This window comes from Actinia tenebrosa, unplaced genomic scaffold (genome assembly GCF_029948245.1).
Source record: "Actinia tenebrosa isolate PJP-AT-01 unplaced genomic scaffold, QUT_ActTen_1.0 PGA_scaffold9__36_contigs__length_13948895, whole genome shotgun sequence".
NCBI classification, from domain to species: domain Eukaryota; kingdom Metazoa; phylum Cnidaria; class Anthozoa; order Actiniaria; family Actiniidae; genus Actinia; species Actinia tenebrosa.
The window spans coordinates 11289781-11361869 of record NW_028292586.1 but is presented as its reverse complement, the minus strand read 5'-3'; the positions used below and the strand labels follow the sequence as shown (position 1 = coordinate 11361869).

Sequence of the window (72089 nt, the reverse complement as noted above, 5' to 3'; positions counted from 1 at the left end):
TGCAACATGCTTCTATGACTTCAGCGGTTATAAGATCAAGAGCTATTTTCAATTTGTGTGGAGGTTCATTTTTTCTAAAGCTATGATGACATAGCGATTTAAAATAAAAGTACCCATTGTCGCTTGCAGCCTTTATCTCTTTCAGATACTCGTCCGCCAAAAACGTTTTCGCTTTTGTAAGCCCAGTTGGAAGAGAATGCCCTTTACTTTGAGGATCGATAATTTTGCCAGATTTTGTAATATGTGCATCCATTTCTGCACGGTTAAAAGGTGGCATCCGCTTTAAACTAGATGACCAACCATCATCTGGAAACTTGGCTTTCTTAGGGCTGTGTTGAGATGGAGTTTGAATCGAATTCAACTTGTTCTGTCTTTGTTTACGTTTCGTATACACTTTGTTTTCGTCCGGATCTACAATATTTTTGTCTTTTCCTGCTTTGATGTACTCTTCCACCCTTAAAAACAAACGGAGGGTTTTTATATTAAGTCTTATATCAATGAAAAGTGTCATTTCATGTAAAAGTCGACAGCGGCCGCCTATCGAACACAACTATAGGTGAGATATCTCACTTTCAATCGAATTGAGTCAAACGAGTCAAATTAACTCCAGATATTTCTTAAATTTTCAATTTGAATTCAATATTTATTTAGATCTGTTATGTCATTCACGATTTGTCTATTTTCTTTCTTTCGCTGCCAATAATACAAGCTTGTTTCAATTAAACGTAGGTTGAGTTGTTGTTGTCTTACCGTTTGACTAGCTGGGCTTTCGTCTTCAGACCTTTAGCGGGATCTCCTCTACATTTTAGCCAGAATTTGAGTTCCTCTACTTTCAGATTAGCTGGAGCTCTTCCACCAAGTGACGATCCGGGGATATCTGTTTCTAAAAGCTTTGGATTGTTTGAATCAGAGCTCATTTTATATCAAAACGCGAGCTTCCTTCCAGGGAAAAGCCGCCGCAGTCCCAAACAAGGGCTGACCGACCTCGCTTTCGTGCAAACTCGTTTCCAGGCTCCTCGTTTACATTTTCGTTTTGCAAAGCGTGTATAAATAGCGAAGTCGATGGTGAGTTATATCATACAGAATAAAGGAAAGGAAAACTTGGTACAGAAATATATAAGGTAAGGTATTTTTCGTAAATAGATGCTTCAATAAAAGTTAATAGCATAAGAGGAAATGTTTTTCAATAATGAGCAATAATGGAAAAAAGCGCCAAAAACTAGACTTTCGTATGAGATTTGATCCCAATTTTCGTTTTGGGTTAACACTCAAAACCTTTTTTAAATCAGTTAGAAACTGATGTACTAAGATAAAATTCCTGAAGCGGTATTTTCAATTGTACAAAGATGTTTCGTTGCATTTGTGTTAGAATGTTGCTTTGTCAGGCTTTTTTATAGAAAATATATGAGAAATAAGCAAATGAAGGCCTAAACCTCATTTTCAAATATTTTTTGTTTGCTTTGGGTTAACACTTTGATTTCACTTTCATCGGTCATCTCCACTTCCAAACAAGTTAAACTTTCTGAATAACAAGATTTTAGCCTTGTACAACAACCTTTCTTCAAGAAAAGAATTCTCTCATAATATAAAACGACGAAGGCAATTCAATTTTAACGACCAGAAAATGGCTGGACCAAAGATGGTGACCTCTATAAGACAATGGTCGTCTTATGATTATGAAAAAAATCTTTTAAAAAAATATCAGAAAAAGCATATTTCTATACCAATTTTATTTAAAAAGGTAAACCATTCTAGGTTATTGGGTTCGGGACTTTTTAATGATGAAATTATAGAATTCAACCATAAAAAACTGATATTAGAAAAGTTCAGCTGCTTTTAAAGTTAACAAAGAAAAATAATTATCCCATCAGGGACTCCTTTTTTCTGAGTTTCCTTTCAGCTTGAGGCAAATCATATATAATCTCCCAGCTAAAATAATTATCACTTTTTTTCAAGTGAATTAAGGAAAATGCGACACTGCTGTTGAGAAAGAATCATCATTAATGCACAAACCAAATGATCAAGAACTTTGAACATGCATGGATATTTCTCCTATATCGATGCCACTCCACTAGCTTCCGATATAAAAGCGCACCAAAATTTATAATAAATAGAGGATATTGCATGGGCGTGCGGAGATACGAATTTTATCTTCGAGTGTTGAAAAGATCTCTCACGAGTGAGCGCAGCGAGAAGATAAATTTCGTATCCCTAAGCGCCCATGTAATATTCTGTTTATTATATAATTATCCATAAAATCAACTTAATTTAAGCTTTTTATTATTATAAATTTTTTTTTATTCATAAGCTAATAGCTTAAATGCATGATGGTAACGATATTTTCGCATGTGTGAAAATATCAGTTTTTCGAAAAGGAGAAATATAGGTATTTTATGGATAATTTTATGATAAAATATGATAAGGAATTCTATTGGAACTGTGTCCATACAATAACACAGTAAGAATAAAAGGGCTCTGAGGTCGAGTAAGTTTATTTTTACAGCAGTGGAAAAATGTCTTATATATAAAATGTCTGAGAATGTCAGTACCATGTTTAAGGCAATGCGTTGAGTTTTCGATATGGCAAAAGTGAATTGCTTCGGAAGTTCTAGTTCATCCATCATGTTGTTTGTCATGTTGTTCACCTTATTCTAACTAATTTTCGCGATTTTGAAAAAAATCGCTAAATTTAATTTCTTTTCAAAATATTCAAGATAACCCATAGACACTCTATCCAGATACGCCTGCAGCAAGATAATGTAACTACGTCTTCTACGGTTAATAACAATCGAAAGATCAAACATTCTGTAAACACTCTGTATTTTATCTCTGGGGCATTTTCCTTATGCTACATCCCGTATGGTATTTTCAATGATTGCTTTGTTTTTCTTGAAGACGTATTCCCGGGTAGGAGTGTTTTTCACTGTTAGTGAATCCCTAGTGATGCTAAATGGGCTTTTTAACCCAATCATTTATTTCTGGAGAATCGAAAGCTTGCGTACAGAAGCTGTCAAGTTTTTGAAAACGTTCCCCTGCTGAACATACTACAATCTAAGCCTGCACGTTACCCAGTACGAAGGGTGGATAGCGCTTTTCGACGAATACATCTTATCCATTGGGTAAATATATTGGATAACCGGCTCGACTTATCATCTTAAAAAGGAATTATCCGTCGGATAGAGCTATATCCACCCTTCGTACAACCGGGTCCTGGAAGCCAAAATACGTTTATATATTAGGTTAAAGTGCGCCATGTTTAATGAAGCAAAGGGTTTTAAAATTTTAATAAAAATGTCAGTCCTAGCTTGAGCTCAACCCAGTTTAATGCGTTATTTCACCATTATTTACCACCCACCCAGCGGGGCTGTCGATGTAACGGCAGGGGAGTATCAACACCTGTTAACAGTTCTGCACTATTCCCATCCATTTAGCAATCAATTTATTTGTGATGTTTTAATGAGTTTCCATCTTTAGCTGAAAATAGTTATAAAAATAACTTTGCCAGTTGTTGGTGAGGCCAGTTCAATAGCTGAATTAAGCTCTTAAGTGATATTTCTTTAAATTTCCGAACCATTGTGGAACCATTTCAACAACAAAACGAAACAAAAACAAAAGAAATGAAAAGAAAGACATAAAATATCACTAACAGCACTATAAATTATGTTTAAAAAAGCAGCTGGCGACAACTAATAAACGAATTATTGATTGAACGAGACTCAGCAGGAAGAAAGACCGAAGTCGTTAGTGTTACGAATAAAAGAACACTGAGCCTGGTCTTGATCATTTACGTTGTATTTTTTTGGGGCTTGAATATAAAAGTTTGCTTGTTGGGTTTGATCGAGCGACTAGTGATCATGAGACAATATTCACCGTTAGTTAGTGAGAGGACTGAATAAAATCACCAAAGCGAAAGCTATAATAAGACTTTGATATTAACAACAATATATCTGGATATTAACCACAATGCATTCCGATATAAAGGTATCAGGATACCCCAAAATTCCTTAAAAGTATTGATTTTTATATTTTTACATTTTGCGATAAAATATATGATATTCTTCGATTTCCCCAAAAAACTTTTCGATAGTGATTTTTAAGAGCGAGTAATAAAAAAATACGGTTTGTGTCAACAAAGGCGCTTCCGCTCAGTCAGAAACATTTTTGCGTTTTTCTCGGAAGTGATTTTGCGTTCAGTTACCCGTACATTTTGAGTCCGATGTCAAAGGGAATTTGACCGATTTAACTGACATTTTGTGGAAGTCATCTCGAATAGTTGTTCTTCAAAATAGTGTCTCCGATTTTTGAAGTTTTGCTTACTTCCAAAGTTATTCTTATTATTTTTAGGATTTTGGCTTGCATACCGGTGATATAGCAGCGTCATAACTTTAAAAGCGTATAAAAAAGCAACGGGGCAATTAATCAAAAATCAGAGACACCCTTTTGACAAGTGATGTCTTGTGATCTTGGAAAAGTAAAAAGCATTGGTTTTCGATCATTACCGGCTGTCATCGAACTCCGCGAAGATGCCACTGTAAAAATTTGAATAATTCGCTCTAACTTAAGAGGATAATTATATTTTACGAAAAAGAAAAAAGGAATAGTTTCTAAATTATTTCAGCTTTCAGAAAATGTATACTTTGTTGAGGTTTCGTGTTGAAGATTTTGTGCTATTAAGAGTTGAATGCGCAATGGTCGCAAGGGGTACCCTGATACATTAACCACGATGCATTTGGATATTAACCACAATGCATTTAGATATTAACCACAATGCATTTGGATATTAACCACAATGCATTTAGATATTAACCACAATGCATTTAGATATTAACCACAATGCATTTGGATATTAACCCCAATGCATTTAGATATTAACCACAATGCATTTGGATATTAACCCCAATGCATTGAGATATTAACCACAATGCATTCGGATATTAAACACAATGCATTTGGATATTAACCACAATGCATTCGGATATTAACCCCAATGCATTTAGATATTAACCACAATGCATTTGGATATTAACCCCAATGCATTGAGATATTAACCACAATGCATTCGGATATTAAACACAATGCATTTGGATATTAACCACAATGCATTCGGATATTAACCACAATGCATTCAGATATTAACCACAATGCATTCGGATATCAACCACAATGCATTTGGATATTAACCACAATGCATTCGGATATTAACCACACAATGCATTCGGATATTAATCACAATGCATTCGGATATGCATCATAGCAAAGCGATATGACTTAAACAAAATTAATGAATAACCTTAGTTTTTATCCCAAATGACCTTTTTCCCCAAAAAGATTGGACGTCGCTTGGTTATAATTAATCGGTTGATTTATTTATCAGTCTAGATCTTGGTAAGGTGAAATGTAAACTACATCCGGTTACTAAAAATAGCCCAATCAAGAATTTACATGGCACGCACGTACGTTATTAAGAAGCTTCCCTCTCTTATTTATGCTCTCGTTATTCTAAGGTATCGTTAGGGTGACTGCCTACGTTAGAAATAAGCCCACGATATATGCGCGCTAAAAAACCGTTGAATGATCATCATGATTTTATTGAAGAACCATACAAGCTTTGAACTTATGGAGGATAAAACCCTCAAATTTTGCACAGGACTCTATACTTTATATGGGCTCATTTGAAAAAGAACTTACTAAGAGTCTAGTTGATGATTCTCTAGTCGTCATTCGTGCAATCATAGAGTCTGCAAAGAAAAATTATCTTATGAATCTTAAATTCTTTTTTGATCACTTCCAGCGGCGTAATTGCAATTTTTTTCCAAAACTTTCGCTTAGGCATTTGTATTTCTGAAGTGTGTATTTTGTATATACACCATATCATCGTCATATCATCGAAGCTAATCGAGGCTATTATATTTGAATTTAGCATAAACCTACTAGCATACTACCACGAATTCTGCAATCTGATTGGCTAACGTACTCACTATCTATATCCTGTGATAGATAGCGAGTAGCGAAAAATAAAAAAGTGCATGGTCAAGTTTTTGTCGAAATCTCTGCTTGTTCTCAAAAAAATCTTTAAAAATCGATCGTAGAAAAGACAAGACTGTATCAAGGAAAGGAATTGAGGTTTTGAATGGTACAGATAAGTAAAAACTTAAGAATTATGGCAATTTTAACACGAAAAAGCGGCCGTCAGATTTCACTGCAGAGGTACAAACTTTGCGACGGACAAACAAATGACTACTGAGCTAATGATGGCATTTTAAAAGAATTCCCTCAAAGAACAGAAAAAAATCCAAAAGACAACTTATTCACATGTATTCAAGTGGAATTTTAAACAGCAAGAACAGACGAAACAATAAAGTGCAAGTGCAGAGTGCAAGTTAACTGACAAGAATCTTATAGTAAGCAAATAGTAAACATGGCACGGCTTTGAATGATATGACAACAGAATATATCTGTAAACATATCGGTTTAGTTTATCTAGATAGATGTGGCAGTGCGCCCTGTGGGATGGGCTCGGATATCAAATAAGAACATGCGTAATAAGTAAATTACGAGCCTTAGATGAAACGACTGAAGAAGAGTGCCATACAAGCCTTTCACAACTTCAAGTCGCGTAAAAAACGAGCAAGCTCAACTAGAAACTGAGGACAGCTGTTTCGGCCTGTATTGGGCGTCGTCAGCACAGTGTATCTAGTGAGCTGGCAATCCCACGAAAAAGTAGTACTAGATAGATGTGGCAGTGCGCCGTGTGGGATGGGCTCGGATATCAAATAAGAACATGCGTAATAAGTAAGTTTCATCTAAGGTTCAGTTTATCACTCATTAATTAGAAAAATGATCCCAAGAACTAATAAGGTAATAAAACAGAGAGAAAGAAAGCTTTGACAGTAATAATAGAGACAAAAATCTATAAAAATAGAGCAAGTTCTTTACGTTAATACTTCGAGACGAGTTAGCAAATATGAATGAAAACAGTGCCACCGGTTGACCGTCGTTTTGTACAGTAAAGTTTCAGTGTCATTTTTTGTTTTCAATACTATAATATTAGCTAGTAGGTTTATGCTAAAACAATTAAACTACTCGTTCTCGTAGCTCGACCTCGTAGTATAATTGTTAAATATGTACTAAAAAATATTCTGAGCGTTTGCTGGCTATTCTACTAGTGAATTAGGGCAAAACTGCTGTGTTTTTTTTATTACAAACTCATTTACTCAGGCTTAGCCTCGATTTTGTGAAGAATATTCACGTGTTCCAGTCAAGGTCCGTCAAGTTTCAAAGTGTTCTTATTGTTGAAGTTGTGCATTCTTTACTTTACCGTTGGTATTCGTGAATATTCAGACACTGATTTGGGGCTAAGCCACAAAAAGACAAAATAAAAAAATAAAAATAAATAAAGAGACAGGACGTGATTGGTTGGTACATGTATCACAGTAATGAGAATACAGAACATGATTGGTTCATTAGCCTGTATCATCATGTATCAACGGTTGTTTTATTAATCCGTTTCAGTTAATGAAATACAAGCGAGGGTTGAAGGTGACAGATATTATACTTGACACATATTGAAAACCTTTTAATAACTAGCAGAGATCAACAGGCATTGAATAACTACTAAGTAAATAATAATAATAATAATAAATAGGTGCTTATAGGGCGCATTTCTAACCTCAATGCGCCTAGCAACGCATATTTCTAATCTCAATGCACCTAACAACGTATATATATATATATATATAACCTGTTTTTTAAGAAGGTCACTATGCTGGGATGCCCATCCCCCCCAGAACCTACTCTTCACTCTTGGTCCAGGACTTGCCCGAAAGAGCCTAGGGTGTCAGGAATTCGGTTTGATTTTAGAATTCCAAACCTACTTTGAGGCATTCGAGTGCAGTTAAGGCTGAAGGGGTTTCCTCTAGAGCTGCCCTTTTTTAAATTCATGTTTGATTTCTTCATTTTTTACCCAGAATAGATGATTTTCTATCAGTAAATTTGCATGAATAAGCCAATTGGGCCATGCATGGCTGTCCAAAACAATAATTGGTGCCTTTCTGTGGGTTGCAGCTTTTTAAGTATTCTTGTTTGGTTGTTGGTCTCCAAGCATTTGCATGCTATGCCATTTGATTTACGAAATATTGTACTTTTTCAAAGGCATAGAATCAGATCAGCCAAGCCTAGTTCTGACGTCAACGCTTCCCCACTGCCTCTGCAAAGCGTTCCACTATCAGCGCCAAGCTTGGCTTAAGGCTTTGTTTTGTTTTTGTTTTGTTTTTCCTAAGCCCAACACTCAGTCAGTGCATGCGCACCTGAAAAACTGACAAGATTATTAAGGTAAGAGACCCATTAGTGCTATATAGATGGCTGACATTTTGGTTCCCAAGGGTGGAGGGGGGAGGGGAGGGGAGGGGGGGGGGGGGGGAGGGAAGGAGGGGCGGAGCTAGGGGTGTGCACAAGGCGCCAAAACAGGAATTGACCTTTCACTTGCAAAGCATTCCAGTGTGAAATTCTGAGCACCTAAGCAAGCTCATGGTAGGGGGGTGTGGGGACCTCGTAGGTACCAAATAATTTGTTAATTTTTTTCTGAGTTATATAAGAATAATTAGTATAACAGCTTTGGCCCCGGTAATCCCAGAGGGATATTTAGAATCTCTTCAAGACTGTCATCTAGGGAGAGATATTTTTAAAGTCATCCACAAGTAATGCCGTGCAAAGTATAGGGTTCATATCACATATTTAGATATCGCTGTCCTCGAAACCAATACGAATACTATGCCAAGATTGAGCAGCATTCTAAATAATTAACAATTAGCAGTACTTTTATGGCATGGACGTAGCCTACACGCATTAAAAAATAAATTTTCGGTGCATATCAAGCATGACAAATAAAACACAATATAACTTCACAGAATTTTCCATGACAACTCGAATGTTGCAAATATATTAAACTATCCAGATAGTACACCAAACATCAAATACATTGAATGTAATAAAGTTTATATAGTTTAAGAAAAACAAATATTTTGAGTAAAGTACATGATATGTAGAAATTAGAACAAATACAGCGATATTTTACTGGCGAAAGGACAATTTTTTTTGTTACAACTGAATCTACTCGAAAATCACACTACGCCGCTTGTAGTGCGAAAACCACGAGGCGAAATGCTGCATAAACATACCAACACGCCGCTGGAAAGCAAACCAAAACTGCTACTCCAGGCGAAACTGAGCTAACTCCAAAACCAAGTAGGGTTACGCCGCTCGTGATTCAAAAACCACGAGGCGAAATGCTACATAAACATACTCCAACACGCCGCTGGAAAGCAAACCAAAACTGCTATTCCAGGCGAAACTGAGCTCACTCCAAAACCAAGCAGTGTTACGCCGCTCCAAGTTCAAAAACCACGAGGCGAAATCACACTATATGAACATAACATATTGCTCCAATACGCCGCTGGAAAGTGAAACGAAACAGTGCTATTCCAGGCGAAAGCTAAACATTTTATGAGTGAGCTCACTCCAAAACCAGCACTACAACGCTCAAGGTCTTAAAAACCATGAGGTGAACAAGCCAACACACTAATCCACGTGGGGCGAAGGTCGATTTAAAACGGTTTAATACGGATAGCGAAAATTATAAAATTATAAATAATTACCACCGGAACAGCGAGCTCTTCTCGTTGATGAGGGTTAATTTCTTGGTCTTTGTACATTGGGGCATCTGTGGGTTCTTGTAACGTTCACAAAAAAGAGTGCGACGCTGTATCACCAGTGTCGAGTAGCCTTCAATCTCGAAGCGTGTTGGATCTCATCTCTTATATACGCTTGGCGAGACCGCTGACAATAGCTTTTTTTCCAAATGAATTTTACTCATATTACTGCAGTTTTCGATATTCTGCGAACGAGAAAGTTACTAGCTGCACGCCGAAATTTGGTTTTTCGCTGCCATCAATCAAAAATGATCAGTCGGTACCTTATCGAAATGTCCATAAATGTGTTATGAGAGAGAAAATGAATGTTTTCACAGACTAAGCAAGAAATCAGTTTTCTAATTACCATTACTTATCTTTTGAAAACAAGACAAAGAATAATCAATTAGTTATATAAAAATATCGATATAATATTTCAGCACGGCCACCATCACGCACAAGTTTAGATAATGGTATGCATTGTATTCACAAGTAAACCTCTTAGCTCCTCTCATTAGCATTTGTACCTGTGGTTACGCCCTATACAAAACTTTTTCCCCTTTGCTTGGCTATTTTAGGATTATTCTTTAGAGTCTTATGATAGAAATATTCCTTGTAATCTTTTCTACAAATTTACGATATATTCATGTATTAGCTTTAGTTTCAGCTACGTTTAATTCCTAGATTTTCACTCATAATGCTCGTCATTAGCACTTAGGAATTTACTTATTCTGTTAGCCAATCATGATTCGACGATCATATCACATTGATTAGAGATTGACACCTGTCGTAGAAACTTAGTCTTGCTTAGTCTTAGTCTTGCTTAGTTTGTCTGTAAAAATAATCATTTTCTCTCTCATAACATTGACTCTAGTAGTATATTCAGTTCTCGGCTTTGATCGATATCAAAGACTGCAAGAATGTTGCCTCCGCGAGTCAATAACTCGAACTTTCTTTCAAGAAATTCCTTTACAAACCCGGAGAATCGAAGATAGGATAAAAGACATTTGTAAAGAAAATCGTAGGAAAGCTTGCCCTATTTTGGGGAGTAAATGATGTGAAAATATTCTGAATGAGCAGCCTCCCGAAGTGGAGGTAATAATCAACCTTCGATGTGCTGCCCGCGTCTCTTGAAGTGCATTTTTATTAATATTAATTATTCAAAGCACAAAAACTACCATCTCTTTGAGTTCCTGTGATTTTATTTGTAGTTCATTTGCTCATGATTACAACATGCTTACCTCGAAGTTATCACTCTGAAGACATTTCAGTTTTAATCTTTGAATTAATCACTATTCACTTGACCAATTTATCTTTAATTTTTTTTAACTACTGAGCTTTTAGTTAACTTCAGTTTATCTATAACCTGTTATGAACCTGTTCTTGGGAAACAACAAATATCCCAGCCACGTCTGCAAGATTTTTTGTAGCCATGTCCGCCAGGGCAGGAACCTCTCCAAAACCAATAATCGCCTTCAGGAGCTTTTGGGTTTAAAGGATAACCCTGAAATTCACCACCACATTGGCATGAACTGGCCCTGATCTTGACTGAAATTAAAACATTAATCCAGATGATCAAGAAAATGCATCCTTAATGAGGAATGAAAGGAGCGAGGTATTTTGTTTCAAAGAATTACAATCATTTAAGTTCACCTGCAAAAGCCATCGCCAACTATTCCGGTCATGCGCCCGCGTGCAAATGCAGCGGTGTCGCTTGAAAGTGTTAAGCGAGTTAGTCAGATTTTACAAAGAAATGTATAGGGAGTCAAGATAGTTTTCCATTTATAAATTTCTGTGTAAACAGTTTTCCACTTGCCCGGGTAGAAGAACATTATATAACATTAAAGCATTTTGATTTTTACCAAACATACTTTAATTTGTTTGGAAAAACCCCTTTCGACTCGATAGTTAGATTTTAACAGCCTTCTTGCCATATGTGCTTTGTTAAATTGCAAAAAAAGAAGAAGAAAAAAAATACACACAAAAGGTCAAATATTATGAACAGCATTTCTCAAAATCAGAACTAGTTACCTCATTTGCCGCGGTCGTTCTTAAGAGGCAATGTCCACAAGAATCGAACAAATTCAAGAATTCGTGGCAAGGGTCAAAAAATCAAAATCGCTCTTCTCTTATAGTTAGACAGGCCATTATTAGATATGAATCCCTGGGTAGTTGGTTTTCGAAAATATTATTTTATTTCCGAGAAAACGGCCACAGAAGAGGTTTGTCTGAAACCCAAGCAAAAGACACTCAAGAGGACTGAAAATGGACAAACTTTGAACAGGACACGTTTAAAAAATAAACCATCTATGACAATGTTGGAAGTTTCTTCTTAATGTATCACTCTTTTACGTTCATTGGACTGGATTTCAAGCTTATTGAGAAAGGGACGCATTTTTGGCAAGGGAAAATATGAGGCATGTGTTTACATATGCTAATTAGTTACCTCAAAAGAAAAAAAGATTTAGCTATGGGCAAGTCCTCTGATTGAAATAATATTTATGCTGCAAGTTGAGAAAGAATAGACCTTTTCAAAACTTTAAAGATTGAATTGGGGAAATTTATTTTGACTGCATAAGAAACCGTTGAATTTGGTTGAAATATATGCGATTTTCGTAATAATTGCCATAACATTTACCCTAAAAACTAAGAAATTATTGTTCGTGCCGTTGTTTGAAAGTTCAGTGTGGTTTGTAAAATTTCAAGCTTTATTAGAAAAGTTTTGGATTGTCGGTATATGAGCAAAAATCGCGATCTTTGATGATTGCGTGACCGACGTCCCACTTTATGTTTAAAAGTTTGATTACTGTACAATTCACGCTAAAAATACGATAGAAACGTTCTTTAAATAGATTCATAATATTGTTTTAGCCAAATAAGTTTTTGGTCGATAAAAAAGCGGTTTCAATAGTTAGTTTATATATGCATAAATCACGCCGCCTAATGATTACTTGACCCGAGGTCAATGATTTTTAGAGCGACTAATAGTGCAAATGTTGATGAGTTTGGTTCTGTACACAATGTTTAAAAACAAACATGAAAGAGATTTTCATACAGATTTTCATACGGCGTTACTCGTTGGCAAAATTTAAGTTGGTAGAGAGAAGAGGAAGTGCATCCGCAAAGTAATGTCGAATTTGAAAATGAGAATAGCTGAGGAAGATAACGGGGAGATGTTTCCGGGTAACAAAACAAGTAAGCAGATTGCAGGTGTCAAGATTCTTAATTGAAATGAATACTACAAGGAATTTTATTGCTATTTGAACTCGGCATCTAAGATATTTTTATCTTGGCGAAAAAAGCCAAGACCTTTGAAAAGACTGGTCAAATGAAATCGAAATAAACGGGTCAGTGGGACCGGCCCAAGGGGTGCCTTTGTCACAAAATTCAGCTCCAATTTGCCTTTGCTTCATGGACTGACTTAAGAGAACATTTCTAGTTGTAAATATAGTACACAAACATTTTGATAGATGGAGAAACTACATAAATATCCTACTCGAGTTAAACGAAGGAATCATTGACTAAATGAATTAAACATGGCAGTGAATCAATGTCACATTTTACCAGGAAATATTTCTGGTTAACTTCTAAACATAAAATAAAACAAAGTCATTTTACAGCTGGTATACCCAGGTATCCCAGCAAAAAAGAAAAAAATCATTTTACAGCTGGTATACCCAGGTATCCCAGCAAAAAAAAAAAAAAAAAAAAAAAGTCATTTTACAGCTGGTATACCCAGGTATCCCAGCAAAAATAAAAAAGGCATTTTACAACTGGTATACCCAGATATCCCCCCAAAAAAAAAAAAAAAAAAAAAAGTCATTTTACAGCTGGTATACCCAGACATCCCAGCAAAAAAAAAAAGTCATTTTACAGCTGGTATGCCCAGGTATCCCAGCAAAAAAAAAAAAGTCATTTTACAGCTGGTATACCCAGATATCCCACCAAAAAAAAAAAAAGTCATTTTACAGCTGGTATACCCAGATATCCCAGCAAAAAAAAAAAAGGCATTTTACAACTGGTATACCCAGATATCCCAGCAAAAAAAAAAAAGTCATTTTACAGCTGGTATACCCAGATATCCCAGCAAAAAAAAAAAAAAAAAAAAGTCATTTTACAGCTGGTATACCCAGGTATCCCAGCAAAAAAAAAAAAAAAAAAGTCATTTTACAGCTGGTATACCCAGGTATCCCAGCAAAAAAGAAAAAAAGTCATTTTACAGCTGGTATACCCAGATATCCCAGCAAAAAAAAAAAAAAAGTCATTTTACCGCTGTAATCCCCAGGTATCCCAGCAAAAAAAAAAAAAAAATTTTACAGCTGGTATACCCAGATATCCCAGCAAAAAAAAAAAAAAAAAAAAGTCATTTTACAGCTGGTATACCCAGATATCCCAGCAAAAAAAAAAAAAAGTCATTTTACAGCTGGTATACCCAGATATCCCAGCAAAAAAAAAAAAAAGCCATTTTACAGCTGGTATACCCAGATATCCCAGCAAAAAAAAAAAAAGTCATTTTACAGCTGGTATACCCAGGTATCCCAGCAAAAATAAAAAAGGCATTTTACAACTGGTATACCCAGGTATCCCAGCAAAAAAAAAAAAAAAAAAAAAAGCCATTTTACAGCTGGTATACCACAGGTATCCCAGCAATAAAGCTTGAAATTTTACAAACCACACTGAACTTTCAAACAACGGCACCAACAATAATTTCTTAGTTTTCAGGGTAAATTTCATGGCAATTTTTACGAAAATCCTTAGTCCTGCGTTGGTTCGAGAAGCGTGATTTTCGCATATATTTCAACCAAATTCAACGGTTTTCTATGCAGTCAGAATAAGTTTCCCCAAATCATCAATGTTTAAAGTGTTGAAAAGTTCTATTCGTCCTCAACTTGCAGCATAAATATGGTTTCATTAAGAGAACTTACCTAATTAGCATATGTAAACACATGCCTCATATTTTCCCTCACCAAAAATGCGTCCCTTTCTCAATAAGCTTGAAATCCAGTCCAATGAACGTAAAAGAGTGATACATTAAGAGGAACGTTTAAAAATTGTCATAGATGGTTTATTTTTTACGCGAGCTCGGTTTAAAGTTTGTCCATCTCAGTCCTCTTAAGCGTCTCTTGCTTGGGCTTTGGTCGAACCTCTTCTGTGGCCGTTTTCTCAGAAATAAGAATAATATTTTCGAAAACCAACTACCCAGGGATTCATATCTAATAATGGCCTATCTAACTTTAAAAGAAGAGCGAATTTGAATTTATCACCCTTGCCACCATTTGTTCGATTCTTGTGGACATTGACTCTTAAAATACACACATTCTAAATTACTGATGTAGAATCTGTTGTCGATTGAACGAATTTATGCCTTTCGTTTTTTACTTTCAAAAAGCTCCGATTTGAGACGAGTAATTTGTGACATCCTTTCTTCAAGAATAGGCACTTTGTGAAGTAAAAATCTTGGAAATGATTAGCAAATGTTTGGTACCAAAATGAAGCTCGAATCCTCAGCTCTAGTTTGCCATCGTTTGCAATAGGATACCTATTAAAGCACAGGAATACCGTAGCAAAAAGTTTTGTTTCTCTAAGTCTGGGCATGGTAAAGCTTGGGCTTCCTGTGGTTTTTATTTCATACATGATATCCGCTGACCTGGCGAGCGGCGCATGGCCGAAATAGTTGGCGATGTTTGGGTATTTGTAGAAATGTGTACTACAACCTCCCTGCAATAAAGTATATATATATATATATATATATATATATATATATTTATATATGTATGTATATATATACACTCGATTGCAGAAACGTTGTAGTATACATTTATACAAATATCTAATTTATTCAGTATATTTAATGATATGCAAAACGGAAAACTCGCTTTATTTATTGTTTGTTTCATTCAATCACTCTCTCAATATTTTTTTCTTGTCTGTTAGATCGTACGGATTATAAATCTGTTGGTTTTAAGCGTTGGAAATGGTTATTTTGTATTATGCATCTCATTAGATATACTGAATAAATTAGATATTTGTATAAATATATACTACAACCTTTCTGCAATCAAGTGTGTATATATATATATATATATATATATATATGTTATATATATACTTCACATATGTTCGCTCCATCTATTAGCAAATTTAATTGTTTTTTTAGATGTGTTTCGCATTGGAAAAGTTGTAAAGTTATTTAAGAAATAATAGACACCCTGACAGTTGTGCAGTCTATAAATGTTCCAATATTTGCTGCCTCGGCATCCCATAACTTCTTACTTAAAATGATAGAATTCAAGATGGCCGCCGTATCAGTAAAAAGGTATATTGACGCTATAGAGCATATGCATGAAATTGCATGAAATGATAAGAAGCTCGATGCTCGGATTTTACTGTAGAAACACAAGCTGTAATAAGACATGGTACTTTGATAACTTTTTTTGACCGCCTTCATATCTTTGCCTCATGGCCAGAAATTCCGAATCATCGTGGAAGGAGCTTAATACGTCATCAAGTTACGAACGTCAATCACTATATTTTAATCCCTGTATTCTTATTGGCTCAATCACTTTGCTCGATTTGCATTTTTCGAAATGGCAAAGAGAAAAACAAGGGAAAAATGATTCTATAACGTGCTAAACAGTCTATCAGCAGAAAATTTATTGCTATTATTGAAGTATTATTTCTACGAATCAACAGTTTTATGACAATTTCATATCGTTTCTTGCAAAATGAAAAGCATATGAGGAGTTAAAGATGTGGAACATCTACACAACTACAAAGCCTGTGAGTACCTATATTTTTTTCTACATTTATTCATGAGCTTGAATTGTCTTTAAGGTCTAGAGAACCTTCTGCGCAGGACCATTCCGAATTTCTGGCAATGTTTACACTAGTACTGATGCTACAAATCCAACGCTACCTTCCACGCCATTCGACAGGAAAACCGAGGCCATGCACAATACCAATATCAACAGAATTTTCTTGGCCATTCTTTAAGCTTCTTTACTGCAAAGCAAAGTCCTGAAAAAAAATTTTTTTTTTTTTTTTGCAGAACTTAATTAGTAAAACTAAAAAAGGTGATACGAACTAATGTCACTAATGTCGAACTAATGGTTTATCGCTCGCTTGTCAACGTGGTGGTCTGGATTCGAGCCCTGGCTCAGACTGGATCATGTGTGAGTTGAGTTTGTTTGATGTGTTATTTTCTCACTTGCCAAGAGGGTTGCTCTCCGATTTTCCTTCCGCCGTAAAGAATGAACATTTGAGTTTGAGATCAAGAGTTGTATGTTGCAAGTTGCAAGTCAGTATAGAATGTAGTGGTAGTGCGTGTTGAGCGGACCCACGGAAGAGCCCCGTACGGGGAGTGATGCATGGTTGAAAAATACAAGTTTTTTTTGAATTTTTACGCATGGTTGAACATTAACTAGTTTCTAATCATTTACTTTATCTTTGCCAAATCCGTCGAATTGAAAACAATCGTTTGAAAGCTGAAAAAGTGTAACTCTGGTATCTGCTACACCGAATTGAAATATGGCGAGCAATTAGAATAACTTGTTCTGGAATGACTATAGCCTCTCATGTGTGAAAACGCTTTTGTGTACAGGAAAAAAAAGCATGAGTAGTGACTAGCCACTAGCACTACTAGCAGCATAACCCAGTTCATACTTTGGGAATCGTTTTCAGTGCGAAAGCGATTTTATCCCGAATTTCTCGACTACTTTTGCTTAAACCTTATTTTGTTGTTAATTTAAAGAAAAAAGGATGAGAAATTCTTGATAAAATTGTATGAGCAGTGAAAACTATTCTTAAACTATGAACTGGTTTATTAATCTATCAGAGAAAATGTTTATTGCAATAAAACGCACGACGAAAACTTTCATTTGCTCGCTAACAATCGAATTAAAATTAGATTCAACGCGCAGAGTATTGGAAACAGATGCATTTTTGATAGGTGTTTCTGGACCTAAAAACATGAGAAGAATGAAGAAAGGTGCTACAAAAGTAGCTGGAAACATACCTTGATAGATGAGTTGTGCTTTTGTGCTTCCAGAAGAATTATGGTCTGATGTGCAATTATATTCGCTATTTATAGAGCCTGTGATTGACACATGCTAATAAAATAATAATGATAATTATCAAACAGACACAAACGGGGAACGCGGAAAAAAACCGACAATTTGTTTGCGCCCCCGAAACGCAGAAATAAAGAAATATGGCCTTACATTTTGCAGTTAATTTTTACATAAAATAATAACAATGCAAAAACCGGCATTATATTTAACGTTATTTACAAAAAATAATTGAAATTACCGTAAAAATTCTAAAAAGCTGCCATTCGTCATAGAAAGAAGAACGATTCTCATTTTATATTTCAAATTCACGTGGACATTGTGAGTAAAGTTTGCTTGCAGGGCGCTAATTACCTAATTGGCGTCCTGTTTGCTCTGCTTACCGTAAATGATCTAATGAACGCCCCTCTCTAACAAACGCCCCTCCCCCCCCCCCCCCCCCCCAAGTGTCTTCGAATTGACCTTCGTATTCTATTCTGAGAAAACAGCAAAAGCGAAAATACAAATCTTTTATCGTTAACAGAATTGCTGACTATTCTAAATAAAGTAAGAATACTTTCAATGGGCAAAGATGTTTTTATTTGGCGATTTTTTTCAAACATCAAAAACTCCTAGTATCTAGTATTTTGAAATTAGTTCCCGGGTGTCGGGTGTCTAGACACTTCGGAAGAATTATCTTCATAGTGCCTGAAGTTCGAAGCCTTCTTCTTGTTTTTCCCTTTTAAAAAAGTTTCCAAGTTCATCCTGTGAAAATGAGGTCCACTCGTTTGATTTTAAAGTAAACAGAAACGCTTTATGTACAATCGTCAACATATATAGATTTTTCAGAAGACTTGTAGGTTGAGCCGGATGCATCGAAAAAAGATCTTTACATTACAATACGAGAGTCAAACTTCAAGCTCTGGAGGACTCTTAATATTCTTCATAGAGACAGGTCAAAGTAACGGCGGTATTCAGCAACAAAAATAATATTATAAACTCGATCCAGCGAAGTTTCGTCAGAACAGTTGTAATAAGTGACTTCTTAAGAAATAATGAATTGGATGTAGACCGTAGAAAAATTGGCAAAGGACGAAAAAAGAACATTTTCAATGGAGTCTTGAAGGTACTTCGGCCAGTTTTGACATCCAAACAAGCCGTTCTGGATAAAAAGTAGATTGATCGCCGCGGGACATTACAAACAGCCGAAGCAAGCTATGTTCTCAATGTCAAAATCTGCGAAGGTATAAACACAATGGAAGTGTCGCTCAAGACAATTAACGCGAATTCGCTCCAACAAATAATCAGTATTTTAAAGACTTGAATGAAGACAAATTTTAAAATAGCATTTCTAAACGAATTTCTATAAAATATTCGCTTAGTTCACACTTTATTCTGAAAAACAAAATGAAAGTCTATGTTAGATGCAGAGGCTAAAACAACCACATGACCAGTGATATTGATTTCTTACTTAAAATTGGAATACACAGAATGTCTTTCCACCTTTATGCTGATGACACTCAATTATATATTCCTTTCTCCTGTAATGATGATTTGTCCCTTAATGATTCCATGAATCTCATTGAAAACTGTCTATCTGATATTGATGCTTGGATGACTACAAATAAATTGAAACTAAATAAAGGCAAAACTGAATTCCTGTTATTCTCTTCAAAGCACAGCCCACAGTTAACTCTTCCTTCTCTTCAATTTGGTTCTGATGTGATAATGCCCTCAATGCATGCTCGGAACATTGGTGTCATATTTGATACGCATCTTACTTTGGTTCGTCATGTGAATAATATTTGCAAGTCTTCTTTTTATCATCTCAGAAACATTGCTAAAATAAGAAAATACATCTCTTTGAAAACAACTGAAACTCTCGTCCACGCGTTCATATCCTCCAAACTCGACAACTGTAACTCTCTGCTCTTTGGCTTACCAAACAAACTCTTAGATAAACTACAATCTGTACACTAGTTTTTAGCTAGTTATATCTTTTTATTACAATCTGTACAGAATGCTGCTGCCAGAATAATCACTCTTTCCCATAAACATGACCACATTACACCTATCCTCGTTAATCTGCATTGGCTACCAATTGAATCTAGAATCAAATATAAAATCCTATTACTTACTTTTAAAGCTCTTCATGGCCAATCTCCTATCTATATCCGGGAACTCATTTCAGTGTATAAACCGAACCGTAATCTTCGTTCTGCATCACAAGTTCTTCTATCAGCACATTCTTATAATCTTAAATCTTATGGTCATCGCTCCTTCTCTGTGGCTGCTCCTGAACTCTGGAACTCACTTCCAATATCTCTCCGAAATGCATCAAGTCTAGCCTCATTCAAAACTGAACTTAAAACTTATCTCTTCAAATTAGCATATTCTTTGTAAATAATTTTATTTTGTCGTTGTCTTTGTCGTTTGTTTACTAGCGCTTAGAACAGATTTGTATTTGCGCTTTATAAATAAATATTATTATTATTATTATAGTTTCGATGGCGAGCGATCTGTGGTTATCAGTATGAAGCAAACGCTTCGTGACAACTATCTTCAGTCGGTAAACGTGAAAAATAATCAAATATAATGCAACATTTCGTAAAAACCTTGGTCAATCTGGGTCAAACTAAGTTCACTTAAAGCTACGATGACATACAAAGTAGGAAACACATAACATATGAGATTGACCCTCAAATTATTAAGTTATACATAGAGAAACATACACCAAACTATCAAAAATAAAAATCTCCCGAATGACAATAACATTGAAGAAAATGTAAAATTACACTCTTTATTACATCCATTTTGAAATCACAAGCAAATCCTGCTATCTGATTGGTTCCCTGCAGCAGTGATTTCAGCATAAATTGCACGATTTTGAGCTCTATATTGCACGATTTTGCACATCAACTGATATGAACCAATCACAAGAGAGACATGTCATTTTCTAGCCAATTATATCAAGGAATCCATCTGAGTGTTGAGCTCACCGCTTCTTGCGAAAAAAAAATAAGCCACGGCTCAAAAAAATATTTTCTGAAGAACGGTTTTACCGTCAAAGGTCTTAAAAAAAGACTTAAAAAGCCGTAAAAAGGACTTAAAAAGACCAACTGATCACTTAAAATCGTCAAAAGCATCTTTGTAAAGTAACTGCTTAAGTAAGTTGAAGATATTACCGCGAAAAGCAGTGGGAGAAAATGCAATCGGCATCTTTTGAATGTGACTTCTTGGCGATTGATCGTGGAAAGTGGTTTCCTTTTCAATCGTTAAAGCATAACAACACATCAAAAATACAGTCACTAAAAGAAGTTTTTCTTAAGAAGACGATTTTTGCTGAGCTACGTGACTTCTTAAGGACAACCGAAGGAATAAACAACCTTTGATTTTTGCTGTTTTGTCGGCACAAGTGTGATCTAAACATGTTGAACAGAAATCGTAAAAATACAAGCAGTGAGCATTGGCTGTATGGACAACAGCCAGTTCATTACAACCCTTTTGGGCAGGATTGCCTTGCTATTTAATGTAAGTAAATGTTTCTTAATTCGTAAGCCTTTTGGTCCGATATAAATTCATTTTAGTTGTGGATTGAAAGTGTTGGTTTTCAAAATGAGAATCATTGCTCGATCAGTATAAACAAGTTCTCTTGACTGCATGTTTGAATCGACTGCTTTTAGATTGTAAGTCATGTCGGTTTAACTGGAAAAAACGTCTTTTTCAAAATAGATTTCAAAATGGATATAATAAAGTGGTAATTGAACTTCGTGTCGTGCAATTTTGGTCTGAAATCAAACTTGCAATTACAAATCGCACTCCCGCTACGCGGTCGTGCGATTTTGTAATCGCGCGTTTGATTTCAGACCAAATTGCACTCCACTCAGTTCAATTACCATTATTAAAACTTCTCTAAAATGTTATTTAAAAAATATTAAAGGGACTTAGAAACAGGGCCCAAACATGCTCTAACTCCTATGCGCTTATCTCATATTGCGTAGCTAAAAGCCTAGTGCCAAGGACCTTTGGGTCTCACCCCAGAACAACTTGAATATGTCAGCAAAATGTTCACTGACTGGCAGGCTTATAAATAGACTAAACACAAATAAGATCCCTTTCACATGAAAGTAAGGTGATCCTGATACCTAAGCCAAGTAAGTCATTTGTTTTCTTTCCTCAAAAACCAAAATAGTCAGTCTGGCCAAGATGTAGATCAGCACTACAAATCAGGATAAATTTTTAATATCATGTGGGATCATTTCCTAGACATAATCAGGCCAATATTTCCCTTTTTCAATTCGATTCAGGAATGAGAAAGTTCCCTTAAATTGCCAAAATTGGATATATGCTGCTGAGACGGTCATAGAATAAAATGCAAAACATGACGTCTAATACCTACCTTGAGCATAAGCAATGAGGCAGTCATTCGGTAGAAAGTCAAATATATTGGTCCCTGGTAATTTGACTTTTAATTCGAAGAAATCGTTTCCGACATATTCTGAATGAAGAGCTTCTATATAGTATGGCTTGTTTGTCGTCATTTGAATTGATGAAGAATATTTAATGGAATTGGTTCTTTAAAAATGGAAAGGATTAATCAATGATTGGATGGATGGATGGATGGATGGAAGCAAGGAAGCAAGGAAGCAAGGAAGCAAGGAAGCAAGGAAGCAAGGGAGCAAGGAAGCAAGGAAGCAAGGAAGCAAGGAAGCAAGGAAGCAAGGAAGCAAGGAAGCAAGGAAGCAAGGAAGCAAGGAAGCAAGGAAGCAAGGAAGCAAGGAAGCAAGGAAGCAAGGAAGCAAGGAAGCAAGGAAGCAAGGAAGCAAGGAAGCAAGGAAGCAAGGAAGCAAGGAAGCAAGGAAGCAAGGAAGCAAGGAAGCAAGGAAGCAAGGAAGCAAGGAAGCAAGGAAGCAAGGAAGCAAGGAAGCAAGGAAGCAAGGAAGCAAGGAAGCAAGGAAGCAAGGAAGCAAGGAAGCAAGGAAGCAAGGAAGCAAGGAAGCAAGGAATGATGTTATCATTTTGACTTACTCTGTTTCAAATACCACTTTCTTGTCAGCCGGATCATAGTCACTGCTCAAATAAACTTCGCATTTCCAATTACAGGCAACTTGCAATTGGTAGCTTCCATTTTTTGGTGCAAACATGTAGGCACGCAAACGCTGACCATATCTATTATCTGCATTTTGTGGGACGTTAAAAGTATGAACGATTCTAACCATCGATGGGCTATCGGGAAAGCGGCTGTCTGAAATTAATGTATTTATTCCCCCTAGACCATTGATCCCTGTCCAGACTTCATTAAGCACACCTTTGATTGCTATGCAGTAAAAAACAAAACAAGAAGACTAAATAATGGGATAACACCACCATCCCTTAACATCAGGACTACATGGGATAGCACCACCATTACTTACCATCAGGACTACATGGGATAACATCAACATCACTTACCATCAAGAATTCATGGGATAACATGACCATCACTTGCCATCAAGACTTCATGGGATAACATCCCCATCACTTACCATCAGGACTACATGGGATAACATCAACATCACTTACCATCAAGAATTCATGGGATAACATGACCATCACTTACCATCAAGAATTCATGGGATAACATGACCATCACTTACCATCAGGACTACATGGGATGACATCAACATCACTTACCATCAAGACTACATGGAATAACATGACCATCACTTACCATCAAGAATTCATGGGATAACATCCCCATCACTTACCATCAGGACTACATGGGATGACATCAACATCACTTACCATCAAGAATTCATGGGATGACATGACCATCACTTACCATCAAGAATTCATGGGATAATATCCCCATCACTCACCATCAGGACTACATGGGATAACATCAACATCACTTACCATCAGGACTACATGGGATAACATGACCATCACTTACCATCAAGAATTCATGGGATAACATCCCCATCACTTACCATCAGGACTAAATGGGATCACTTACCATCAAGAATTCATGGGATAACATCAACATCACTTACCATCAAAAATTCATGGGATAACATGAATATCACTTACCATCAGGACTACATGGGATAACATCAACATCACTTACCATCAGGACTACATGGGATAACATGACCATCACTTACCATCAAGAATTCATGGGATAACATCCCCATCACTTACCATCAGGACTACAGGGGATAACATCAACATCACTTACCATCAAGAATTCATGGGATAACATGACCATCACTTACCATCAAGAATTCATGGGATAACATCCCCATCACTTACCATCAGGACTACAGGGGATAACATCAACATCACTTACCATCAGGACTACATGGGATAACATGACCATCACTTACCATCAAAAATTCATGGGATAACATCCCCATCACTTACCATCAGGACTACATGGGATAACATCAACATCACTTACCATCAGGACTACATGGGATAACATGACCATCATTTACCATCAAGAATTCATGGGATAACATCCCCATCACTTACCATCAAGACTACATGGGATAACATGACCATCACTTACCATCAAAAATTCATGGGATAACATCCTCATCACTTACCATCAGGACTACATGGGATAACATCAACATCACTTACCATCAAGAATTCATGGGATAACATGACCATCACTTACCATCAAGAATTCATGGGATAACATCCCCATCACTTACCATCAGGACTACATGGGATAACATGACCATCACTTACCATCATGAATTCATGGGATGACATCCCCATCACTTACCATCACAAATACACGGGGTAACATCACCATCACTTACCACTAGGAAAACATGGGATAACCCCGCCATCACTTACCTTCAGGAATACATGGGATAACATTTCGCTGCTGTATTGAAGGTGAAGCCAGAATAAGTATGGTATATAGTACCTATGATCAATAAAAACATATTCAAGTACACATTTCATGTATTAGTTTATTAATATTGTTTATTAATGTCTTTTTTATGGTTAACATTTTGGTGTACTCTAAAACCCCAACGCTGCAATAATACTTGAAAAGATCTTAAATCAAAAATCAGATTTTAAGAATTTATTTTGTGCACTTATATATAGTTGTATTATAATTTTGTGTCATAATATAATCCTTTTCCCTTTTAGCAATACAAATATAAGTTTATCATTCTTTCAGTTCTTATATTTTTTTACCACGAAATAAAGGGATAGAGGATTTCTTACTGAATTAACTTTTATAATCCAACGTTTAGTGGCTCTTAACTATTTTCTACCTATTTTTAAATTGTACAATATTTGTGAATGACGATTAAACGGAGTAAAGGACACAGCGAGACTGAGAGCAAAAGAGCCAGATACAAATGAAGTTTAATTGTAAGATTAAGTGCGTAAATTATTTTAGTATGCTTCAATCCGGTTTTTTTTTTTTTTTTTTTTTTTTTTTCCTTTTCTTTTTGCAGTACTGTGCCAAAAGTTGTGGCTATTTGTTTTTCGATCGAAAGCAAACTGTATTATTTTACATTAATTATGAGCAAAAAGAGTTTTAATTTATCTCTGATTGCACTCAATAGAGTAGTCATACTTATCGATTGCTGTTAAATACAACGTTCTTGAAAATTATCGCGTTATTATTTACAAGGAAAGACGACTTTCATAAATATAAACGTCTTTCCTAAGGACTAAAAAGGAGACGAAACCTGATCTAAAAATACTTTTGTTTAAGAGTGGAAAAATTCTCTTTGCACACCTGGTATTGATTAATGCTTGATCTCGTGTGAAATCCATAAAATCTAGTATTTTTCATTGCACGACGAAATGATGGTGATATTTCACTTTAGAAGCAACAAGATATTGCTTTCGCAAGTCCAACACAGGATCCAAATGCGCAAATGGTTTACTTTATAAAGTATACATGTTTAATTTTTATTCTATTGATTATATTAGTTGACCTTCGCTAAAAGTGTAAAGTAAACTTGTCTTAAGGGATATTAGTTTCTCGTCTCCTATGGCCGCTGGCAAACAGAACAATCTGTGCAAATAGAAACGAAAAACCAATTTTTACCACAATTGTAAATTTTCTCGCGCGCTGATTGGTTAAAAAACGTCGTAAATAAGAGGCCATACCAACAAATGGCGTCATGCAAGATTTCGTGCAGTCTATTTCCTAAAGTTTTGTGAGTTTTGTAGTAAAAAACAAATTTACGATGGTTTAGCGTGGTATGTCCTCTTATTTACCACGATATGACGCCAAACGTTGGTCAAAATTAGTTATGGACCCACTCGGCTTACGCCTCGTGAGTCCATAACATTTTGACCAACTTTTGACGTCATATCGTGGTAAATAAGAGGACATACCACGCTCAACCATCGTAAATTTGTTAAATAACACAGTGAGTTCAATACAGCTAATTACTCTTCCAAAATTAAAAAACGTTTTTTATAGGATTGTTAATGTATCTAAAGGATAATCTCATGATCACATTATGAAGAAAATTTCAAGCTAAATTGGATCAGATAAGAAGACTCACTATAAAGTAAAATTATAAAGTCTACAGAGTTAGAAGATAAATAAAAGAAAAACAAACTAAGAAATCAAAATTAGAAAATAATCACATTCGAAACCTTTAAAAAATAGAAAACAGAACAGACAAAAGGGTTTTTACGTACGGGGAATTAAAGAATTTGTCATGTTATCTTTTTAAGATTTTATCCCAGGCATTTAATCTCATTGTTCCTACCATTCAAAAAGGCCGTCGTCATGTGTTCAAGCAAACGCTTGTTTCAGTTATATATGATAGCTGATTGAAAACCTCGATTGCTTGCATGGTCTTACCAGGGATATGAAACTTTTTTGTAGTTTATATTCAACTTAAGTAAAATTAAAATACTATGTACTTATTGACTGAGTGGGAGGGCCGTACGGGAAAATATTTGGCTCGAGGTGATGACGTACGGACCGAGCGCAGCGAGGTCCGTACGAATGACCGAGAGCCAAATATTTTCCCGTACGGCCCGACCTAACTCAGTCAATAAGCATTTTATCATATGACCCTCACGAAAATAAAAATAATTAAAAAAAAGAAAGCGTGCGGATTCGAACAGGGCCGGACGGGTTTTTCCGGCCCGCTTACGTCAATCACGTGACTTTTTTCCAATGGTTTTATTAGAGCGCGCGAGCAGGGCCGTACGGGTCATTTGATAAGTGCAGTTATTATATTGCACAATAATTTTCAGGTGAGACCTTGCGCTATGTTTGGGTTTGACGACCAGGTACTACAATGAGGAGCGCTATGTAACATTTCAAACACGCGAGAGAGATCTTCCTTTGATTTCCAAACACCGAAAAGTGAGTTGAAAAACGAGGCGCAGCTCAAACTCATGAATATTTCTTGGAGAAAATCAAACAAAAAGTTTAGTTATATGTAATGTTCATAAAACGAGAGACCGTGTTTTATCGGCATATGAATATATAGCATCTTTATAGCCGATAAAACATGGGCTCGCTTTTCGGTGTTTGGAAATCAAAGGAAGATCTCTCTCGCGTGTTTGAAATATTACATAGCGCTCCTCATTGTAGTACCTGGTCGTCAAACCCAAACATATAAGCGCAAGGTCTCACCTGAAAATTCTTGTGCAATATAATAACTGCACGTATTTTAATTTCACTTAAGTTGAATATAAACTACAAAAAAGTTTTATATCCCTGATAAGACCATGCAAGCAATCGAGGTTTTCAATCAGCTATTATATATAACTGAAACAAGCGTTTGCTTGAACACCGACGACTCGCAACAAATTTCATCATGTGAACATGGCTGCAACATTACCTGCAACATTTTGAAATTTCCAGCCAATCAGCTTGTACCAAATTTATAACTGCTGACCAAACCGTGAGCAAATATCTTAACATAGCAGGCTGACACAAGCGATGTTGCGTGATTTTGTTGCAATGTGTGTCACCCCGATTCAAATTTGTTGCTTGGAATGTTGCGTGTAATCGGAACTTGATCATAACTGAATCGACAAAGTTTTTTTGCTAAATCGACAAAGTTTCACGCATGATGATTGACAAAAAACATATGACACGTGCTCATGTTACGTAATCGACAGAGTTTTGGCGATAGACCAAGCTTTTTGCTAAATCGACAGAGTTTATCTGTTGAATCGACAAAGTTTTACGCGTGACGATTGACAAAAAACACATGACACGTGCTTATGTTACGTAATCGACACAGAGGTTTGGCGATTGACCGAGTTTTTTTTGCTGAATCGACAGAGCTTTTGTAAATAGACCGAATTTATCGCAATTGAATATAGAAATCGCAATTGGACTATTTTTATGAGCATTGATTGGCAAAGAAAACATACGAAGCGTTATGGCGCGCGAAATGGCTCAAAATTGTCATTTCAATGTAATTGAATATTTGTTGTCAATTGCGTTACTTCGCTTGAATGTGTACACTTATCAGTTCATTGTATTACACAAGCACGTTCCATATATATATATATATTTTTTTTGTCAATCAATGCTTATAAAAATAGTCAATTGCGAAAATTCGGTCGATTTACAATAGCTCTCTCAATCACCAAAACTCTGTCAATTACAAAAACTTGGTCGATTACAAAAACTCGGTCAATTCAGCAAAAACTCTGTCAATTACACAAACTCGGTCAATTCAGCAAAAACCTCTGTCAATTACAAAAACTCGGTCAATTTAGCAAAAAACTCGGTCAATTACAAAGACTCGGTCAATTCAGCAAAAACTCGGTCAATTACAAAGACTCGGTCAATTCAGCAAAAAACTCTGTCAATTACAAAAACTCGGTCAATTACAAAAACTCGGTCAATTACAAAAACTCGGTCAATTACAAAAACTCGGTCAATTACAAAAACTCGGTCAATTCAGCAAAAAACTCTGTCAATTACAAAAACTCGGTCAATTCAGCAAAAAACTCGGTCAATTACAAAAACTCGGTCAATTCAGCAAAAACTCGGTCAATTACAAAAACTCGGTCAATTCAGCAAAAAAACTCGGTCAATTACAAAAAATCGGTCAATTACAACAACTCTGTCGATTACAAAAACTCGGCCAATTCAGCAAAAAAACTCGGTCAATTACAAAAAATCGGTCAATTACAAAAACTCTGTCGATTACAAAAACTCGGCCAATTCAGCAAAAAAACTCGGTCAATTACAAAAAATCGGTCAATTACAAAAACTCTGTCGATTACAAAAACTCGGCCAATTCAGCAAAAAAACTCGGTCAATTACAAAAAATCGGTCAATTACAAAAACTCTGTCGATTACAAAAACTCGGCCAATTCAGCAAAAAAGCAATTCAGCTCCGATTATTGTGAGAGTTTGAATATTTTCGCTAAGATAGTTAGTTTTCATGATCATTAGAGGACAGAGTACAGAAAGTAAGACGAAGGTTTTTCGGTTATTTACTTTTGAAAACTTCAAAGGTTATTTTATGACTTACAAAAGTTTTTTTCATAAAACACGTCAACATTTCACAACCAAACTTCCTACACTGTGATTGGCTAATTTTGACAGTTCTTTGACAGCCGCTGTGAAAGAATGCTTGCTATTGGTCAAAACGTTTGACATTTACTTATAAATGCCTTTTTTTAGCTAAGTCGAAAAGAGTTTGAGTCAGAACTCAAAGGTTCTAAAAAACGAAGCTTACTAATAAGTTCAGCTAAGAAAAGCAATGTCAATTTCGCTTGACAACATAGACATACACGTTCTGGATGGAGCAGCCATTGAAGATCGACTCTGGAATGGAGTTAATGGCCATCTCAGACTGTACAACCTGTACAGAAGTGGAAGCAGACGAAACCGCCCTGGGATCTCGATCAAGCCTTCTACTCTCGCCCTCTGAATCGCTCAATGCACTGGAAATCACGTCCGAGCAGGTCTTTAGTTGCTGGGCCGATCGACCTTTTCTGCCTCCAGAACTAAATATTCCTCGGCAAAACTATCAGCAAGATTGAATTCAAAGTTTGGTTCCTCTTCTGGTTCCATTGTCGACTTTTATTAGCAAAATAAATTCGCAAAATCACAGTCCTTACTATAAAATCCTACCGGCGAGTCTTGGTTTCAAAAACATTACGTCATCCATGTGTCTGTCCTCTTATTGATCATAGCTCTCAGCCAATCAGAATGTGTTATTTACGTGAGTTGTTGTAAAAAGAAGCTTAGAGAATGGCCAAGAAAATTCTGTTAATAGTGGTATTGTGCATGGCCTCGGTTTTCCTGTCGAATAGCGTGGAAAGTAAGGTTGGATTTGTAGTTTGTACTAGTGTAAACATGGCCAAAAATTCCAAATGGTCTTGCGCAGTAGGTTCACTACACCTTTAATGACGAGCTCTTGAATAAATGCAGAAAATATGTAGGTACTCACAGGTTTTGTGGTTTTTTCTCGATGCTCAAGAACTTCAACTCCTCATATGCTGGTCATTTTGGAAGACACGATATGGAATTGTCATATAACTGTTGTTTCGTAGAAATAAATACAATTCTTGATTCGGTTTAAGAGTACGACTATTATAGTGTCATGCTTATGACAAAACATGACCGCCATTTTGCAAAATTTGGCACACAACATGTGTTTATCGATCAAAGAGTATTTATTGATTTCGTCTTTATTTCACTAATGGCAATATATTTTTTGTTGATAAACTGTTCAGTACGTCATAGAATCATTTTTCTCTTATTTTTCTCTTTGCCATTTCGAACAATGCAAATCGAGCAAAGTGATTGAGCCAATAAGAATACAGGGATAAAATATAGTGATTGATGTTCGTAACTTGACGTGTTTTAAAGCTCCTCCGATAGTGATTCGGAATTCTGGCCATGAGGCAAAGATATGAAGGCCGGTCAAAAAATGTTATCAAAGTAAATTCTGACCTGAAGAGTACTTGTAGCACTTGTTATAACCTTGGCCTTTGAAAGATTCTGGCTTTGGATCATTCTTGCTGATTCTTTTGCTAACTGTAGTAGCTTCTGCCAAGTCTTTGAGCTGTTTGGACAGGTCTGGGTCATCCCCAAATAAATACTCAGTGAATGGTACTGTGGGGAAACATAAATGCTTGTAGTCAGCATTAAGCTCAGGCTTTATGCTATCTCTTCTTTGCATTTAAGTCCAAAATTGAAAGCTCCAATTAGGGCTACAGCATCTGTGGCTGTTTTAATGAGGTTGGCAATATCTAGTGTCTCTGATGGTATCTTGTCCTGAACTTTCATCAATCTCATAAAATAAACCATAAGAAGAAACAAGATACGATCGGTAAACACTGAAAAGCGAGCGACTTTCCGTAGCCCGTTGGCAAGTTTACGAACACTTTTCCCTTTTCAAAGAATGCTTTGATGGAATCTTGTTGCTCTTGAAAAATATTTTCTATTTCAAACTGGTTCTTTACTTCTAAAAACGCTCTAGTCCGAAGATCTTCATCAAAAGAATATGCCATTTTGAAAACTAGGACGCATTGCTCGTTCACATTTGTTTTGATAGTGTTATCCAATGGAAGTTCATGTTAGAATGTGCATTTGCCTAAGCCAATCAGAATCTATTATATATAATCGCGCAATTTGCGGGGGGTCTAGAACAAGCTCTCTGGCGATGTTTCGCAGACGGTATTTACGAAGAAAATTCCGGATGTGACGCAGGCTACCGAACAAGAATCAAATTTGAAATAGGCGACTTGCATTAAGAAATCTCGTGACTTCTTGTATGGCAAACGCGCGCTATGTAAACAAACTTCAAGATGGCCGCCGTCGCACCGGAAGGCGACAAAAACAAGTATAACCACTTGCACGTAACTTTTTAGCTTTTTTCTACCAAACATTGGTATCTATGGAGTCTTCAAACATATTTTGTTTTTTTTTATTAGACTGAAAGAGAAATTTTTGCGGTAAGTTTTTCACCAAATCCAAAGCCTCTTCGTAAACATTTCTCTTTCAGATATGGACGCCACGCACGATTCTCGTTATGACAAGTGGAACAACACAGGTTAACCGTCAAGATCAGTATCGCTGCTCGCCTTATATCATGAGCAATTGTAAGCAATTTTTTTTTTTAATGATAGAAAACTAATTAGATTGATAAAACACTTCAAAATTTCTGTCTTCGTTCGTGTCTGTTCCTTCATATCATCATGGCGTGCTGGTGGCGTGTCGGGGGGTGGGATAGGATGCTGGGGGTGGGGGATGAGTCTTTTTTTCGAGGGCTGGCTTCTGTTTCTTCTCTTCTCTGGTCTTCTTCTTCTTCGTCTTTTCTTCTTTTCTTCGTCTCTCTTCCTTCTTCTATTTCTTCTTCTTCTTCTTCTTCCTCTCCCGTATTTTTCCTTTTTTCTGATTATTGAGGAAAATGTATAACAGTACCAATGGGTCTGTAGAACCTTTGCTGGCTTCTGCTATAAGGTTTCCATCTACCGTCTGATATATAAATTAGCATGTACCAGCTGTCAAGAAATGTCACTCTCTGGCCATATGATTAATATGTCTAGAGGGCGGAGCTAACTGAAGACGTCACAGAATATAATGTCTACGCATGCTCCATTTTATTGACTGCTGTTATTTTCAAACATCACAGGCAATATATATATTTCTATTAACTAGACATGCTTCATTTAGGTCTTCAAAGCAGTAAGCATAATTCCTAATGTTACATGATACAAACTTGCCGCTTTATCGTCATATTAGACTTTTTTAATGAAACGCGATCCGAATGGAGAACACAATTAACCTAAGCTAGAAGGTCTATTACCATGTGCGTGGCAATCGTCAAAGTCCGAGAATTTGAAGTGCCGTTAAGAGGTAGCGGAATTAGGAAATTAAAGCAACGTTAAAAATACGCTTAATCCCAGTGCAAAATTACCATTATCTAGAAACATTGGGCGGATTTATTGTTGATTTGGATTAGTGAAGTTCTGCACCTAAGGTAAACGGTTTTTCATTGTGATACGACGTGTGCAGGTGACACTGGATGTATAGCATTGTAGCATAGTATGATAACGTTACAATGATGAGTTCACAATGATATAACCTAAGGCAGTGGCTATTTTAAACTCGGTCGTCGAGACGCGTCGTAACTCATTTTTTCTTTTGATAACCTTAGCACACTAACAGTCAGCACCGGAGCAAGCTAGAAGGTTCGTGAATTACGATTACTTTCATATACTTACACCCATTTCAAAAAAATAGAACAAAATACTGACCATGATCGGTAATCACTCTGCTTTTTGCTTTTGGCTCGGACAACGATTTTTTTGGAATGGGTGTACGTGTATATATTGCTTTGATATAACTTAGATGGTACGGGAACCACACTACTTGCAGATTTAGCTTACAAGTATCGGGTCAATCATGATTCCAAGTAATTCACATGCAGCAGTTTGTAATTAAAGTACCGATAATCCTTTATAAAAAAAAAACTCAGAATATACAGTTTGGATAGTGAATAGTTGAGAATATTTCGTTAAATGAGGGTCGGGTCTTTAAGTTATGAAATTTTATATTTTCAATTTGTAAGTGACCATGGATAACATAAGAGATCATTTAGTTAATAAACAACTCTGCTCTGGTACTGTAATACAGCATTTTAAAAGCATCACCGTTTTAATCTCCCACATAAGGGTTCTTGCAAATTTGTTCTCAACTCAAAAAGAGTCCAGTGATCAGTTTTAAGAAGTGCCACAAAACAACTCAATAACTCCTTAAAATGATACTTCATAGCTATTAACATATTGGAAACATAAATCTTCATAACTTAAAGATACGATCCCAATGCAATCATCAGCTGTTCACTCTATAACTAATCTATTTCGAAGGTATTGTATATAGCGTGGTTTTCAATATGACATAAGCATAAGAACACGTCCTCACTATGACATAAGGCAAAATAAGCACAAGCATAAAAAGGAGATTGCTTTGATCCTTGTGCTTATGCTTATGATTGTGCTTATGTGCAGTGAGGACGTCAACAGAGAAGTGAATGGGCTTGATACGCTTATGTCTGTGTTTATGCTTATGCTTATGTCATTCGTGAAAACCACGCTTAAAGGGTTGTAGGCACTTAAAAAGAAAAGTAGATAACAAACCGTTATGGGGTGCAAATGAGCAAAATGCGCAAGCACTGTATGTATCTTGTGTATCTTGTGTACCCCTTGAAGCACGTCGGAGTGCTGCTCAATTTGGAGGACATAACAATAGATTTAGATATCATCGTGAGATTGAAATTGTTTTGTTTTGTCCTCAAAACAAGCTGCTTTGAGCTGCTTTGACATTACATGCAAGGGTCTATTTTCAAATTATCTATATTGTGTATTTGTGCGAGGAAAAAAAGTTTTATCGTTTTTATTCTTGGCTGTTATCTCCGTGCGCGTCCTACGCTTTCCTTACGTTCAAAGGTGAAAGCAATTGTTATGACAATACAGATTTTGATCGCTGCGTTCAGCTCAACCTAGTTGAACCTAGTTCAGTCGAACTGTCCATGCACCGAATTTAATTACATCAAAGAATGCCGCCTCATTATCACCTAATATCCATTGTTTTTAATGAGTTCAGTGCATGGAAAGTTCGACGTTTGCCCTAGGCCTAATTTTCCAAAGAATGTACATTTTGAATCTATAACGCTCTTGTGCGGAATAAAACTATTTTGATGCATTAAAATTCATCCTCCCGCATTCATACATGACAAGATATGTTTGACATTGTCTCCACTTTGGCATGTGGCTGAATAACGAGAAAGTTATTGTTCTTTTTTTATGTCAAAACATGTCTTCAGCAAAGTTCAAAAGTGCAGTATTATTCATGAAACTCGATATCTTATAAACAATCCGACGGAATACGGCTTAAAGAAGAAAGCTTAGGGACTATATATGCCCATGCATGCCAATTTTGTTATCTAATTATACAGCTTTTCATTAATCCCATATAGGTAACTGTCCAATTATTTTCTTCATCATATCCTTTTTGTAATCACTACCAAATCCTGCAGTCTGATTGGTTCAAAGGAGTGCGATTAATAATGGTAATTGAACTGAGTGGGGTGCAATTTGGTCTGAAATCAAACGCGCGATTACAAAATCGCACGACCGCGTAGCGGGATGTACACCAGCTTTCAAACACGTTCATCCACTGTTTTGTTGAGCGTTTAATGTTCTTGTTTTCAGCCACCGACTTCAGTTCTTCTATGTCATTATTTGAATAAATTAGTGGAAATCTTGAAATATCGTAGTTTGCGGCTTCATTTGCCGTTGTTGTTGTTGTTGTTTCATTTGTTTTGCTTTCGCTGGACTCAGGAGCGTGTGGAACTAGTTCAACATTGTTTGAAGGAAAATCGGCATAATTATCGTCAAAAGTGACACCAAAAGATGGAAATTCCCCTGCCAGAATTTTTTCAGCCTCAAGAGGGTCATTGTCATCATCAAGATACTGTTAGTAATTAAAATCATCCATATTTATTGAGAAAAGTGAGAATTTTTGCCACGAAATTTTTTTCAAATTTAACATTTTGAGTCTTTTCTCTCTTGCAATCTGATTGGTTGATTTAATCCAGTCATGAAATCGATTGGTTATTTTATTTTAGTGTTTCAATCTGATTAGCTGGAAAAAAGATGCGATTTAAAGTCAAAATAGTGCGATTCGTGAATAAATCACACTGCTGAGAACCAATCAGATTGCAGGATTTGCTAGTGATTTCAAAATTAGTACATTAAATTGATTATTCGGCACTCTTTATTACCTTTTATTTGTGTATGATTACAAAAAGGATATGATTAAGTGTTAATTGAACTTCGTGTCGTGCAATTTTGGTCTGAAATCAAACTTGCAATTACAAATCGCGCGTTTGATTTCAGACCAAATTGCACTCCACTCAGTTCAATTACCATCATTAATTAAACAGGTCTTTTTGATATGGGATTAATTAGGCAGCTATATAATTAATAGGTAATGGGATTTCATGCTCCCCAATCAAGAAATAATTAGACTCAAAAAATTCCTCTGACTGCCAAATTGGACTCGGCCTACGGCCTCGTCCAATTTTGGAAGCCCTCGGAAATTTCCTCGTCCAATTATTTCTTAATTGGACAGCATGGAGTCCTATTACATACAAATTTTTACAACACGCCAGGTTGACAGGTTTCTTAGTATAATGTTAGGAGAATACTATATATCTGAACAGTATACATGATCTATAGAAAAATAGCATGTAATAATAATAATGATAATAATAATAGTAATGATAATAATAATGATAATGATGATGATAACAACAATAATATGGTTAAGACTACTTGCCAGCTAAAGTTGATCTGACTAGGCGCGCAAAGCATGATTTCCTTTTTGAAAAAATAATCAATCCCATCAACCACCACACGCTTAATTCACTTGATATATATGCGACTTTCACTTTCAAATATACTTTCACTTTCAATTTATTTTAAACTTTCACTAAAGTGAAAGCATTCTGGAAATTTCCAAAGACTCAAGAGCAGCCAATGATGTGGAGGTTGAGGTCACACTTTATCAGGAAATCGAAAACGTTTCGTTTCATTCGAGAAGGGTTCATTTTTTAAATAATATCCATGAAAAATAACCTGGACGATGAATGTAAAGGTCTCTAGTCTCATCTGGAAAGCATATTAACGTAGAAACATCTTAAAGTCTAAACATCCCGGTATAATGACATTTCTAAGTGTATTTTCCTTGTCCGCCATTTTTGTTTCCCCTAGCTGCAAATCAAGAATTTGGACGCGTTAAGATGCATGGGATTGAATCCTTTTTCCAAAAAGTGGTTCGCGATTCGATTAGCTACTCGTTTTTCCTCAGATCACCTGGTAACAATTAGGTGAAGTACATATTTGGGAATGTAATACTTAGAATACTGCATATTCTTACATAAATGCTTAAGGTGACTCTCTACTTTTGGAAAACATGTATATATTTTTTTTAATTTCGATTTTCCGAATTGAAAATTAATGCTGAGCTTGTTTTCGAGATAATCAGTATTTAATGGAAGCCTTCGCGCGAGCTTTTGGAGCAAAAATTGCGCCACCAGAAGTGATTAGAAAAAAATTAAGATTCATAAGATAATAATGATTGCTCGAATAACGTCTAGTCAGTCATTCTACAATAATATGTGGATATTTTCGACAAAAAGACAAAGAAATACATTGTTTTGTTATATTCTGTAGTTTCGGTGCTCTTATAAAATAAGCTATTAAAAAATAGAGAGTCCCGTGCAAAATTTGAGGATTTTGCCCTGTTGACGCTCAAAACGCGTATGGTTCTTCAATAAAATCTTGTAGATTTTTCAGCAGTTTTTGAGCGCGAGCACATCGTGGGCTCAAATCGAACGTTCAAAAGTAGGCAGGAACCTTAAACAACAACCTGTACAGAAGTGGAAGCAGACGAAACAGCCCTAGGATCTCGATCAAGCCTTCTACTCTCGCCCTCTGAATCGCTCAATGCACTGGAAATCGCGTCCGAACAGGTCTTTAGTTGCTGGACCGATCGACCTTTTCTGCCTCCAGAACTAAATATTCCTCGGCAAAACTATCAGCAAGATTGAATTCAAAGTTTGGTTCCTCTTCTGGTTCCATTGTCGACCTTTATTGACAAAATAAATTCGCAAAATCACAGTCCTTACGATAAAATCCTACCGGCGAGTCTTGGTTTCAAAAACATTACGTCATCCATGTGTCTGTCCTCTTATTGATCATAGCTCTCAGCCAATCAGAATGTGTTATTTACGTGAGTTGTTGTAAAAAATAACATTGACTGTGATTTCAATATCAAATTGAACAAGGAAATTTATAGCTATATCACAAGGCGAAATTTCGCTAGCTTAAGAGCAATATTAAATGCGGCCAATAACGAACGGTATCAAAAGATGCCTACGACTGGAACCGAATGTTAGCGAAAGGAATAAAAATATTAAGGACTTAGGTCTACTCATGAACACGGATTTGCGAAAAGGTGGAATACAAGTCATTTACGAAAAGTTGGTCCATGCAAAGACACTCATTTAATACGAATTATTTACGAAAATCTGTTTGTGTAATTTGTCCATTAAAAAACTTTTACGGAAATTTGTTCATCTAAAGATATTCATTACGACTGATTGACGGAAAGTTGTTCTATGCGAAGATGCTTATGACACTTTACGAATTATCTACGAGAATCGCAAGTTGTTCTTTGAAAAGAAGCTCATGACAATAAAGGTGCTGACATACGGTGTAACATTGCACGCGACATTGCAAGAAACAAATTTGAATCGGGGTGACACACATTGCAACAAAATCACGCACCATCGCTTGTGTCAGCCTCCTATGCCAAGATATTTGGTCAGCAGTTATAAATTTGGTGCAAGCAACAATTTGCATGCAACAAGTTTCAGGGGTGGGCACACGCTGCAACAGTCCTGTTGTGTGCAATGTTGCACCGTGTGTCCGTACATAGAATCATTTGCGAAAAGATATTCTATGCAAAGATACTCATGTTGTTACCAAACATTTAAGGAAAGTTTTGTTCTATGTAAAGATACACATCACATTGAGAATCATTTACGGAAAGCTGTTCTATGAAAATATACATAAAGCAATTATGAAATAAAGTAATTCTCTGTATATATATATATATACATTCCAAGTAAATGCTAAGTTTTGCCTGTAAAATTATTTTTAGCTAAGTTAATCATATCTGTCAACAGGGAAATCTCCTAATTCAGTCCTGTTGACGTTTTAGTTAGCAGATTTCTAAATGTTTTGCAAGGTTAAATTCGGTTAAACGTTGTTTTAAAAGTGTTAATAATGCATCTGTTTACTTTAAGTTTAGGTCAAGTCTAGCACTGATTAGCAACTAGCATTGTCATAGGATTTTCACATAACTCATATTGTATAGAACGGTGTGAACCCGGGTGAACGAATGTTAATCGAAGTATTATGATATTCCGGGTGGATGTAATTCTGAAAAGGACTGTTTGATGTGACTGATGTTTCGACAACCTGAGCGGAAGTCATCTTCAGAGTCTAGTGAAAATAATAAAGTTATTTAAACTCATCGTTAATGATGAGCTTGGCGTTAGGTGCTTATTCGGTGGGATGGGCGGAGCCAGGCACAAATTAGCGGTAACCATGGTCACCCTGTCACCACCCAATGAACTCTCCAAGGTGCTTGTAGGAGAGGGACAGGGAACCAGGACCTCCCACTGAAGTGCACCAAGCACCAAGCTCAGGAGCCAAGCAACAAACAGGAGAGAGAGCAACGTCGAACAAGACACAGATGCAAAAGGTTAAAATTTGTCTTTTAATTGTTAATCTCATCTAACATTACTGTCGTATAGGAGTTTATGACAACTGTTGCGTTACTCCGCAGGAGTTCTGATGTAAGACAAATAGGTAGTACTGGTCCAGCGGCCTAGTGCTTGGATGAGATGGTCGGGGACACCATTGCGAGCAGCTACTGTAGCTGCACCGATTCGAAAGCTGTGGCTAGAGAAATTGCCTGGTATACCGGCTGCTGCAAATATGCGTTTTAGCCAGGAGGACAGCAGCTCGCGCGATAAGGATTGGCCATTTTGAAGCATGAACAGAGGGCCTTGGCTATTACCTCTCTTGTGCAGATAGGCACTCATCGCTGAGACCGCACATAGTGGCCAAGTGCCTAAGGCCGATTGCACGTGACAGCCTTCTCGGAAAGGGTCCGTTTTAGATGCTTTTATCCATATTCGGTGATAGGAGGGTCGGTCTAACTTGTTGAAAGCCAAATCAGAAACTTGCAAGTGGATGGTAGGGTCGAACTTTGAAATAAGGGGAACTGTAAATTCGGCGAATCTCAAAAAACCGAAGTAGGCCAGTGTGCAAGCAGCCCAAAACATGATGTGGTCGAAGGTTGCCAGGTCGTGGGCATTGTGTATGTGAAGCATGAGCGAGTCGGTGATGGGCAGGCGTTGCGAGGGTGCCGAACCCTGTGCGCGTTTTATACCGCGGAAGACCTGCTGAAGCCTGTGGCAGTGCGCCAGTGGGTCGGCGAAACCCTGTTAAATGTGGAATGATCGAATGGCAGACAGGTAGACTTTGATAGATCTGTGCTGTGACAAATGTGTGATAAAAAGGCAAAGAGTGCTTTCGTCTCGACCATTCGTGCCCCCACACATGGGCCGCTAGTGCAATAGGAAAGAGTTCTTTATACGCAATGGATTCTGTTGTCTTTGTCGCAAGCCACCGACCGTTGAACCACGCCTGATTGTAGAACGCCCCATAGGCGATTGCTCCCGAGGCATCAGATATCACCTCTATGTTATGTACGACTGGGATGCCGGGGTAAAGCCAGAAGCTAACCCCGTTCCAGGAGCAGAGAAACTGGTACCACCATTCCAGATCGCGACGGAACTCCGCGTTGAGTCGGATGGGATGCGCCGGGTTGCGAAAGCAGCGAAGCAGATCAATCAGGCGTCTGATGAGGGTGCATCCGGGCCACACCACTTTGGCAGCGTGGTGAAGGTGGCCTATTAGCGACTCAAGCTCGCGCTTGTTGCAATGTCGGCGCGACCGCCACCGGATTATAAGCTGCTGCAGGTTCGAGAGTTTGTCTGCAGGCAAACGAGCAATTTGATTAATTGAATCTAATTCTATTCCTAAGGCTACTAGATCTGAAGCGGATCCGATGCATTTGTCCGGATGCAGGGAGAGGCAAAGGTATTCGCACAACCGTACAGATGTGGTGAGATTGTGTGCGCATGCGTCCGAGCGTGGGGGCCCCGCCATGACAAAATCATCTAAATAATGGACTAAGTGTGAAACTGCATAATTGTTAGCTAGAATCCATTCCACCATAGCGGCCACCGAATTGAATATAAATGGGGCTGAGCGAAGGCCAAAAGGTAACGCACGATCTACAAAGTATTTGTCTTTCCACCGCATGCCTAATAAATGTCTGTCGGATGGATGGAATGTCTGTCGGATTGATGGATGGGAATATTACGATATGCTGATTCGACATCAAACGTAGCCATCATTGCACCGACGCCTAATTTGGACACCATTTTGACTATATCGTCAACTGTGACGTACTACAACGTAAAATCCTCACGGTTGATCCCATCGTTAACGCTATACCCCCCGGGCGATGATAAATCGACTATCAGCCTCCATTTACCCGGCTGCCCGCGCTTGGGAATTACTCCAAAACTGCTGATCTGCAGGTTAGGCAATGGGGGAATGAACGAAGGGCCCTGCAACACTGCCCCGAAGGATTTCATTTTGAAGATAGCAATAAATCATCACTGGGTTTTGAATGGCGGATTGTTAGTTCTTTTTGGCCAACTCGAGCTTCATCGAGTGCTAAAAGCCGATGTGGAAGCCATCGTGGATACCATCTAAAATGTACGCCACCTTGACTGGGTCAGGGTATAATTTTAGCTCCCTTGCAAAGCAATCCGCACGGAGAGGGGTAGCCTTGGAGACAGAAGGGAGGCCAAACAACGCTGAAATGAATACGCAAAGTCACACAACAGATGGTACAGAGACTTTGAATGAATTATACAAATAATGTGAACATTAGTAAGCCGATTAGCCGCGAAATAACAGTAAATGAACATCAGCCCAGAGCGTAGACAACTATGGCGTGCCAATGACCTAAACAATCACGAGATAAGAGCTAAAATGTCACGGCGCGTCGCGCTGTCTCGTTGAGATAAACGAACTGACAAGAGACATTTGAAGTAGCGCTAAATGAAATGACGTGACATGTCAACATAACAAGAACAAATATGCAAGCAACGCCTAGGGCCACGAACCGATAGAACAGAACAAAGTACACGCCAAGAGACGGCACGCCAGAAAAGCAATTCTGGTCACGGCAGTGTTAGCATGATAACTAAGAGCTAATACACTTGATCGATGCAACATAAACACGAGCTACCCATGACCTATAGACAAAGTAACGACTAAGAAAGCGTAATATTAAAAACTTTCTGAAAGTTAGCGTCTTTTAGTTTTAAATTTATCTGCAGAAGGTTCGGGAGAGTTCGGAGTTCGTCGTTTTCGCTCCGTCCCAGTTTTATCTTTGAAGAATTCCGGGCACTCTACGAGGCGGTGACGGCCACTACATGAAGAGCATTTGTGTGCAAAACGGCACAAGGAAAAGCGCGAGGAACATTACCCTTTGTTCCATGAACGACAGATGACACCACTGCTGTTTGAACCACTTGGTTGCTCCTCATCGCCATTGTGGGATATGCTAGCACGATGAGCGGGACCAGCCGTGTAGAAGCTATACAACTGAGTGTCGATGTTAGCCCAGTTGGTAAGGCTAGTCGCTGCCGCGTGCTCTTGAAAGGGCTTATCATAATTCAGCCAAGCTTTACCGCCGAACTGCCTGTACGTGCGTATGATAATAATAATAATAATATAATAATATAATATGATTTATATAGCGCCTATACAAGTCGGCTCTAAGCGCTGTAAAATATATATAAATTATAATTCAAAAGCTAGTTTAAACAAATGAGTCTTAAGGTCTTTCTTAAAAGTTTTTAGACATGAAGTGTTTCTAAGAGGAGACGGTAGTGAATTCCATAGAACAGGAGCAGACACAGAAAAACAACGATAACCATAAGATTTAAGATTGTACGGACAAGTAACAAGAAGCAGTTCTTTGGATGAGCGGAGAGTTCTTTTAGGTTTATACACAGTTATGAGATCAGACAAGTAGACAGAATGATGAGAAGCTTATAAAGCTATAGATCCTTCCAGCGGTGGTGGAAGTACTCAGAAATAACCAGGGCATAGCTAGTGAATGTCTCAATCCATGTAACTATGTCCTCGATCTTGCGTTTATTACGCTTAGGCCCAGCAGTCAAAACAATATGACCGTCGAGGAACACTTGTGGCTCGGTTGCCGCCTCGACCAAAGTAGTATGTTAAGTTTGAAATGACCCCCTTTTTGGATGGGCAAGTGATGGGCAAGATGGGCACATTAATTATTCATCAAAACATTAGCATAAAATGATGGGCAAGGTATTGTTTGCGGTTACCATGACGACCGACTGACGTCATAAGCCTAGTGTGAGACCCGTTCGAGCAAGTCTTTTGTTTACCAATCCAATTTATAGAGCGCGGGGATTTTGAATTTTATTCCAAAACTCAACCAACCAACCAAGCAAGACCTAAAAAAATACTTTTGAGAAACGCATTGGCTACATTATTCCAGTTAGGATCTCGAGGATATCATGCTACCGTCAATGAATTCAAAGGACAGATCCTGATCCACATCTGAAAATACACTGATTTTCCTGACGCGGAAAAGGTTCCAACAAAGTATGGAGTATCTCTTTCCATTCAAGAGTTTGAAGAATTGAAAAAAGTCATCACGGACTTGAGTGAGATGGTCAACGTTATGGCAGAAACGAGTCCTATATGCACCCACCCCGGAGATCAAACAAGAATTCAGAACCAACAAGTAATTGATCCACGAGTTACGAACCCTAAGTCAAAAGGTTTCGCTAAAAGACAGCAAGGAGGCAAAGAAAATGAACCTCCCAAGAAAAGACAGAAATCAAACAAGCTTTCTAAATCCGAAAGCATGCGTGGAACTAATTTCAGTCTATTTTAGTTTTAGATGTAATTACTCATGTGTAATATTTCTAATGAAAATAAATGTTTTTTTGAAACGATCTTATGTGTTGACCAAATTCTTGATAACATCCTTCCATAATTCTTTTAAGAACAAACGCCAAGCGTAGATATATCGTTTTATGAATTATAATTTAGTGCCTATTGTATCCAACACAATACAATTAATGACTCATAAACCACAAAGAATAAGAGTTACGAAGTTCTACCTAATTATTGAAATACAAAGGAAAACGTTGGAGAGTAAAACATCTTTATTTGTAAACTAACATAAAAATACAATGCTCATTCTTCATCGCTACTTAAATTAAAAGTTTCTTGCTTGTTACTTCTGGGTGATTGGTGATGTATAGTCTTACAACCATGGCAGCGTGTAAGCACGCTTTTGAGCGTTTTTCTATTGACTGCAAATGGATGTTTACAAATACTACAGAGTGTTGAACTAGGAAAATTTACTAGCTTTTCGTGCCAAAGACACTTTGGACATTTCACTATTCTGTTCACTTTGACATCCTTGTTTCCACAGTAAACACAGGGATCTTCTTCTGTCTCACTTCCCTCATTTTCTTCTTCGTCCACCTCTTCCTGGTCTTGTTCAGTGTCATTAGTCTCAGAATTTCGGTCCTCCTCCTCCTTCTCGCTACTTGATTCTTCACTATCAGATTCATCGGATTGCTCTTTATTATCCTCAAGTTCTTCTTTTTCCATTAAATCACTTAAGACTTTTTTGTTTCGAATCCATTTCTTATTAATCCCCAATTCTGCCAAGCCTTCCAGGAACGAATTGAGGGCTCTAGGTATGAGGATATCAAGATTGTAGGGCAACAATACATAATCTAAGAGGTCTATAATACTGGTGACAGGTATGCGCCGCTGGTTTCGTAAAAGCTCACCGCCTGATGTCCAGAACACAATATTTTTGGAAGCCGCCATGCTATGCAAAAGATCCTTGGCATCTGATGCTGAAATACCGTCCGAAAGATCTTGCAAAACATTCTGAATAAGCGGTTCTTCTTCACTTTCTTCTTCATCATTGGACTCTTCATTGTCTTCTTCGTCTTCTTGTTCCCGCCATTCCAATTTTCTTTTCATGGTGATGTATCCCCAACTGAGTCTTAAATCAAATGATTGCCCGCGCCTACATCACTATCCATTTATAGCATCAAAAGTCCCGATATGAAAGCCGGGGTCAGTAAATCCGAAATGAATCCACCCCCCTCTTGTACAAGAATTTTTTTTTTTTTTTTTCTTATATGGAACACCAGGGTCGTGAAGATCACATATTGAGCTTTGGTAAGGTAGCAGATGATTCCGTTCTTGTTTTGTCGTAGGGATATACTTATACAAAATATTATGAATCACTTGAATAATTGCGTGAACTTGCTCGGGTGTAGCAGTGCAAAGAAGGAAGTTCTTTTGGTGTTCAGGAGAAGACACCAAGAGTTGGAGATAACCAAGATTGTTCTTCACAACACGAGACATGATGAAATAATAAGCTAAAACTATGAGTGAATGAAATTTTGTAGCGTGTAGCCGGGTGGCTAAGCTATTGATAGTCGGATAGTTTGATAGCTAAGCTATCGATAGACTGATAGCTAAGCTATCGATAGCCTGATAGCTAAGCTATCGATAGCCTGATAGCTAGGCTATCGATAGCCGGGTGGCTAAGCTATTGATAGTCGGATAGTTTGATAGCTAGGCTATCGATAGCCTATAGCTAAGCTATCGATAGCCTGATAGCTAGGCTATCGATAGAGTGATAGCTAAGCTATCGATAGCCTGATAGCTAGGCTATCGATAGCCTGATAGCTAGGCTATCGATAGCCTGATAGCTAAGCTATCGATAGCCTGATAGCTAGGCTATCGATAGCCTATAGCTAAGCTATCGATAGCCTGATAGCTAGGCTATCTGTTACAATATTAGCTTACGCAGTTGTAATTAGATACTTAGAGAAGTGATTGTTTGATTAAAGACGCATAACTATTTCCCCATCAACACGAACACGTATTGAAACATGGTGTCAGAAATAAATTGGAAATAACGCTTCCAAAGTAGCTGAAAAAACCGTCAAGTCCCTACTGCCGAGGCATTGAAGAAGTAATATGTCAAGTAAGGAGGAAGCTTCGACCAGCAGCGGTCCACGAGGACCAATATTCACGTCGCATTTTCCGGTACCAACGCCGATGAATACCAAAGGAGATCAAGTAAACAATTGGGACTTCTTTAAACAACAGTGGGAGGACTACGAAGTCGCAACCGGACTGTACCAGCAAGACCCAAAGATACGACTAGCAACGTTTTGCTCTGTAATGGGGAAGGAATGTCTGCAAATATTCCTTAATCTCAAGTTAAGTGACGAAGAAAAGAACGACGTAAACACATGCTTAAACGCGCTAGAAGCCTACTTCAAACCAAAGCGCAACGTGGTGTACGAACGATATCTGTTCAACAGCTGTACTCAAGGCCCAGAAGAAACCGTAGATGGCTACGTAAATCGCCTTAGAAAATGCGCTTCATCATGTCAGTTTGGTCCGTTAACGGAAGAGCTTATCAGGGATCGGCTCGTTCTTGGTATACGAGAACACGCAACAAAACTACGTCTTTTAAAAGAGGACAGTCTAGATCTCAACAAAGCCCTCAACATTTGCCGCTCAAGTGAATTAGCTAGCAGTCAGTTAAAAGCCATGAGTCTAGTGGATAAGACAAATAACGAAGAAATCAATGAAATACGAGAACGGAAGCCTAAATCTCCAAGCCAGCCAAGTGACAAGTACAACAACAGACGTTCCCACAGAACGCCAAGCGAGGACAGTAAACGAACTACAAGTCGACGAACGAGCAGTTACAAGTGCTACCGCTGTGGTGGTTCTCAGAAACACAAGTTAGAAGACTGCCCCGCCTATGGCCGTGAATGCAAAACGTGCAAGAAACAAAACCATTTCGCGTCTGTGTGTAAATCGAGGTCAAGCAATGTCAAAGCGATGACAGCTGAATCAGGAGAATCAGAAGAAGGAGAATACTCATCCGACGAATTCACGTTGAAGATTGAAGAAGTTGGTTCGGTGAAAACGAAGGGCAAGCAGCTTTTTGCAAAGCTTGAGTTTATGAACACCAATTCCAGTTATAAAACGGATTTGGACTGCCAACTAGACACAGGAGCGACCTGTAACGTAATCAGCCACAAGGATGTAGCAATCATCAACCAAGACGGTAATCCGACGCTCAAGCAAAGCAATGTCAAACTACGATTGTTTGATGGATCAGTCATGGAAACATTAGGTGAAGTGACACTTAAGGTCAACGAAAAACATTGCTTCAAATTTCAGGTTGTCAACGGAAACCACAAACCAATTTTATCAGCCGAGACATGCCAACAATTGGATCTAATCAAGTTAAACATCGATCATCAAGTCCACGCGGTTCAAGAAACCGGAACTCTGCCCCTAACTAAAGAAAGTATCTTAAAAGATTTTCGAGACGTCTTCGAAGGATTGGGAAACATTGGTAACGCTACAATCGCAGTTGACCCAGATGTCACGCCAGTTCAACACGTGCCTAGAAGAATCGCAGTTACGCTTCGCCAGGAAGTCAAAACAAAGTTAGCTGAACTCGAGAAAAGGAAAATCATCGTCAAAGAGACAGAACCCACCGAATGGATCAGCAGCATGGTCGTTGTAGCCAAACCTGGAAAGATACGAATCTGTTTGGATCCCAAAGATCTAAACAAAGCGATCAAACGACCCAAATACCAAATGCCTACGATGGACGAGATGCTACCCAGACTCGGCAAGGCCAAAGTCTTCGCAACGTTAGGCGCAAAGGATGGGTTCTACCAAATCGGTTTGGACGAAGCTAGCAGTAAGCTTACAACCTTTTGGACCCCATTTGGCCGTTACAGATATCTACGCATGCCTTTTGGCGTCAGCTCAGCCCCAGAGGAATTCGAAAGCACCCTACACGAGCGACTGGGAGACCTAGAAGGCGTGGAAGTGCTCCGCGACGATATGTTAGTGGTCGGTTACGGTGACACATTAGCAGAAGCCAACAAAAACCATGACGAAAATCTGCTACGTCTGCTCAAGAGAGCAAGACAGATCAACTTAAAGCTGAACAGCAAGAAGCTCATCATGCGGAGAAAAGAAGTGAAGTTCATGGGACACATCTTGTCATCCACCGGACTCAAGCCAGATCCAGATATGGTCAAAGCAGTGACCGAAATGCCAAAGCCTACCAACAAGCAAGAGACACTCAGCCTACTAGGCTTTGTAAATTATCTCTCCAAGTATCTCCCTCGACTATCAGAAGTCGCACTGCCTCTTCGTGAACTAACCACAAAGAATGCAAGATTTGTGTGGTAACGCCAGCACGACAAAGCCTTCTCAGAAGTTAAACAACTCGTGATTGCGCATCCAGTACTCAAGTACTATGACATGAGCGAAGAAGTCACTATCCAATGTGATGCTAGTGAGAAAGGCCTCGGAGCAACCTTGCTTCAAAACGGCCAACCAGTAGCGTTTGCATCCCGAACTCTCACACCAGTTGAGCAACGCTACGCACAAATCGAAAAAGAATGTCTTGCAATCGTCTTCGCTTGTGCAAAGTTCAGCCAGTACATCACACGGAGAGAGCTGATAACAGTAGAATCAGACCACAAACCTTTGCAAGCGATCTTCAAGAAATCCTTGTTAGCAGCACCCAGCAGGTTACAGAGGACGATATTACGCCTACAGCGATACAACCTGAACGTAACTTACAAGCCAGGACAACAAATGTACGTGGCAGATCACCTCTCACGAGCCTTCCTCGCAGACCAAGGAGAACCTGGAGACGAGTTCCAAGTGTTTGCGCTAGACCTAGAAGGAATCAACCCCCTCGACAATGTAAAGGTCACAAGTGAAAGGTTAGCGCAACTACAAAAAGCCACAGAGCAAGACCCTACAATGCAGTCACTTAAGAATACTATACTAATAGGATGGCCTGACGTACGTGACAAAGTACCAGTAGCTATCAGAGACTACTGGCATTTCCGAGAGGAACTGACACTCCACAACGGCATCTTATTCAAGAATCAACGCGTCATCATACCTCGAGCCCTCAGATCTGAAGTAGTCGCGAGGTTACACTCAAGTCATCAAGGAATCGAGGCGTGTGCAAGGAAAGCACGAGATCGCGTGTACTGGCCAGCAATGAACCACGACATCGAAAATGCAGTAAAGGCTTGTCATGTGTGCTCAGAATATCAACCAAGTAACCCCAGCATGCCAATGCAGTCGCACGAAATACCCGACAGACCTTGGAGCAGACTAGGCACAGATCTTTTCACGCTGCAGAACAGAGACTATATAGTCTTGGTAGATTACTACTCAGACTACATAGAAATAAGTCCTCTGAAAGATACAACCTCAGCATCCATTACCAAGTTTCTGAAGGAACAGTTCAGTCGACATGGGATACCCGATGTGCTGGTATCCGACAACGGGCCTCAATACGTCAGCAACGAGTTTGCTGAATTCGCAAGAGACTGGGAGTTCAAACATGTCACCTCATCGCCATACCACCCAAAGTCAAATGGAAAGGCGGAATCAGCAGTGAAAGTAGCCAAGAGCCTGCTCAAGAAAGCCATGCAAGACCGTAAAGATCCGTGGTTAGCCTTGCTAGATTATCGGAATACCCCCACTCAAGGAATGCAGAGCAGCCCAGTACCGCGCTTGATGTCTAGGAGAACAAAGACACTAGTCCCCATAGCAACTAACCTTCTGTATCCTAAAGTAGCGGAAGGTGTGACAACCAAAATCCACCTTAAGCGCCAGAAAGCCAAAAATCACTACGACAGACATGTAAAGGTCCTACCAGACCTAGAAATAGGCCAAGAGGTAAGAGTAGCGCCAAACCAGAGAGGCAAGCCCTGGGAAGTAGGGAACTGTAAAGAGAAACTCTCAGACAGGTCATACCTAGTTGAGTCGAACGGAGAGTTACTTCGCCGAAACAGACAGCTTTTAAAGCCCGTCGACGAAGCACCGAAAGAACCAGCTAGTGACACACAAGCATCACCAGAGGCAGACAGTGCAAGGACACCTCAAGTTCTACCTGCGTCAGAACCCGCGGTCAATCCACCTGTACTGCGAAGAAGTCAGAGAGTGGTTAAGAAACCTGATCGGTTTACTTGACTACCGAACATTTATAGGACATTGATTTTGTTACAGTTGAACTTTAATATCCATATAATCATTTCGTAGTTTAGTCAGCCATTTTGTTTGGTCATTTATTTTTTAAATCTTTAAAATCTTTCTATATCATCCCAGCCATGTATTTCAAACATTATAAAAGGGGAGATGTTACAAGATTAGCTTACGCAGTTGTAATTAGATACTTAGAGAAGTGATTGTTTGATTAAACACGCATAACTATTTCCCCACCAACACGAACACGTCTTGAAACACTATCGATAGCCTGATAGCTAGGCTATCGATAGTCTGATAGCTAGGCTATCGATAGACTGATAGCTAAGCTATCGATAGCCTGATAGCTAGGCTATCGATAGCCTGATAGCTAAGCTATCGATAGCCAAGAAGCTAAGCTATCGATAGTCTGATGCACGTGGTCTGAATGTATATAAGAAGGACTGCAATCTCTAAGTTCACTCATAACTGAGAAGACTCGAGATGACTCGCATGTGTTTATTGTGCCAGAAATCGGTTCACAACCTATCGTCTCATTTGAGTCGGGTCCACAAAATAAGTGATCAAAAATGACCTGGGTCATCTTTTCAAACCCACCACCTCACAGACGGAAAATGGTCCAACAGATGTTTGTAGTAAATTCCAGTTGCTGCATCCATTTACTTGTATGGTGGGAGGAACTACAGGATGTGGAAAAACCTTTTGGGTGCAGCAGTTATTGGAGCATGCGCAAGTGATGATCAACCCTCCACCTCAGCGTATTGTATACTGTTATTCTCAATGGCAACCGGCCTATTTAGAAATGTTAAGAACCGTGCCTGGCATTGAATTTATCAGAGGTATTCCGCAGGATCTGGATCAAGATCATTTTTTTGATGTAAATGTACGAAATCTTATAGTGATCGATGACCAGATGACCGAAACTGGGAATGATAAGCGAGTTTTAAACTTGTTCACTAAAGGATCGCATCATCGCAACCTGAGTGTCATCTACATGGTACAGAACATCTTTCATCAAGGAAAAGTTAATCGAGGCATTAGTTTGAATTGTCATTATTTGATTATATTCAAGAATCCAAGAGATAAACTTCAAATTCTCAATCTAGCCAAGCAAATGTATCCTGGAAAAACTGAATATTTTCTGCAAAAATATGAACAAGCCGTGAGCAGACCTTATGGATATCTCTTCATTGACTTGAAGACAACCACCCCAGACGACTGCAGACTGAGAACCAATGTCTTCCCTGGAGAGAAGAAAGAGCAAGAGAAAAATGTACCTGAGGAATTGCTTCATTACCTTGGTAGGCAAAATCTTGTACTACCCCCAGAGATTTCGAGAATGCAAAGCTTGAAAGATCAAATGAATACCCTTCTCAAGGATCCTAATATGGGCAAAAGTCAAAAAGCAAGGCAATACGTTCAACTCCAGAACAATTATCTGAGCTACAAGGACAAAATAAATCCCAGCACAGTGGGATTAGGTAATTCAACACCCCTTAGTAGCTTCGCTGCGGAAATTCAGTCACCATCAGACCAATTATCTATCGAGCCCGCAAGGAGTTCACCGCTACCTGCTGAACCTTCTAACTTTCTTCCTCCACCCGCATTATCACCTATCACTGCCTCTCCTGTGTTACTTTCCACTGAACCACAAATGCCAGAGACTCCTACATCATCTCTCATGGCACCTTCTCCTTTGATACAACCACCTTCTTTGCTATTAACCCCACCTGATTCACTTCCCAAACGTCGTAAACGACCACGTCTTGAATTACTAAACTATTTAGAAGGTGACCCCAACAAAAAGCCTGGAAAAAGTGTGCGTCGATCAATACGAGTAAAGATGAACAGTTCCCCTTATAAGCACTTGTATGACCACTAGTTCATAACCTTAGGCCAATAAAAAGGTTTATAATATTTGAAATATTGTTATTACTGTAGTAAATGATAAATAAAGATTTTACACTCCAACGTTTTCCTTTGTATTTCAATAATTAGGTAGAACTTCGTAACTCTTATTCTTTGTGGTTTATGAGTCATTAATTGTATTGTGTTGGATACAATAGGCACTAAATTATAATTTATAAAACGATATATCTACGCTTGGCGTTTGTTCTTAAAAGAATTATGGAAGGATGTTATCGAGAATTTGGTCAACACATAAGATCGTTTCAAAAAAACATTTATTTTCATTAGAAATATTACACATGAGTAATTACATCTAAAACTAAAATAGACTGAAATTAGTTCCACGCATGCTTTCGGATTTAGAAAGCTTGTTTGATTTCTGTCTTTTCTTGGGAGGTTCATTTTCTTTGCCTCCTTGCTGTCTTTTAGCGAAACCTTTTGACTTAGGGTTCGTAACTCGTGGATCAATTACTTGTTGGTTCTGAATTCTTGTTTGATCTCCGGGGTGGGTGCATATAGGACTCGTTTCTGCCATAACGTTGACCATCTCACTCAAGTCCGTGATGACTTTTTTCAATTCTTCAAACTCTTGAATGGAAAGAGATACTCCATACTTTGTTGGAACCTTTTCCGCGTCAGGAAAATCAGTGTATTTTCAGATGTGGATCAGGATCTGTCCTTTGAATTCATTGACGGTAGCATGATATCCTCGAGATCCTAACTGGAATAACGTAGCCATTGCGTTTCTCAAAAGTATTTTTTTAGGTCTTGCTTGGTTGGTTGGTTGAGTTTTGGAATAAAATTCAAAATCCCCGCGCTCTATAAATTGGATTGGTAAACAAAAGACTTGCTCGAACGGGTCTCACACTAGGCTTATGACGTCAGTCGGTCGTCATGGTAACCGCAAACAATACCTTGCCCATCATTTTATGCTAATGTTTTGATGAATAATTAATGTGCCCATCTTGCCCATCACTTGCCCATCCAAAAAGGGGGTCATTTTATACTTAACATACTACTGACCAAATTGGACGAAATTACCTCGCCTAAATCAAGGAACTTCTCGCTAATGATCTGCGTGACTAATTTGGCCGGTACCGGCGAAGCACCAGGTCCAATAACAAAGGGCTGAACAACTGCTGGCGTTGCGAAGGTCTTTCACGACGTGAGGGAGCCAGATAAAACCGTAGTCGTCGAGCTGGAATGACTGCCGACAGCTCCTAGCGAACGAGCTTGCGGGATAGGCAAAGTCACTATTCTAGCGGTACTAGTTGTATTTACGCTCGCGAGCGAGAACGTGTTTACAAAGTTTGGTACTAACACATTGGACGTACCTGGTGTGTCCTGGGCGGTTGACTGCAGTGGCAATGTTGATTGACTTGTCGTTGCTGCAGGCGATTGCGAGCCAAACCACATTTTATTCGTCACTTGACTCTGAAGATGACTTCCGCTCCGGTTGTCCAAACGCCAGTCACATCAAACATGCAGTCCTTCGGCTCAGGACTACATCCACCCGGATGTTCATAATACTTCGATTAGCATATTACTCATAGCTAGTAAAATAACTCAAAGGACATCATATATGAGACTAGCAAGAACGTAATAGAATGGCCTGTCTATTTAGAAACAATGATAGTGATGATAGATACATGATAGTTTATCCTTGACATTTACAATTGGCCAATGTAGTTAAGCACCGTTGACTGAAGCTATCAAACAGCTTCACAAAATCGTTAGTTGATTTAGACAAGGAGGTGTAGGGGGAACCTCCCTTATTTAGAGCAAAGTAACGATGATCAATATTCAACATTTTAGTCAGCGGGGCAACTTGAATAAAAAGAAGAACGATTCATATTGGCATACTAGCCTCGCTTCTACAAATTATTTTAACGAAATGGTCTAGTTCAATTGGAGGTCCTAAGATAGGGCCATAAAACTCACTAAAAATGATTCTGAAGCTAGTGGTATCAACTATAATCTAACGGGAAACTGAACTGTATCCAAGAAACTTAACGAGTATCCAAGAGCCGCCGAATATGGAATGTTGGAAGGGTTTGAAAGAACCACAAGCGTTAAATATAGTCTCTTTTTCCTTCACCTCTAACCATTTTACAGTACATATTAGTATATTCCTTTCTATTTAAATAGATGGCTGTTTTTATTGCTGGAGTAGTGGGCATTATCGTTTTTTATGTCATCATACTTGGACTTGGTATATGGGCTGCACAAAAGAAAAAACAAGGAGAAGAGGAGACGATCCTGGCAGGACGATCCATTGGAGCAGCACTGGGAACCTTTACTTTGACAGGTAAGCTGTGAATGAATACGTTTTCGTGAGTCCAGCGACAAAAATGAAAGGACGTTTGTATCGACCTCTTCTGTGGAATATTTATCGGAGTGACTCAAAATACCGCTCACACTTTCGAATTGACTGAATGCCCGACATTCCAAACTTTCTCGTGCTTTTGGTATTCAAACAAAACCTGTCTATCTTTGTAAAATTGTTTGTATCGAGCTTTTAGGGATTCGAATTTCAAAGGAGTTAATTTTCCGGGGTAATGCAGGATATATTAAGAACTTGCGAAAAAGAAGAAAAACTAAAATAAACTAAAAATAAAACAACTAGTAATCATAACAAAATCAAGTGCAAAAGAAATAAAATAAAATAAACGAAATGGCTTCTTTCGATGCAAAGTTTGGCACCGTTTTCTAACAAAATGGATGTTGATGAACTATTGATATGTGCACAAAATTAATCCAACTGGACAAGGTCCAAATAAAGTTCTTATCAAGGTTCCGGCGAGAACATTGAAAATTCTTGCGATGTTTAATGTGTTTGACAGCATTGACTTTTGCATCTGCTTGAGTACCACGCTGCTTTTTATAAGAAGATATAACTAGCTAAAGACTAGTGTGAGCTGCGTCGGTGTTTCTAATGAAACAGTAATGATGAGAAGGTTAATTATACACCGTGAAAAAGATGCTTTTTATAGTTATCATCATCATCATCGTCATCACCATTATCATCATCATCATTATTTTTTCCAGCAACTTGGGTTGGTGGAGGATACATCAATGGTACTGCTGAGGCTGTTTATGATAAAGGTCTTATATCTGCTCAAGCACCTTGGGGATATGCAACAAGTCTTGCCCTAGGTAATAAAAAATTAAAATATTTAATGATACATGTCTTTCAGTCAATCAATCCCTGATAGACAATGAAGAAAAGCGTGTGCCTTCCAGCACGTTTTATAAGAATTTACTGAACAGTTTTTAAGTAAAAAAATAAGTGTTCCTTTTTTTCCTAGCACAAAAAAAAATGTCAGGAGTATACTTTAGTGAAACCAACATAGTGTATTAATAAAGACAATATAAAAGAATTAGTCTTGAGTTTCATACATTGACACTAAGTTTTGGACGAAATAATTGGACAAGGAAATTTCCGAGGACTGACAAAATTGGATGAGGCCGTAGGCCGAGTCCAATTTGGCAGTCAGAGGAATTTTTCGAGTCTAATTACTTCTTGATTGGGGAGCATGAAATCCCATTACCTATTAATTATATAGCTGCCTAATTAATCCCATATCAACAAGACCTGTCCAATTGAGAAAATAATTGGACAGTTACCTATATGGGATTAATGAGAAGCTGTATAATTAACACATTTATTCGACTAATTTTCACACGAAATTAAAGCATGTACCGACTTTTACTCTTCGTCAAATTTCATTTCAGGTGGAGTGTTCTTTGCAAAAATTATGCGTAAACGAAACTACGTAACCATGCTCGATCCCTTCCAGGAGAAGTATGGTACTAGGATGGGAGGTCTTCTGTTTTTCCCTGCCTTATTGGGCGAGATCTTTTGGAGTGCTGCCATATTGTCCGCACTTGGTTCTACCGTCAGTGTTGTAATTGGTCTTGGAAAACAGCTATCCATCATTGTATCTGCTTGTATAGCTGTGCTGTATACTCTAGTTGGTGGTCTGTATTCGGTTGCTTATACTGATGTTATTCAGCTCCTTTGCATATTTATCGGACTGGTAAGATTTATGTCAGCGTTATACATTTCATTTGATTTTAATTTAATTTTAATTAATTTGGCACTTAATGCGACAGGATATAGTTACAGGGCTGATGCCCCAATTGCTTAACAATACCCCATTACAAACATATGGTAATCAAAAAATATAATTTAAATATATGTTAATAAGAAGTTCTAAAATATACATATTATGGCGTATGTACATAATGACTTTTTTGAGAAACATAGTTTTTACAAACGCTTTAAATTGTGAGATACTTTTGAAATCTTTGACGTTTAGTTGAAATCTTGATGTTTAGTTAGGCTATTCCAGATATCGAATGTCCGAGGGGGGAAAAAGATTTTGATGGTGCTGGTTATCATACGGTAATTATAATATAGAGATTTGTTTCCATTGGTAAATACGCATGCTTTGCTGTTTCTTTCTTTGTTTAGTGGCTGAGTATCCCATTTGCAATGACAAATAAGGCAGTGACCAAAATATCTACAACAGCCCCAATGTGGATGGGTGAATGGCCAGTGAACTACGGATACTGGATTGACCATGCAATGCTTCTGGTAAGTCAAGGTCACAATTATAGAATTCCGTGAAGAAAATTATACTTTTTTCTTTAAGCATTTTTTTCTTTCGGAAACTAAATACAGTAAGAAGCATGCTCAAAACCAATTTTCACTTTTCTCTCTTTTGTAAGTAGAAAAACTGCGATTTTTATCTGACTCGCCCCAGTCTCCACTTGGAAAAGTGTCAGTTTCCGACTATTTTGAGATGTTTTTTCAAAATAACAGATAAATCAAAAACGAGAATGGTGACCCCATTCTTTATTTCAGATTTTCGATAAATGCGATGCTCGTCATTATTTATCAAAATATGAAGGAAAATTTATTGGATAGATTTTGAAATATTTTGATGGGAATAGTTGACATGTGCAAGTCTTTGGAAGTTCGTAGAGGCGCACATACATACATTTTTCACTAATAGTTCAAGAATCCTGGTCGTCCAATGAGTTTGATGGGTTTAATAGCACAGACTATCTTGTAAGCTTCGAGCTATAAGTACGTTTTGTTATTATGAAAGTACTTTTAATGTGAATAAAGGTTCTTGATTACAGCTTCCGGGTTACCGCATTTCACTATAAAACCCATAACTTGACATATTTGGAGAGCAATTAGCGAAAAAAAAAAACGAGAATGAGGACCCCATCTTTTTCTTGCAAATTCTAAATGTCAATAAAATAATTAATGTCCATTCAAAGTTTCAGGACAAAGTTATTGGCAAAATTTCTTTCAAAGGGAATTACCTTAAACTGAGACAACTTCTTTAAAAGTCTAGTTTAAAAAAAAACTTGTTTAGTTCTCTTTTGTAGGTATTTGGAGGCATTCCTTGGCAGGTGTATTTTCAACGAGTGCTTGCTTGTAAAACTCCAGCCAAGGCACAATTCCTGTCGTTTGCTGGTGCATTTGGTTGTGTGATCATGACAATCCCAGCTGTTTTAATCGGAGCTATTGGTGCATCAGCTGGTAAGATATATTACTAGCACTAGAGTCACCTTACTAGGTCTTAAACAGATCCTTATTAATGCTTAAAAAAAAGATAAATGCAAATAATGATGATATAAAAATCCGGTTCCTAAGAGGGAAAATAGGCGCTCAATAAGCGCATGTGGCTACTGCTGTAAGAAATGATTGTTATACAGGTAATAAATGTAGGAAGGTGTTAGACTATTGAGATTTAGCATAAACCTACTAGCATACTATCACGAATCCTGCAATCTGATTGGCTAACGTAATCACTACTCACTACGGCGCTACGCTATCTATACTATCTAAATTCACCGAAAATTGTTCTAAAACCCGTATCAATCCACGAAGAGAAGTAGAATAGCCAGCAAACGCTCAGAATATTTTTAGTGCATATTAACACGTATCATATCTGAAAACCAGGCCATTTTAGATTAAACTGTTTCGCTAGGAGCAAATTTTCTATTGGATTTGGCGATTCTATCCCCCACATAAACAAGCAGTGACGTCATAGTGAAATAGGGCAATTGGATAGTAGAAAAAAGTTTAACTAGTTTATTTTAAAAACGACAATGGTATAAAATACAACAGCGTTAAATACTATAATTTGGTATAAATGTTAAGGAGATACTGTCAATTTGGAACTTCATTTTAAATTGACGGAAGCAGAGAAACAGAATTATGTAAATTAGTAAAAATTGTATAGCTGAAATTATCCTCCGAAAAGGCTCAATTATCCTCCGAATGGGCTGATATATTCCCTTTAAGGGCTTTTGTTTTCGCAACAGGCTCTTTTATCTGCAAAAGAAGCTTGTTGCTTACTGTACAATCAGCGAGCGTTGCTTTTGCTATCTTGTCAGCGTATCATCAAGTAGCATGCACATCGAATCTCGACTTAAAAGTTGTATAATACTTGCAAAACCTTTCATTTGACCGTAAATAGATATGAAATGAAAGTTGTGATAAATAATATTGGTACATTTTCTGAAATAGTTTACTTATGAGCACTTGAGTTGAGCAAACGTGCAACAAAGCACGAGTCCGGACGAAAAAACACAACGTTTGTCATCGCTGTCACATCGCTATTGAAGCGGTTACACTTCGGTAATACGAACCTATGGCGAGATGTATTTAATGGGGTTCTTTTTGGTTTCGAAAATTATATTTTGTCTACGGCTTACTACTGATTGGTTACGATGTTTCTTTTGTTACTTATTGACGGACACCCTTACAATGCGTTAGCATTGTAGCCACAAAAGGCTGTGCCTAAGGTCTTCAAGATTAAGGGCGCAGTTTCTTCCCCATCCGGAATTTTGGGACAAAAAATAAGTTATCTATAAGTTATTTATTTTTTCCTCCTTGGTTTTCAACTTCTTTAGACATTTGTTATCCCTTGTGTGCGTGCGGTTGACGTCAGAAAAACGGGCCGCGAGCCTATACTAAGGAAATGCCATACGTTCAAACAGTAAATTAGAACGCACGGTTTTTAGGAGACCGGACCGGAAAAAAGTTTTTTAATCACTCTCTTTTATTTTTGCAGACTGGAGGCAAACGAGCTACTATGATGCCCCCATTAACGTCACACTGACAAACAATTCCGACCCCCTCAAGCCACATGGACTGCTTATTCTCCCATTGGTTCTACGTCATCTTACTCCTAACTACATTGCTTTCTTTGGTCTTGGAGCCATTTCTGCTGCTGTCATGTCATCAACGGACTCCAGTATCTTATCATGCAGCAGCATGTTTTCACACAACATTTACAAGGCAGTCTTCAGGCCAAAAGTAGGGTGAAGCTATTCAAATTATATTATTGACTTAGATACTCAGAAAAAACATTTTGTTCTTATCTTAAGTAGTTACGATTAAAGTATGCTGATTGTATCTGATTAATTGCATTTATAGGCCACCAGTCGTGAGTTGCTCTGGGTGATTCGAGTGTCCATATTGGTGGTTGGTACTCTGGCTACCTTGATGGGACTGACCGTAGACTCGGTGTACTCCCTCTTCGCGCTGTGCAGTGACCTAGTCTACGTGGTTCTCTTCCCTCAGCTATGCTGTGTCATCTATGTGCAACACACCAATACCTATGGATCACTAGCTGGTTACATCTTGGGTCTCGTTCTCCGTGTCCTTGGAGGAGAGAAATTGATTGGCTTACCACCTGCCGTCAAGTACCCATACTACTCTGATGTATACGGTCAGATGTTTCCATTCCGTACCCTTGCGATGGCTTGCTCTTTCGCCACCATCTTGGTGGTGTCTTACCTGATAAGGTACCTGTTCAAGAAGGAAATTCTTCCGATGTCGATGGATTTCCTATACTGTTTCCGGGAGTATGACCTTAAGCACGACAAAGAACCAAATATTGTTTCTGCCCAAACAAAAGATAAGTTTGAAATGCCAGAGCTTGGTTTTTCTAATTTGGCTGAAAGTTCTGTAAAACTTCCCAAGGAGTAAAATCAATGCACCTTTGATGAAGTCGCGTGACGTACCACGTAGTAATGTTTCCATGTGGAGGTTGAACTTAAACGGCAGCAGATTCACAGAAAGAATATGAAATCTTCACTCCCAACTTCTATCTGGAACCATTGATTGTCGTCACTATATTCATTTCAGTAAAGGTCAATCACATAAAACTTTTGGTAAATGTTGTCAAACGAAAGTTACAAATAATAGTCTTAGCATTTTAGTGCTTTGGTTTTAATAACTGCATGTGCTATGTAAACTCTTGATATGACTGTTGATATTAGGATGTTGTAGTCAGTATGCAAGCGCAATACAAAGAAAACGTAAGATGGTAGTCAGCAAGCGCAATACAAAGAAATGGTAAGATGGTAGTCAGCAGGCGCAATACAAAGAAAACGTAAGATGGTAGTCAGCAGGCGCAATACAAAGAAAACGTAAGATTTCCCATCATTCGTTTGCAACATTTTCTCAAGCGTTACAATAAACACCAGGAAAACTGGTGAAGAATGCTCAAACTGGAAATGTTGTTTCAAGAGGGAGATAAAGTTGTTAATCATTAGTTTCTATTGTCGAATGGACAATTATTCGTGGATGTTGTCTCCAAGTTGTTACTGATTTACATTTCTGAATACGCTATATGCTGCTAATTGATACAAATACAGCAAGCTATTTGCAGTAATATTTGCGTATTGAATACTAGCTTTATCTTTCAAACACAATCCAACATTTATTACTAATAAATTTTGTTGAAAGTTAAATGAGTTTTAATCCATTGAAGTTGAACTAAAAGCATTATATCATTAACTTTATTCAACCATAATCCCTGTCACTGTTACTGCGCATGCTCAATGCATGGTAAAATTTCGTTTTCCATATTTTTATATTTCGAGCGTTGATTGATCAAAACTGATATAAGCAAGGAAAACAATAGCGGATGAAAAAAGTTCCAAATCTAGAAAAGAAAAAAAAAAAAACAACAACATGGAAGCTTCCGTAAAAACAGCTTTCTTACCATTAATTTGGGGAGTTTGCTCTAGATGTGAGAAAATGTTTAATTCCAATCTCGTACCGAGAGCCTGTATTTCTTACTGCGCATGCTCGACGAAACAAATATTTATTTATTTTACATATCTGGGTACAAGATTGATTCGATTCATATTTGTGCTTGCGCAATAAAGACTAGGTGTATGGATATTACTACCACAATGGAGGCTCTGGCATTTCGTCGAGCATGGACAGTAATAAGAATGAAAGGGCTCTGGGGAAAATGGAAAAGACATCCGAGGTTAATTTCACTAAACCTAATATTCTGCAGCCACGAGACCGAAAGATCCCTTGAGATATAAATATTAACTAGACACATATCTACGTGAACTCGGGCTTCATAGCAGAAAATCGAAAGAATTCTTTGTGAACACTGTCATCCTTCTAACGAAACCTTGAAAAATTCCGCCATTGCTCGACCATGTCCTTATGTGGCGCATACTACGGACGCGCATAGAACTTGCGCATGCGCTTTGAACGCAACTGCGATTTGTGACAAAACGCAAATAAAGCCCAATTTATACCTCGGGCATTTCTTTGAAAGTCTCAGTAATAAAACAGCCGCCATTTTGGTCGATCTAAGAAGAGAAGCTTAACGAGGAATGCTTGGTATAGTCAACCAACATGGTGGCTATGACGTAACATGCACCTCAATAATTGTGTTGGATTATCTTTAGTTATCTTCTCTTAATTTCCAAGTAAAATTAACCAGCAAAGGGAAAAAACGTCAGCCATTGGATAGATCGGCCGAAATTTTTATTCAGGGACAAAATTAGCCCTTGGGGTAGTTGGTGGTGGGTTTTGTACACGTGACAAAATTCCTAAGTGGGAGAACTAAGGTCGAAATCAAAGACTCCCTCGAAAAAGGTCGTAATGTATTTTAACTATATTTTTCACTTATATTAATTATGAAGGGCATTTTCTTGATATCAAACACAATTCAATTAAAGTCGATCAGCTTTATTTTTACCTTTCAGTTTTATCTAAATTGGGTTCCCTTTGCTGAAAGCAATGTAAACTCCGTTTTTTTGGCACTACCTAAATTTATATATACGTCTATTGCTTGTCTTGAATTTAGTGTTTCCCTGGGCCGAAGAAGCCTAAAAACGCTTGATTGGGGGTTAAACATCTCGGCAGTTTCTGGCTCTATGAAATTTTCACTTGGTAGGATGAAAACATTTCAAAGCCCAAAACCAGCCAAAAATCAGTCGCTTAAAATACCATCAAGTCATGGACAGAAACTGTTACTTCACCTTCACTGGTATCCCGGAAAAAAAAATATCTCGGAGCTCATTTTCTAGTACAAACTAAACGTCTAGCGGCTGCGGAGAAGAATATGCTATAAGTCCTCCCCCATAGTCAAAATGTGAATGCACGAAACTGGAAGAGACCGCGTTTTTGGATTGAAAAATCAACCTGAAGTAGAGTGGCTTGGAGGGAGAATCGATGAAAATCTCCAATCTTTGGATTATTTAAGGAAAAGAAGTGGAGTGGTTACCTAAAATGGTAAAAACGTTTAAAACCTAAGCTTTATTTATAAATATAAACGACGACACAATATGCAAAATTCTAGCAATATCTAGCAATATATGGATAATGTGGTGGAGTAGACAATCGCAGAGTACACAATTGTTCATATTGACTAGTTGTCTGTAAAATATCTATAAATTTAACGCGTGTAGTTATATAAATTGATACACTTTGAAATTCTATAATTCTTTATTAAAGTTCAATTCTTAATTTTTCTTTTTTTTTTTTTTTTTTTTTTTTTTTTTTTACCCAGGTAAAATAAAATGTTATGTAGTAACAGCTGCGTGTAATCAAAACAATAAGGCTTTTAATCTGGCTATGGAAACCAGCGTGTTCGGAAATTGTCCCATCTAAAACACCATATGCCTCATTTTATATTTTGAACTTAATACCAATTGACACTCTACACTTTTAATGTCATATGATAATTTGCATATTGCCAATGCATGCCTGGCATACATGTATAAATAGCGAAGTCGATGGTGAGTCATATCATCTGAATAAATGAAAGGAAAACTTGGTACAGAAATATATAAGGTAAGATATTTTTCGTAAATAGATGCTTCAATAAAAGTTAATAGCATAAGAGGAAATGTTTTTCAATAATGAGCAATAATGGAAAAAAGCGCCAAAAACTAGACTTTCGTATGAGTTTTGATCCCAATTTTCGTTTTGGGTTAACACTCAAAACCTTTTTTAAATCAGTTAGAAACTGATGTACTAAGATAAAATTCCTGAAGCGGTATTTTCAATTGTACAAAGATGTTTCGTTGCATTTGCGTTAGAATGTTGCTTTTTCAGGCTTTTTTATAGAAAATATATGAGAAATAAGCAAATGAAGGCCTAAACCTCATTTTCAAATATTTTTTGTTTGCTTTGGGTTAACACTTTGATTTCACTTTCATCGGTCATCTCCACTTCCAAACAAGTTAAACTTTCTGAATAACAAGATTTTAGCCTTGTACAACAACCTTTCTTCAAGAAAAGAATTCTCTCATAATATAAAACGACGAAGGCAATTCAATTTTAACGACCAGAAAATGGCTGGACCAAAGATGGTGACCTCTATAAGACAATGGTCGTCTTATGATTATGAAAAAAATCTTTTAAAAAAATATCAGAAAAAGCATATTTCTATACCAATTTTATTTAAAAAGGTAAACCATTCTAGGTTATTGGGTTCGGGACTTTTTAATGATGAAATTATAGAATTCAACCATAAAAAACTGATATTAGAAAAGTTCAGCTGCTTTTAAAGTTAACAAAGAAAAATAATTATCCCATCAGGGACTCCTTTTTTCTGAGTTTCCTTTCAGCTAGAGGCAAATCATATATAATCTCCCAGCTAAAATAATTATCACTTTTTTTCAAGTGAATTAAGGAAAATGCGACACTGCTGTTGAGAAAGAATCATCATTAATGCACAAACCAAATGATCAAGAACTTTGAACATGCATGGATATTTCTCCTATATCGATGCCACTCCACTAGCTTCCGATATAAAAGCGCACCAAAATTTATAATAAATAGAGGATATTGCATGGGCGTGCGGAGATACGAAATATAACTTCGAGCGTTGAGAAGATCTCTCACGAGTGAGAGATTTTCAACACGAGAAGATAAATTTCGTATCCCTAAGCGCCCATGTAATATTCTGTTTATTATATAATTATCCATAAAATCAACTTAATTTAAGCTTTTTATTATTATAAATTTTTTTTTATTCATAAGCTAATAGCTTAAATGCATGATGGTAACGATATTTTCGCATGTGTGAAAATATCAGTTTTTCGAAAAGGAGAAATATAGGTATTTTATGGATAATTTTATGATAAAATATGATAAGGAATTCTATTGGAACTGTGTCCATACAATAACACAGTAAGAATAAAAGGGCTCTGAGGTCGAGTAAGTTTATTTTTACAGCAGTGGAAAAATGTCTTATATATAAAATGTCTGAGAATGTCAGTACCATGTTTAAGGCAATGCGTTGAGTTTTCGATATGGCAAAAGTGAATTGCTTCGGAAGTTCTAGTTCATCATGTTGTTTGTCATGTTGTTCACCTTATTCTAACTAATTTTCGCGATTATGAAAAAATCGCTAAATTTAATACGCGCGATATTTGTAGACTAATAAGAACACTTTTACTCAATTTTTTCTTGCAATCGCGAAAATTAGTTCATGCGAAATTCGGCTTCCAAATTTTCGCATATTTCAATATACTTGCAAATTAGTAAAAGTAAGATCTGAACTACTACGACAACTATAAGTCGTCTAGATCTTTCGCTTCAGACGTTATCCAAACAACCTTCTTGAATTATTAAGAAAACCAGACTAGCAAGTTATAAAAAGGGACACTGTTCTATTTTTGCTGTTTCTCCCAAGCAGTGGAATTAACTTTTCCTTTGATCTTTCTATTAAGGAGTCAAGTGATATTAAAACATTTAAGACTGGCCTAAAAGAAACTATTTCACAAAACATCTCATTTTAAGACTTGAATCTATTTTCTTTTTCTAAATGCATTGAAACTGACTGCATTGAGTTCCGAGAACGATTTTTGCTCATTAAGCGATTATTGAGTATAATTTACTTGACAAAGTCCGAAATGAATTTTTGTTTTCGTTTTTGTTCAAATAACATTCAAGACTATACTATGACTGCTGAAGCTACTACCCTAAATGATGGCCAATATTACATCAGATACCAAATGGAGAGAAAATACTACCACTTGCTTGCCTTTACAAGATCACATCTCTTTCCTACGAACGTATCCGCAAGGGCAACTTTACAGCAATATTCTTTTACCGGCGACCACAATTAACGCTATTAATGCTTCCATATCTGCATTCTTAAATGTCCTGGTAATATGGACAATATCCAGGACCAAGTCTCTGCAATCGCCCCAAAATCTCCTTGTTTTAGGCTTAGCTATAGGTGATTTTGCAGCAAGTGCTATCTCGCAACCTTCGTATTGCGTAATGAAGTTCGCTGAATATAGAAGAAATGAGGCCCTATTTTGCTCTAGTGGTTATGCTTTCACAATAAGCTTCTGGATGTTTTCAACAGTCTCTTTTGCCACACTATCATTGGTTACTGCCGACAGGTTCCTAGCTGTCCAACTGCATTTGCGATATAAGGAGTTTGTGACCAATAGACGTTATGTAGTGACTTTGATAGTGATCTGGATCGTTTGCTTGGCTATCGGTCCAATCACAAGGGTATTCGGTCAAGGCCCAACCGCTCTAGCCGTTTGCTTTATTCTTTTAGTTTCACTTCTTCTTATCAATAGTTTTTTTCTTTTCAAAATATTCAAGATAACCCATAGACACTCTATCCAGATACGCATGCAGCAAGATATTGTAACTATGTCTTCTACGGTTAATAACAATCGAAAGGTCAAACATTCTGTAAACACTCTGTATTTCATTTCTGGGGCATTTTCCTTATGCTACATCCCGTATGGTATTTCAATGATTGCTTTGTTTTTGTTGAAGACGTATTCCCGTGTAGGAGTGTTTTTTACTGTTAGTGAATCCCTAGTGATGCTAAATGGGCTTTTTAACCCAATCATTTATTTCTGGAGAATCGAAAACTTGCGCACAGAAGCTGTCAAGACTTTGAAAACGTTCCCCTGCTGAACATACTACAACCTAAGCCTGTACGTTACCCAGTACGAAGGGTGGATAGCGCTATCCGACGAATACATCTTATCCATTGGAAAAATGTATTGGATAACCGGCTCGATTTATCATCTTAAAAAGGAATTATCCGTCGGATATTATTATCCACCCTTCGTACAACCGGGTCCTGGAAGCCAAAATACTTTTACATATGAGGTTAAAGTGCGCCATGTTTAATGAAGTAAAGGGTTTTAAAATTTTAATAAATGTCAGTCCAAGCTCGAGCTCAACCCAGTTTAATGCGTTATTTCGCCATTATTTACCACCCACCCAGCGGGGCTGTCGAGGTAACGGCAGGGGAGTATTATCGTCCGGCCTTCAACACCTGTTAACAGTTCTGCACTATTCCCATCCATTTAGGAATCAGTTTATTTGTGATGTTTTAATGAGTTTCCATCTTTAGCTGAAAATAGTTATAAAAATAACTTTGCCAGTTGTTGGTGAGGCCAATTCAATAGCTGAATTAAGCTCTTAAGTGATATTTCTTTAAATTTCCGAACCATTGTGGAACCATTTCAACAACAAAATGAAGCAAAACCAAAAGAAATGAAAAGAAAAATCTAAAATATCACCAACAGAACTATAAATTATGTTTAAAAAAGCAGCTGGCGACAACTAATAAACGAATTATTGATTGATCGAGAATCAGCAGGAGGAAAGACCGAAGTCGTTAGTGTTACTGAATAAAAGAACAGCCTGGTCTTGATCACTTACGTTGTATTTTTTTTTTTTTTTTTTTTGGCTTGAATATAAAATTTTGCTTGTTGGGATTGGTCGAGTGACTAGTGATCATGAGACGATATTCACCGTTAGTGAGAGGACTGAATAAAATCACCAAAGCGAAAGCTATAATAAGACTTTGATATTAACAACAATGTATTCGGATATTAACCACAATGCATTCAGATATTAAGGTATCAAGGTACCCCAAAATTGCTCAAAAGTATCGATTTTTACATTTTTACATTTTGCGATAAAATACATAATATTCCTCGATTTTCCCAAAAAAAAATTTCGATAGTGATTTTTCAGAGCGAGTAATTAAAAAAAAAAACGGTTTGTGTCAACAAAGGCACTTCCGCTCAGTCAGAAACATTTTTGCGTTTTTCTCGGAAGTGATTTTGCGTTTGGTTACCCGTACATGTTGAGTCTGATGTCAAAGGGAATTTAACCGATTTAACTGAATTTTTTTAGGAAGTCATCTTGGATAGTTGTTCTTCAAAAGCGTGTCTCCGATTTTTGATTTTTTGCTTATTTCCAAAGTTATCGTGGATTTTGGCTTGCATACCGTGATATAGCAGCGTCATAACTTTGAAAGCGTATAAAAGAGCAACGGGACAACTAATCAAAAATCGGATACACTCTTTTGACAAGTGATGTCTTGTGATCTCGTAAAGGTAATAAGCATTATATTCCGATCATTATCGGCTGTCATCGAATTCCGCAAAGATGCCACGGTGAAAATTAGAATAATTCACTCTAACTTAAGAGGATAAATATATTTTACGAAAAGGAAAAGTTTCTACGTTTATTCAGCTTTGAGAAAATGTACTTTGTTGAGGTTTCGATTAAAAGGTTTTGTGCTATTAAGAGTTGAATGCACAATGCATTCGGATATTAACCACAATGCATTCGGATATTAACAACAATGCATTCGGATATTAACAACGATGCATTCGGATATTAACAACAATGTATTTGGATATTAACAACAATGCATTCGGATATTAACCATAATGCATTCGGATATTAACAACAATGCATTCGGATATTAACCACAATGCATTCGGATATTAACAACAATGCATTCGGATATTAACCACAATGCATTCGGATATTAACAACGATGCATTCGGATATTAACAACAATGCATTCGGATATTAACAACAATGCATTCGGATATTAACCCAAATGCATTCGGATATTAACCACAATGCATTCGGATATTAACAACGATGCATTCGGATATTAACAACAATGTATTTGGATATTAACAACGATGCATTCGGATATTAACAACAATGTATTTGGATATGCATCTATGACCTTTTAAAAATACCAATTATATAGCAAAGCGATATAATTTAAACAAAATTCGTGAATAACCTTAGTTTTTATCCCAAACGATCTTTTTTTTTTCTTCCCCGAACATTTGGACGTCGCTTGGTTATAATTAATCGGTTGATTTATCTATCAGTCTAGATCTTGGTAAGGTGAAATGTAAACTACATCCGGTTACTAAAAATAGCCCAACCAAGAATTTACATAACGCTTGCGTTATTAAGAAGTTTCCCTCTCTTATTGATGCTCTCATGATTCTAAGGTATCGTTAAGGTTACTGCATATGTTAAGGTGACAGCATATGTTATAAGCCCACGATGTGCGCGCGCTGAACACCGTTGAATAATCTTAGTCACGATTTTATTGAAGAACCATACAAGCTTTGAACTTATGGAGGACAAAACCCTCAATAAATTTTGCACGGGACTATATACTTTATATGGGCTCATTTGAAAAAACTACTAAAGTCTTAAATTCTTTTTTGATCACTTCCAGCGGCGCAATTACACTTTTTTTCCAAAACTTGCGCTTAGGCATCCGTTAAATGCTGAATATCTTCAAAACAAACTATGAACACTTTATTTTTCTTTTCATGTTTGAACTCAGCATTAAATTCAACTTTTAAGAATTGTACTTTTAAAAAAGTTTAATTTATGAAACTCAAATTGACTCATCAACCTTTAAAAATAATTTTATATTTTCCTTAGCTTTCGACCGACACGGTCATCAGTGGCAGAATTCTGCCAGAAAATTACATAAATTTTTTGTGATTTTCAATGCTCGTGCTTTCAGGTTTGTGCGCGCGATTCTTTTGCTCGCGCATATGTACAACGTTTGATCGCGTAGGTTTTGTTAATATTGTAACGTATTTTAGTTCCTCTGAGGATGACCGTGTCGGTCGAAAGCTAAGGAAAATATAAAATTATTTTTAAAGGTTGATGAGTCAATGTGAGTTTCATGATATGAATCCAACCTCCCGGGGGGGGGGGGGGGGGTACTCCCCTATATTTGCTATACGGGTATGTGTCGCCCTATAGGGTAGGGTTTTTCGGCTTTTGAGTCTGGGATAGGGTATCATTTTTGGCCATTTTGTCTGGGATAGGGTATCATTTTTGTCTGGGATAGGGTTAAGATTTGGTCGTTTTTCTCTGGCGAATAGGCTACGCTTTCTGCCGGCACAAAAAACAATAAAAACGTTAATAAATATTGATTGCAATCTATTGAATAGCCGTCTTTTCCCTCTATTAGTCTGGGATAGGGTGTACAATTCTTAGTTTTAGTCTGGGGTAGGGTATGTAAAATCAAAATTTTAGGTCTGGGATAGGGTCAGGGTTTTGAGGTCCTGGCGGCACACCCCTACCCAAGATGGGGGGGTAGTACCCCCCCGAGTCCAACCTACAAAAACCTTTACGACAAAGTTTAATTTGTTTTCTAAAATTACCCTGTCACCTTTTAAATAAAGTCCATCTACAGTACAGCCTGAGACTCCGCCCATCCATGTTAAGTTTACATAATGTCAGAATATGACCGTGATAGAATACATATCTACAGACAAGGATATGTCTAACGTAGCCGCTTCAGTGGGGTAAGTGAGAAAAACCGACCAAAGAAACTATAAGACAGCATACTCAAAAGCCCCATCATGGAATGGAGGATAGACAAAGGCTTGAGCAAAATTATCGTTTTAAGATCTGGAAGCAGCAATGCGAATTACTGTTTTCGTTAGTTGATTTGGAAGAGCCCATGTGATATATATGTACAAGGTCCCCACAACACCAAACCCACCGCACATATAACAGTTGATGATCAAATAGTAGATGTAGATTGACCATGTGATTATTGGAAACACAACAGCATTATACCTGAACCTAATAAAGTTAAAGTTATCTGTTCTGAGTTATCGCCTATTCTTAATTGCCTAGACAAGCCATAACAGGACTTAAACCGTGAGAATGTTCGACTAAAGTGGAAAGAAACACCCATCTCCACTAACCAAAGACAACCACTTTCGTACTTAGTATAAATATTTAGTATTTTTACACAAGTGAATATAATAAATCTGGCGCGCTCATTGGTCACAAATTACGTCTTATGCTGATATATTTACCTACAAGTGAATATAACGTGAACGCGCAACTCGTCGATTTGTTCCGCTTGCAGAGATAAATAAAATTTGAAGAAAAAAAATCTCTCCAATATTTACTATATTAGATTATCTTCCAAGAGAAGATAGATGCAGCGTTTGGAAAAGTGTGTCGATGTCCACTGGTAGAACGAAGCTTGGGATTGGACAACTAGGAATAACAAAAACAAAGAAAGCATGGATGTGTATTGTTCTACATGTGAGCTGCGTTCTTTGTTTTATCTCACCATTCATTGTTTTTTCATCCACTCCCAGGCTTCGTTCTGCCGGTTGTGGATTACCCGGAAAAGTGGACAGATTGAGTAGAACTGCAGATGACACAGTTAATTTACGGTTAATTTACACTCGACATTGCGCGAACAAGCAACTTACAAGCCAACCCTCACAAATTTCAGTTTAAAGTCGACAAAAGGTCATTCTTCGGACCTACCTGAACCTACTGACGAAAGAAATTGAAAGTAATCGTGATATGCGGTCAATAGAAACTTGACAGAACTCCAGCCATTCTTAAGAATGTTCAAATCAACAGGTTTTTATCAATCGTTTATAGAACAAGTAGCCCGTACAACAGCTATTTATAGAAATAAGTACCATTTGTCTGGCAAGAAAAGCAACAGAAAGCATGTCGAGGCTGATCATGACGTATATTACTGTAATGTTGTGTCGACTTACTTTTACATCACATCGTTTTACTAAGCGATAAAACTACTACACAAAAATACAACGATTCCGAACTGATCTGTCCAGGTATATCACTCTGACGCGCCCACACGCACTGAGCATGTGATCACTGCGTGATCCAATCTTAATGTCATCTAATGTAATATATATCTTTAGGCACTGCCTAAAAGCGGAGCTCCCGATACGCAAGTCACAGAGAGGCCTATTTCAATGAAACTGAAAGATAAAAATAAGATCGGGAAAAATATCTTTAATTAAATTTATTCTAGATGAAGATAATTTCTCCCATAATAAAAACCATGCAGTGAAATTGAATTGAAATGCACTACATTGTTTTCTTTGCGCGAGTATACTCTCGCACTAAGGAATTTTGTGCACAACTCACTACCATCCCCAGGGGGTAGTTTTGTTCTTGGACTGATTCTTCGACAAATGTTCTATTTTTATCTTTCAATTCCTGGTTGATTTTACTTTTTAAAAAAAACAAAGATAACTACAGATAATCCAATACAATATCAGGTTTAGTTAAATTTACCTTGTATGTCTGTCATTGAAATCGAAATTTCGGAGATTCCCGAATTTTTTGGGACAAATAATCAAGACTATAAAACAGACTTGAAAACTAGTGAGGCGAGCAAAAAATAAGCTTGTTAACGTCTTTTACATAACGATGTTTGGTTTTCCATAGAAATTTTGATGTTTTTATATTAAAATAATTTTTATCGCGATGAAAATAAAAAGCAAATGCTTTGGTAGCATCAGAGACAAAATTGGCTGAAGATCATCAAATAACTAAACTTGAGAAATGAAGGCCCTGAACATTTAAAACCAAGTGTGTCATCAGTTAAAAAAACTTTCTTATCCCAATTCTTCATTACTATAATATGCTTTAGTTATTTATTTCGTATAAGCGGCCGTAACTACTTTTCAAGAAGCTTTCAGGGCCAAGCCTTAACATGCTTGAGGAGAAAGATACGGAAATCGCGAACGACAAAATTTGAAAAGTTTTCGTAAAACAAAGTTTACATTCACTTAAATATGACAAGAACAACAAATAATGTAAAATGCAATGCAAAATACAAAATGACGAATTTCTTTGTCAGTAAATTGGCATTCGTAAATGTTTTTGAATATTTTTTAGCCTTTTGAAGTGAAAGTCTAGGTCTTTATACAATAGCATCTCTCAACAACACAAATTTAAAGTCATTTGCTCAAACAGCTTAATAAACAGTTGAATATTTGGTGTAATTTTATATTTCATTCAATACTTAAATTTATTATATGGCAAGGCAATTTCAAGCGCTATGATTGGTCAATTTGCGGTCCATAACTTACGGTACGGACCGAAAAATGAAATGGTTCACTGAGTGTACGTACTTATGATCTTTTAAAACATTCAAATCTTCATTAAGAAAATATATTTCTGGATGAAAATCGTTGGGAAACCTTCAAT

General features: G+C 37.4%; 4 protein-coding genes across 5 annotated transcripts in view; 2 read left to right on the top strand and 2 right to left on the bottom strand.

Annotated features, from left to right (window-relative positions):
• LOC148904834 (uncharacterized) overlaps window positions 1-1018 on the bottom strand; it is a 1209-nt gene extending 191 nt beyond the window's left edge. Inside the window, exons 1-2 of the mRNA XM_089024528.1 lie at window positions 751-1018; window positions 1-455 (exon numbers count right to left, since the gene is read on the bottom strand). The exon at window positions 1-455 is cut by the window's left edge and continues 191 nt beyond it. Coding sequence (XP_088880654.1) covers window positions 1-455; window positions 751-917 — 622 coding nt within the window. The 5' untranslated portion in view covers window positions 918-1018. The remainder of the gene's footprint in view (window positions 456-750) is intronic.
• A 9852-nt stretch (window positions 1019-10870) lies between these two features.
• LOC148904833 (uncharacterized) lies at window positions 10871-25598 on the bottom strand. 2 transcript variants are annotated; one of them, XM_089024826.1, is made up of 7 exons: window positions 25482-25598; window positions 24578-24650; window positions 22760-23048; window positions 22131-22306; window positions 17701-17778; window positions 16603-16703; window positions 10871-11234 (listed from the first exon to the last, which is right to left on the bottom strand). In XM_089024826.1, exons 1-6 carry the CDS (start codon window positions 25536-25538, stop codon window positions 16651-16653), a joined length of 726 nt encoding a protein of 241 aa, XP_088880952.1. In that variant the 5' UTR covers window positions 25539-25598; the 3' UTR covers window positions 10871-11234; window positions 16603-16650. The 2 variants fall into 2 exon arrangements, 1 of the variants encoding a protein (XP_088880952.1); XR_016118832.1 differs by lacking the exon at window positions 10871-11234 and having other exon boundaries at window positions 16607-16703; window positions 17701-17794.
• Window positions 25599-31780: 6182 nt separating this feature from the next.
• On the top strand, window positions 31781-60253 carry LOC116304031 (high-affinity choline transporter 1). The gene is made up of 9 exons (XM_089025206.1): window positions 31781-31798; window positions 32857-32890; window positions 53615-53774; window positions 54515-54622; window positions 55202-55506; window positions 55944-56066; window positions 56873-57026; window positions 58567-58811; window positions 58932-60253. Exons 3-9 carry the CDS (start codon window positions 53615-53617, stop codon window positions 59484-59486), a joined length of 1650 nt encoding a protein of 549 aa, XP_088881332.1. The 5' UTR covers window positions 31781-31798; window positions 32857-32890; the 3' UTR covers window positions 59487-60253.
• On the top strand, window positions 49844-51529 carry LOC148904832 (uncharacterized). Its single transcript, XM_089024771.1, has one exon. It carries the CDS (start codon window positions 50226-50228, stop codon window positions 51438-51440), a length of 1215 nt encoding a protein of 404 aa, XP_088880897.1. The 5' UTR covers window positions 49844-50225; the 3' UTR covers window positions 51441-51529.
• Window positions 60254-72089: the final 11836 nt, after the last annotated feature.

Coding starts and splice junctions, on each gene's coding strand:
- LOC148904833 (XM_089024826.1), bottom strand. CDS start 25,538: ATGAAAAATACTAGATTTTATGGATTTCACACGAGATCAAGCATTAAT. Junction 24,651..25,481: donor CAAGCATTAATCAATACCAG/GTGTGCAAAGAG, acceptor TATTGATCATAG/GTACTATATACCATACTTAT. Junction 22,307..22,759: donor AAAGTGGTATTTGAAACAGA/GTAAGTCAAAAT, acceptor CCATTTTTAAAG/AACCAATTCCATTAAATATT.
- LOC148904832 (XM_089024771.1), top strand. CDS start 50,226: ATGGTGGGAGGAACTACAGGATGTGGAAAAACCTTTTGGGTGCAGCAG.
- LOC116304031 (XM_089025206.1), top strand. CDS start 53,615: ATGGCTGTTTTTATTGCTGGAGTAGTGGGCATTATCGTTTTTTATGTC. Junction 56,067..56,872: donor TTGACCATGCAATGCTTCTG/GTAAGTCAAGGT, acceptor TCTCTTTTGTAG/GTATTTGGAGGCATTCCTTG. Junction 58,812..58,931: donor AGGCAGTCTTCAGGCCAAAA/GTAGGGTGAAGC, acceptor TTGCATTTATAG/GCCACCAGTCGTGAGTTGCT.